We start from the raw sequence: 72,089 nt of genomic DNA, 5'->3' as shown, positions 1-72,089 counted from the left end.
AGATTCATGTCAATGTATGGCAAAACCAATACAATACTGTAAAGTAATTAGCCTCCAATTAAAATAAATAAATTTAAAAAAAAGAAAGGTCAGAGAGCTGCTCTGCTTTGTCTCTGAAGCCTAAACAAGACTATCTGTTTAATTTCCTTAACAACATATCCATTCATCTTTCAATGTCCATAGTGTTTGTTTCCATAAGTTGGCTATGTTAAAGAACACTTAATATGAGATATATTCATCTAACAAATGTTTAAATATACGATACAATATTTATGACTATACTTAAACCTTAAATGTTCTTAAAATTTCTTTTTTAAAAGGAAATCTTGTTTTTAGAGAAATAATTTTTTCAATAGTTGTATTTTATATACATGTGTTTTAGTACCAAAATAGATGATAAATGCAAATTATGATAAAAAATTGAATACAAATAATAAAAATGTTATTATACATGTAAAGCCTATTTTATAATGTTTAAAGAAGTTCTGGTGGTAAAAATACAGATAATATAGATGACAATGAAAACAGCAGCTGAATGTAACATGACAGCAATATAGTTCATATCTAGAGATGTCTGCATTAAACCTTTGTGAACGTTTTGAATCATAAATCTTTATATAGAAATGTGTATAGGGTTTATGTCACAGTATTTATGGTGGCATACTGTTGATAAAGCACACTTTTTCAAGATAAAAAAAAAAAAGCTTTTAGTTAGACCTTGTTAAATGGCTAAGTTAGGCTAGTATTGTCAAGGGATAATTTACGAGTCTTACTAACCCAAACTTTGTTTTTAGTATCCCAAAAAGTTTAATCGTTTTTGCCATTTTCATCTGATTAGCAAAGATAAAATTGTACTTTTTGCAGGTATAACACTATTCAAAAAGATTTTGAAAAATATGAGTAACAATTGACCAATAATTTATAATTTGAGGAAACCATTTAGAGGAAAGAACTGGGACAGACTTTTAAAAATATATTTGCTGAGTTTGATTCTCTGATTCCAGAAGAAAAATATTAACATATATATTACTCTTGTCCAGACCAAGTGGCCAAAGTATATCTTATTGCCATTATCTATATAGTCAATGGCATGGTACTTAGTCATGCTAAAATATATCAATCACTATTTCTCTGAGCATTAATATCACTATTCTTCTAGTATTAACAAGAAAAGAAAAACCACTGGAAAAGAATATAAATAGAGTTTTGACAAGAGAATCAGATCAATGCCATACTCCAAAGCAAATACCTTTTCTTTTTCTGAAAGATATCACAGCTTTTTAGTCTGCCTTTAGAAAAACAGGGTTATACACTCTCTAGCTATGTATAATCTTAGTCAAAAATTGATATAGAGAAATATAATTTTAATTTATTTAGCATTTTTATAAAAATTAAATATTTAAATATAGGAGAAATATATTATTTAAAGTTTTCATTTATAAGATACATGCTAAATGACTTTCTGAGGTTGATTATTGCCTCAGATTACAGAAATAATGAAACTGCAAAAGCACTGCTGTGTTACTCTCTAGACAAGTGAGAAATAACACAGATTATATCTTGCCAGGTATACTCACATCCAATATTTTATTTATTTTTCAGAAATGGAATATTATTAATTATATATTCTTCAAATGTTCCTTTTCAACATAGCTATGAATTAGAGCACACTATATTCAATCATTTTGTAAGGGAAATAAGCAAAGGGATCTCATCCCTGCTGTCATTCGACATGGCAAATCCCTATGCTTTAGATAAATGCAAAATTCCCTTTGTGTTTTTCTCCCCTCAGTTTATTTTTCCTTGTGGCAGGATGTAGGGAAAAGCATGGTCAGAGATTCCCCTGTGAGAAGTATTGCGACTTAATCAGTCAAGCTTTGGAGATATGTCCTCTATCTTGGGAAATTCATAACTATCTTCTGAGGACTTTCCCAGGGTTAGGGTCAGAGTACTCTTCCCTAGGGGCCAACGGAAGAACAAAGCAATTGTGGTAGCATTAGAAATATCTCCACAGGAACTGAAGAAATAATCTCCTACGTGGCTTCATTAACTGCCACTATCCTTCAACATATAATTTCAGAATTGTGTCTCTTGATATTTAGCCACTGCAGAAGATCAATTCAGTTCAGTCGCTCAGTTGTATCGGACTCTTTGTGACCCCATGGACTGCTGCACGCCCACACCATAGAAGATACTATTCTCTAATATGAACAGTATAAACTAGGTTAGCATTGAGAGCTCTTTATTTCCAATAGAAAATTACACAACCAGTGAAACAAACAAAAAGAACAACACTGACTTTAACTCTTCCTATAGCAGATAACTAAAAAGCCTTTACTGACTGTATATGAATAACAAAAGCTGATCAGTATAATAGGTATAAATATTGTGTCATTTTTCAGAGGTTTATATTACAGAAGTTTTCTGTGTGTATTTTTCTTCATTGTTTTTTTTTCTAATTGTTGAATTCAAGTAGATTTTTATCAAAATATTAGCTAAATACAAACTACAATGATTTAAAGCAAGCACCTGTATTGACCATACAAAATTGTTTAAAGTAAAAAAATAAATTAGCATATTATTTAAGCAAATGTTCTACTGCTGCTGCTGCTAAGTCGCTTCAGTCATGTCTGACTCTGTGCGACCCCATGGACAGCAGCCCACCACGCTCCTCTGTTCACAAGATTCTCTAGGCAAGAATACTGGGTGGGTTGCCATTTCCTTCTCACAATGTTCTACTAGAGCTTTCAAAAATTAAAAGAAAATCAGAAAGCCCCACAAACTGGGAGAAGATAATCTCTGAGTTACCATGTTATAATAGGATAATATCTAATGTTTTAAAAAAATAATAAAGCATACAAAGCAGAAATAAAAAAAACCCTAAAGGAAAAAAGACTCTGATGCTGGGAAAGATTGGGGGCGGGAGGAGAAGGGGACGACAGAAAATGAGATGGCTGGATGGCATCACCGACTCAATGAACATGAGTTTGAGTGAACTCCGGGGGTTGGTAATGGACAGGGAGACCTGGCAAGCTGTGATTCATGGGGTTGCAAAGAGTTGGTCACGGCTGAGCGACTGAACTGAACTGAACTGAAAGGAAAAAAAAATATTCAGATAGCATTTGTGGCAAAGCCCAGTATTAGAAATACCTACTGAGACACGGTTGCAAAGAGTTGGACACGACTGAAGTGACTTGGCACACACACAATGAGATTTTAAAAGAACTGCCTCAGTTCAGTTCAGTTCAGTCGCTCAGTCTTGTCCGACTCTTTGCAAGCCCATGAATCACAGCACGCCAGGCCTCCCTGTCCATCACCAACTCCTGGAGTTCACTCAAACTCACCTCCATCAAGTCGGTGATGCCATCCAGCCATCTCATTCTCTGTCGTCCCCTTCTCCTCCTGCCCCCAATCCCTCTCAGCATCAGAGTCTTTTCCAGTGAGTCAACCCTTCACATGAGGTGACCAAAGTATTGGAGATTCAGCTTCAGCATCAGTTCTTCCGATGAACACCCAGGACTGATCTCCTTTAGATGGACTGATTGGATCTCCTTGCAGTCCAAAGGACTCTCAAGAGTCTTCTCCAACACCAAGTTCAAAACCATTAATTCTTTGGTGATCAGCTATCTTCACTGTCCAACTCTCACATCCATACATGACCACTGGAAAAAACATAACCTTGACTAGACGGACCTTGGTTGGCAAAGTAATGTTTCTGCTTCTTAATATGCTGTCTAGGTTGGTCATAACTTTCCTTCCAAAGAGTAAGCGTCTTTTAATTTCCTGGCTGCAATCAGCATCCGCAGTGATTTTGGAGCCCAAAGAAATAAAGTCTGACACTGTTTCCACTGTTTCCCCATCTATTTCCCATGAAGTAATGGGATCAGATGCCATGATCTTTGTTTTCTGAATGTTGAGCTTCAAGCCAACTTTTTTACTCTCCTCTTTCATTTGCATCAAGAGGCTTTTTAGTTCCTCTTCACTTTCTGCCATAAGGATGGTGTCATCTGCACCTAAAGCTATGTTAAAATTGCTAAATCAAACTCTGGGAAAAATAAAGGAAATATGTAAAATAAAGATAAATGTGAAAAAGGAAGAAAAATTAGGAAAGTGAATAAAAAAATTGTAGATTTGAACAGAGTGACTAAATGAAAAATTTAGCAGAAGTCAAGAGCAGGTTTGAGTAGGTACAGTAGCAGAACATGAAGATAGACAAATGTTAATTGATTCTGAAAAACATAATTAAATAAAAATTTAGAAGGATAATTGGAGCTTTAGAAAACTGTGGAATACTATCTAGTGGACCAGATATACTTTATATATCCTTATTGCCAAATTCAGACTCAAATTGAAGAAAGTAGGGAAAACCACTAGACCATTCAGATATGACCTAAATCAAATCCCTTATGATTATACAGTGGAAGTGAAAAATAGATTTAAGGGACTAGATCTGATAGAAAGAGTGCCTGATGAACTATGGACAGAGGTTCATGACATTGTATAGGAGACAGGAACCAAGACCATCCCCATGGAAAAGAAATGTAAAAAAGCAAAATGGCTGTCTGAGGAGGCCTTACAAATAGCTGTGAAAAGAAGAGAAGCGAAAAGCAAAGGAGAAAAGGAAAGATATTAGCATCTGAATGTAGAGTTCCAAAGAATAGCAAGGAGAGATAAGAAAGCCTTCCTCAGCGATCAATGCAAAGAAAAAGAGGAAAACAACAGAATAGGAAAGACAAGAGATCTCTTCAAGAAAATGAGAGATACCAAGGGAATATTTCATGCAAAGATGGGCTCGGTAAAGGACAGAAATGGTATGGACCTAACAGAAGCAGAAGATATTAAGAAGAGGTGGCAATAATACACAGAAGAACTATACAAAAAAGATCTTCATGACCGAGGTAATCACGATGGTGTGATCACTGAACTATAGCCAGACATCTTGGAATGTAAAGTCAAGTGGGCCTTAGAAAGGATCACGATGAACAAAGCTAGTGGAGGTGATGGAATTCCAGTTGAGCTGTTTCAAATGCTGAAAGATGATGCTGTGGAAGTGCTTCACTCAATATGCCAGCTAATTTAGAAAATTCAGCAGTGAAAAGGTGAGTCTTCATTACAATCCCAAAGAAAGGCAATGCCAAAGAATACTCAAACTACTGCACAATTGCACTCATCTCACACGCTAGTAAAGTCATGCTCAAAATTCTCCAAGCCAGGCTTCAGCAATATGTGAACCGTGAACTTCCAGATGTTCAATCTGGTTTTAGAAAACTCAGAGGAACTTAAGAGATCAAATTGCCAACACCTGTTGGATCATGGAGAAAGGAAGAGAGTTCCAGAAAAACATCTATTTCTGCTTTATTGATATGCCAAAGCCTTGGACTGTGTGGATCACAATAAACCGTGGAAATTCTGAAAGAGATGGGAATCCCAGACCACCTGACCTGCCTCTTGAGAAACCTGTATGCAGGTCAGGAAGCAACAGTTAGAACTGGACATGGACCAACAGACTAGTTCCAAATAGGAAAAGGAGTTCTTCAAGGTTGTCTATTGTCACCCTGCTTATTTAACTTATATGCAGAGTACATCATGAGGAACGCTGGGCTGGAAGAAGCACAAGCTAGAATCAAGACTGCCGGGAGAAATATCAATAACCTCAGATATGCAGATGACACCACCCTTATGGCAGAAAGTGAAGAGGAACTCAAAAGCCTCTTGATGAAAGTGAAAGAGGAGAGTGAAAAAGTTGGCTTTAAGCTGAACATTCGGAAAACAAAGATCATGGCATCTGGTCCCATCACTTCATGGGAAATAGATGGGGAAACAGTGGAAACAGTGTCAGACTTTATTTTTTGGGGCTCCAAAATCACTTTGGATGCTGATTGCAGCCATGAAATTAAAAGACGCTTACTCCTTGGAAGGAAAGTTATGACCAACCTAGATAGCATATTAAAAAGCAGAGACATTACTTTGCCAACCAAGGTCCGTCTAGTCAAGGTTATGTTTTTTTCAGTGGTCATGTATGGTTGTGAGAGTTGAACTGTGAAGAAAGCTGATCGCCGAAGAATTGATGCTTTAGAACTGTGGTGTTGGAGAAGTCTCTTGAGAATCCCTTGGACTGCAAGGAGATCCAACCAGTCCATTCTAAAGGAGACCAGTCCTGGGTTTTCTTTGGGAGGACTGATGCTGAAGCTCCAAGACTTTGGCCACCTCATGCGAAGAGCTGACTCACTGGAAAAGACTCTGATGCTGGGAGAGATTGGGGGTGGGAGGAGAAGGGGATGACAGAGAAGAGATGGCTGGATGGCATCACCGACTTGATGGAGATGAGTTTGGGTGAACTCTGGGAGTTGGTGATGGACAGGGAGGCCTGGCGTGCTGTAATTCATGGGGTCTCAAAGAGTCGCACACAACTGAGCGACTGAACTGGAACTGAACTGAATAAGGATAAAAGACAGAGAAAATGGCAAAATAAATAAATAAATACTTGGGGAAAAAAGGACATAATTTTTTATATTTGAGGAAATACATGAATCTAAAAACACAAGAAATTTAGGTATTTGAGCAAGACACAACCAAAGAGATTCACAAGACACATTTTAATCAAGTGCAGAAAGACAAAGACTGATTCCAGAAAGCAACAGGTGAGAAGTGAATTCTCATGTACAAGAGATTCTCTGTAAGATTAACAATCATATTTCATGAAAAATCATGGAGTCTGGAAGGTAATTGAATAACATTTTTTTTAAATGCTGAAAGGGAAAGTCTGTCAAACTAGAATTTCATATCGTGTAATACTGGCTTTAAAAGTTGAGAAATTTTATTACCACTAGACTTGTTACATGAATAGCCAAAGTGAATTTTCTGATTGAACTGAAAGGAAACTTGGCAATAAATAAGCGCAGTGCAGAGAAATTTTAAAAATATAATAAATGTCAGACACCTGTGCACATGAATAAAAGAAACATGATCACTACTGTGCTTTTAGTGAGTAATGCAATTTTTCTACAAAAATATATTCTACGTATTTTCAAAGAAAAATGCTAAAAAGTGAATTAACAGTTTTATCCACACAATATGCAAAAATGTAATTTGAAACAATAATATTAAATGAGGTGGAAATGTGTAGAAGTAGAATATTTAATATTGAAATTAATTTTGCATAAATTCAAATTTGATTGCTATAAATGTTTAATAAGAGACTTATCCCCCAGATTAGCAACAAAGGAAATATCAATAAATATATACAAAAGAAATAACAAAGGTATTAATTCAGTTTCCTAAAAGAATTAAACATAAGTGAGAGCAGTTTTGAGGAGATGAATTATAAGAGAGTGGACTAAACATACTAAAAAAGAGCAAATGGCAGACATAAGTCTTTTTATCAATTCCGTTCTGTTCCGTCGCTCAGTCGTGTCGGACTCTGTGCGACCCCGTGGACTGTAGTCTACCAGGCTTCTCCGTCCATGGGATTCTCCAGGCAAGAATACTGGAGTGGGTTACCGTTTCCTTCTCCAGGGGATCTTCCCGACCCAGGGATCGAACCCGGGTCTCCCGCATTGGAGGCAGACGCTTTAACCTTTGAGCCACCAGGGAAGCCCTTTTATCAATTACTACATTGTATATTGGAGAAGACTCTTGAGAGTCCCTTATACTGCAAGGAGATCCAACCAGTCCATTCTAGAGGAGATCAATCCTGGATGTTCATTGGAGGGACTGATGCTAAAGCTGAAACTCCAATACTTTGGCCACCTCATGCGACGAGTTGACTCACTGGAAAAGACTCTGATGCTGGGAAAGGTTGGGGGCGGGAGGAGAAGGGGACGATGGAGAATGAGATGGCTGGATGGCATCACCGACTCTGTGGACAGGAGTTTGAGTGTACTCCGGGGGTTGGTGATGGACAGGGAGGCCTGGCGTGCTGTGATTCATGGGGTCGCGGAGAGTCGGACACGACTGAGCGACTGAACTGAACTGAACTGAACATTGTATATTGATGGCAAACTATATGTCAAGACAGACACGATGAAACAGTAATTTTAAAAATTATCCTTTTATATGTTGTATACACAGCACTTATTTTAGATGTAAAGATACAAATAGGATGAAAGTAGAATGATAGAAAATGTATTTCATACAAAAAGGAATCAAAACAGAATTGAACACTTTAAATTAATTTTGTTGATTTAAAACAAATATGTTAAAAGAATAAAAGTCTTATATATTAATAAACTGTTAATTCAAAAGGAAACTGCAACAATTATATACATATTTCCATACACAAGAAAACCTCAAGCTATATGACACAAACTTTGACAGAAAGAAGAAATAGACAATTCTACACTGTAAGTGAGGACTTCATTACCTCACTTGTAATAATATAATAGATAGAGAATTTCAACAACAACAACAAAGAACAATAAAAATTAGAGGGCTCATACAACTCAATACATCATCTATATATAACTAAAATATATAGAATAATCAATCTAACAATAGAAATCACATTCTTCTCAAGTGCACATAGAAAAATCTCTGAAATGGACCAGATGGTAGGACAATGGTCCAAAATAAGTCTCAATAAATTGAAAACATATTACTATTGCACATATACCTTCTTCAGTTCAGTTCAGTTCAGTTCAGTCGCTCAGTCGTGTCCGACTCTCCACGACCCCATGAATCACAGCACGCCAGGCCTCCCTGTCCATCACCAACTCCCGGAGTTCACTCAAACTCATGTCCACAGAGTCGGTGATGCCATCCAGCCATCTCATTCTCCATCGTCCCCTTCTCCTCCCGCCCCCAACCTTTCCCAGCATCAGAGTCTTTTCCAGTGAGTCAACTCGTCGCATGAGGTGGCCAAAGTATTGGAGTTTCAGCTTTAGCATCAGTCCCTCCAATGAACATCCAGGATTGATCTCCTCCAGAATGGACTGGTTGGATCTCCTTGAAGTATAAGGGACTCTCAAGAGTCTTCTCCAACACCACAGTTCAAAAGCATCGATTCTTCGGCGGTCAGCCTTCTTCACAGTCCAACTCTCACATCCATACATGACCACGGGAAAAACCATTGCCTTGACTAGACGGACCTTGGTTGGCAAAGCAATGTCTCTGCTTTTTAATATACTATCAAGGTTGGTCATAACTTTCCTTCCAAGGAGCAAGCGTCTTTTAATTTCATGGCTGCAATCAGCATCTGCAGTGATTTTGGAGCCCCAAAAAACAAAGTCTGACACTGTTTCCACTGTTTTTCCATCTATTTCCCATGAAGTGATGGGACCAGATGCCATGATCTTTGTTTTCTGAAGGTTGAGCTTCAAGCCAACCTTGTCACTCTCCTCTTTCACTTTCATCAAGAGGCTTTTGAGTTCCTCTTCACTTTCTGCCATAAGGGTAGTGTCATCTGCATATCTGAGGTTATTGATATTTCTCCCAGCAATCTTGATTCCAGCTTGTGCTTCTTCCAGCCCAGCGTTCCTCATGATGTACTCTGCATATAAGTTAAATAAGCAAGGTGACAATATACAACCTTGACGTACACCTTTTCCTATTTGGAACCAGTCTGTTGTTCCATGTCCAGTTCTAACAGTTGCTTCCTGACCTGCATACAGGTTTCTCAAGAGGCAGGTCAGGTGGTCTGGGATTCCCATCTCTTTCAAAATGTTCCACAGTTTATTGTGATCCACACAGTCAAAGGCTTTGGCATAGTCAATAAAGCAGAAATAGATGTTTTTCTGAAACTCTCTTGCTTTCTCCATGATCCTCTTCAATCACAATTAAATAAATCTGGAAATTAAAAACAGGTAAATTAGAAAATTCACATTATAAATAACCAATGGGTCAAGTAAGATTTCATAAGAAAGATAAAATATTTAGAGATGAGTGAATAAAAACAGAGCATATCTAAACATTTGAGATGAAGTAGAGGCAGTTCTCAGAAGAAAATTTATATCTATTAATGCCTACAGTAAAATGAAGAATGTTCTCATATCAACACTGTAATTTCATTTTTTGCAAAAATAGAAATAAGAGGGAAATAAGCCCAAGACTATTAATAACACAAGGAAGAACATATTAAATGGTAGAAAATAGAAAAAAAATGAAAAATAGCCTAGAGAATTAATAAAACCAAAAGTTGTCTCTTTGAAAAAACAAACAAAATGAATAAATTTTCAGTTAACGTAAGAGAGAAGCCACATATATATGAAATTCAGAAATCAAAACGATAGCATCAATACTGTCCTTAGAAACCAGCACAATTCTATAAAGCAGTTAGTTATCTTTCAATTAAAAAACAAATAAATTAAAAAAAAACTCTGAAATGTTTATGAGAATACTATAAACAATTTTATGAAAGGATCAATAGTCTTCATGAAATGGAGAAATTTCTAAAGCACCAAAATTAACTAAATTTTTAAGGAAAAAAAGTTAGAATTATGGCAAATAAAGAGATCGATTCAATATTCAAAATTTCAATCAAATTAAAATACAGTGCTGCTGCTACTGCTAAGTCACTTCAATCGTGTCCGACTCTGTGTGACCCCATAGACAGAAGCCCACCAGGCTCTCCCGTCCCTGGGATTCTCCAGGCAAGATCACTGGAGTGGGTTGCCATTTCCTTCTCCAACGTGTGAAAGTGAAGTCGCTCAGTTGTGTCCGGTCCTTAGCGACCCCACGGACTGCAGCCTTCCAGGCTCCTCCATCCATGGGATTTTCTAGGCAATAGTAATGGAATGGCTTGCCATTGCCTTCTCCAACTACAGTGCTAGATAGCTTTAATCATGAATTCTAGAAAGTATTTGTAAAAAAAAGAAAAATTAACATCTCTTATTGTCAAGCACACTCAAGGATGTCTGACTCTAGGTGAATAATCACACCATCGCAGTTATCTGGGTCATTAAGATCTTTTTTTGTATAGATCTTTCGTGTATTCTTGCAATCTATTCTTAATATATTCTGCTTCTGTTAGGTCCTTACTGTTTTTTTCTTTTATTGGGCCCATTTTTGCATGAAATACAAACCACAGACTGAAACCACAATCACAAAAAAGTAACCAATCTAATCACATGGACCACAGTATTGTCTAACTCAATGAAATTAAGACATGACGTGTAGGGCCACCCAAGATGGACGGGTCATGGTGGAGAGCTCTGGAAAATGTGGTCCACTGGAGAAGGGAATGGCAAACCAATTCGCTCTTCTTGCCTTGAGAACCCCATGAACAGTATGAAAAGGCAAAAAGAGAGGACACTGAAAGATAAACTCCCCAGGTCGGTAGTTGCCCAGTATGCTACTGGAGATCAGTGGAGGAATAACTCCAGAAAGAATGAAGACATGGAGCCAAAGCAAAAACAACACCCAGTTGTGGATATGACTGGTGATGGAAGCAAGATGTGATGCTGTAAAGACTAATATTACATAGGAACCTGGAATGTTAGGCCCACAAATCAAGGCAAATTGGAAGTCATCAAACAGGAAATGGCAAGAGTGAATTTTGACATTTTAGGAATGGACTAGAATGGGTGAATTTAATTCAGATGACCATTATATCTACAACTGTGGGCAAGAATACCTTAGAAGAAATGGAGTAGCCATAATAGTCAACAAGACTCTGAAATGCAGTACTTGGATGCAATCTCAAAAATGACAGAATGATTGTTGTTCATTTCCAAGGCGAACCATTCAATATCACCGTAATCCAAGTCTATGCCCCAACCAGTAATGCTGAAGAAGCTGAAGCTGAACGGTTCTATGAAGACTTATAAGACTTTTTAGAACTAACATGCAAAACAGATGTCATTTTCATTATAGGGGAAAGGAATGCAAACGTAGGAAGTCAAGAAACACCTGGAATAAAAGGCAAATTTGGCCTTGGAGTACAGAACAAAGCAGGGAAAAGGATAATAGTTTTGCCAAGAGAATGCACTGGTCATAGCAAACATTCTCTTCCAACAACACAAGAGAAGACTCTACACATGGACATCACCAGATGGTCAACACCAAAATCAGATTGATTATATTCTTTGTAGCAAAAGATGGAGAAACTATGCAGTCAGCAAAAATAAGACTGGGAGATGACTATGGCTCAGACCATGAACTCCTTATTGCCAAATTCAGACTTAAACTGAGGAAAACAGGAACATCCACTAAACCATTCAGGTATGACCTAAATCAAATCCCTTACGATTATACAGTGGAAGTGAGAAATAGATTTAAGGGACTAGATCTGATAGACAGAATGCCTGATGAACTATGGATGGAGGTTCGTGACATTGTACAGGAGATAGGGATCAAGACCATCCCCAAGAAAAAGAAATGCAAAAAAGCCAAATGGCTGTCTGAGGAGGCCTTACAAATAGTTGCAAAAAGAAGAGGAGTGAAAAGCAAAGGAGAAAAGGAAAGATATACCCACCTGAATGCAGAGTTCCAAAGAATAGCAAGGAGAGATAAGAAAGCCTTCCTCAGGAATCAATGCAAAGTAGAGGAAAACAATAGAATGGGAAAGACTAGAAATCTCTTCAAGAAAATTAGAGAACATTTGAAAAAAAAAAAGAAAGAAAATTATAGAACATTTCATGCAAAGATGGGCTCAATAGAGGACAGAAATCGTATGGACCTAACAGAAGCAGAAGATATTAAGAAGAGGTGGCAAGAATACACAGAAGAGCTATACAAAGAGATCTTCATGACACACATAGTCATGATGATGTGATCACTCACCTAGAGCCAGATATCCTGGAATGCCAGGTCAAATGGGCCTTAGGAAGCATCACTATGAACAAAGCTAGTGGAGGTGATGGAATTCCAGCTGAGCTATTTCAAATACTAAAAGATGACACTGCGAAAGTGCTGCCTGCACTCCAAATGCCAGTAAATTTGGAAAACTAAGCAGTGGCCCCAGAACTGGAAAAAGTCAGTCTTCATTCCAATCTCTAAGAAAGGCAATGCCAAAGAATGCTCAAACTACCGCACAATAGCAGTCATGTCCCATACTATTAAAGTAATGCTCAAAATTCTTCAAGCCAGGCTTCAACAATACACGAACCGAAAACTTCCAGATGTTCAAGCTGGTTTTAACCAGAGATCAAATTGCCAACATCAGCTGGGTTATTGACAAAGCAAGAGAGTTCCAGAAAAACATCTATTTCTGCTTTATTGACTATGCCAAAGCCTTTGACTGTGTGGATCACAATAAACTGTGAAAAATTCTGAAGGAGATGGGAATACCAGACCACCTGACCTGCCTCTTGAGAAATCTGTATGCAGGTCAGGAAGCAACAGTTAGAAGTGGACATGGAACAACGAACTGGTTCCAAATGGGAAAAAGGAGTACGTCAATGTTGTCTATTGTCACCCTGCTTATTTAACTTATATGCAGAGTAGATCATGAGAAACGCTGGAATGGATGAAGTGCAAACTAGAATCAAGATTGCCGGGAGAAATATCAATAACCTCAGATATGCAGATGACACCACCCTTATGGCAGAAAGCAAAATAGAACTAAAGAGCCTCTTGATGAAAGTGAAAGGGGAGAGTGAAAAAATTGGCTTAAAGCTCAATATTTGAAAAGCTGAGATCATGGCATCTGGTCCCATCACTTCATGGGAAATAGATGGGGAAACAGTGGCAGGCTTTACTTTTGGGGACCTCCAAAATCAGTGCAGATGGTGATTACAACCATGAAATTAAAAGACACTCCTTGGAAGAAAAGATATGACCAACCTAGACAGCGTATTGAAAAGCAGAGACATTGTTTTGCCAACAAAGGTCCATCTAATCAAGGCTATGGTTTTTCCAGTAGTCATGTATGGATGTGAGAGTTGGACTATAAAGAAAACTGAGTGCTGACAAACTGATTCTCTTGAACTGTGGTGTTGGATAAGACTCTTGAGAGTCCCTTGGACTACAAGGAAATCCAATCAGTCCATCCTAAAATAAATCAGCCCTGAATATTCATTGGAAGGACTGATGTTGAAGCTGAAACTCCAATACTTTGGCCACCTGATGTGAAGAGATGACTCATTTGAAAAGACCCTGATGCTGGGAAAGATTAAAGGTGGGAGGAAAAGGGGGCTGACAGAGCATAAGATGTTTGGATGGCATCACTGACTCAATGGACATGAATTTGGGTGAATTCTGGAAGTTGGTGATGGACAGGGAGGTCTGGCGTGCTGTAGTCCATGGGGTTGCAAGAGTCAGACATGACTGATCAATTGAACTGAACTTGCATGAAATATTACCTTGGTGTCTCTAATTTTCTTGAAGAGATCTCTTGTCTTTCCCACTCTATTGTTTTCCTCTACTTCTTTGCACTGGTCACTTAGGAAAGTTATTATTTTTCCTTGCTACTTACTGAGTGAATGTGAAAGTTGTTCAGTTGTGTATGACTCTTTGAGAACCCATAGACTATACAGTCTCTGGAATTCTCCAGGCCAGAATACTGGAGTTGGTAGCCTTTCCCATCTCCAGGGGATCTTCCCAACCCAGGGATTGAGCCAGGTCTCCTTCATTGTAGATGGATTCTTTACTAGCTGAGCCACAATTGGAACTCTGCATTCAGATGGCTATATCTTTCCTTTCCTCCTTTGCCTTTTGCTTCTCTTCTTTTCTCAGCTATTTGTAAGGCCTCCTCAAACAACCATTTGCCTTTTTTCATTTCTTTCTCTTGGGGTTGGTTTTGACCATCGCCTCATGTACAATGTTATGAATCTCTGTCTGTAGTTCTTCAGGACCTCTATCGGATCTAAACCCTTGAATCTTTCACTTCCACTGTATAATCATAAGGGATTTTATTTAGGTCATACATGAATGGTCTAGTGGATTTCTCTCTTTTCTTCATTTTAAGTCTGAATTTTGCAATAAGGAGCTCATGGTCTGAGCCACAGTCAGCTCCTGGTCTTGTTTTTGCTGACTGTATAAAGCTTCTCTGTCTTTGACTGCAAAGCTTATAATCAGTCTGATTTTGGTATTGACCATCTGGTGGTCATCTTCTTGGAAGAAAAGCTATGGCCAACCTAGACAGCATATTAAAAAGCAGAGACATTACTTTGCCAACAAAGGTCAGTATAGTCAAAGCTATGGTTTTTCCAGTAGTCATGTATGGATGTGAGAGTTAGACCATAAAGAAAGCTGAGTGCTGATGAATTGCTGCTTTTGAATTGTGGTGCTGAAGAAGACTCTTGAGAGTCCCTAGGGCTGCAAGGAGATCAAACAAGTCAATCTTAAAGGAAATCAATCCTGAATATTCATTGGAAGGGATGATGCTGAAGATGAAACTCTGATACTTTGGCCACCCGATGTGAAGAACTGACTTATTGGAAAAGATCCCAGTGATGGGAAAGATTGAAGGCAAGGGGAGAAGGGGATGACAGAAGATGAGATTGTTCGATGGCATCACCAACTCAATGGAGTTGAGTTTGAACAAACTCCAGGAGTTGGTGATGCATAGGGAAGCCTGGTTTGCAGCAGTCCATGGGTCGCAAAGAGTCAGCCATGACTAAACGACCGAAGTGAATTCTCAAGCACTTTCAAAACTTACAAATAAACCAACACTCTCCAAATCATTCTATGAAACTAGCATCACCTTATTTTAAAAGCCAGTTAAAGACATTATAAGAAAAAAATTCAAAGCAACATCTGTCATGAGTATGGAAGCAGAGACACAAGTTTGATCCCTGGGTCTGGAAGATCTGCTGGTGTAGGAAATGGCACCCCACTCTAGTATTATTGCCTGGAAAATTATATAGGCAGAGGAGCCTTGCAGGCTGCAGTCCATGGAATCACAAAGAGTAGGACATGACTAAGCATGTATGAAAGCAAAACTCCTCAACCTAATATTCCTATATTGAAACAAAATGTTCCACACAATATTAGCAAACTGAATCTGAAAGCAATTTAAATTGCTTTAAATTTAGGTAATGCAATATGACTAGGAAGAATTTTTACAAAAAATTGAGTGTAGTTTAATATAAGCAAGTGAATTAACACAACAATTCTCATCACATAAAAAAGGGCAAAGAAAAATCACATGATACAAAAAAAATGCAGAAAATATTTGACACAATCCATTTTTTAAAATGTTAGAACTCTACAAAACTAGGAGTAGATGGCAATATTTTGATTATGATAAAGGGCATTTATGAAAACTCATAGCTAACATCATAATTAGTGATGAAAGAAAAAATCTTTCAGCCTTTTTCTTTATTGACTCACATTTGCTCCTGGTATGACTTATTCTTATCTCATAGACTTAGGTAGGAAAAAATAGCTGAAAGTTGTTTGATGCTCCTCTGAATCTCTCAACTCTGCCACAGGTTTGAGTATCTGACACTTTATTCTATTCAGATGTTTAAGGGTAACCTCAAGCATAACATGGGTTTCCCAGGTGGTGCTAGTGGTAAAGAACCTGCCTGCCTTGCAGGAAACATAAGAGAATGGGGTCAATCCCAGGGCTGGGAAGATCCCTTGGAGGAGGGCACACAACTGAGTCCAGTATTCTTGCCTGCAGAATCCCATGGACAGAAGAGCCTGGCAGGCTACACTCCATAGGGTTGCAAAGAGTCAGACATGACTCAGGCAATTTAGCAGGCACACACGCAAGCATAAAATGACTCAAATCAAATCCTTTTATTTCACATGATACAAATTTCACCTTGCCTACCATTCTCAGAAAGCATAACTGAATCCTTGCTTAATGCATACCCTTAGGACTCTTTCTTGTTTCTCACATCATTTTCATTTCTCAAAATACATGGTAGGAAGAGTATATGCAGAAATTTTCTACCCAGTTGAAACTATCTGCCTCGGATTGGGACTTGAACCCATGTGCTGGGACTTGAACCTGGCCAAAATTCTGCTTGGAACTTGAGCCCACCCGGACAGACTCGAACCCATTCAGAACCCACAATCTTCCAACTGAGATCACAGACCGAATTAATTTAGGACCTAATGAAGCTCAGGCTTTTGATGTCTCATCACAGAAAAAATTCAGTGAGAGACAAAGTAATAGGTAAAAAGTGATATTATTCAGAAAGAAACACACTCCACAGGGTATGGACATCCTAAACGGTGAGTGTGGTTGACATGAAATAAAACATGGTTAGTTTTTGTGGACTGGGTAATTTCATAGGCTAATGAGTGAGAGGATTATTCCAACTATTTGGGGGAAGGGGTAGAGATTTTCAGGAATTGGGTAGTGAAGGTGATGGAATTCCAGGTAAGCTATTTCAAATCCTAAAGGATGATGCTGTTAAAATGCCACAGTCACTATACCAGCAAATCTGGAAAACTCAGAGTAGCCACAGGACTGGAAAAGGTCAGTTTTGATTCCAGTCCCAAAGAAGGGGAATGCCAAAGAATGTTCAAATTCAGCACAGTTGCACTCATTTCAGATGTTAGCAAGTTATTGCTCAAAATCCTTTAAGCAAGGCTTCAACAGTATGTGAACTGAGAACTTCCAGATGTGCAAGATGAATTTAGAAAAGGCAGAGGAACCAGAGATCAAATTGACAGCATCCGTTGGACCATTCGTAAAGCAAGAGAGTTCCAGGAAAACACCTACTTCTGCTTCATTGACTATGCTAAAGCCTTTGACTGTGTGGATCACAACAAACTGTGGAAAATTCTTAAAGGTTAAGAATATCAGACAACCTGACCTGTCTCCTGAGAAATCTGTATGTAGGACAAGTAGCAACATTTCGGACTGGACATGGAACTATGGACTGGTTCCAAATTGGGAAAAGAGTACATCAAGGTTGTATATTGTCACCCTGCTTATTAAACTTACATGAAGAGTACATTATGCAAAATTCCAGGCTGGATGAAGCTCAGTCTGGAATAAAATTTCCTGGGAGAAATATCAATAACCTCAAATAGGATGAGATTGATGACATCACCCTAATGGTGGCATAAAGTGAAGAGGAACTAAAGAGCCTCTTGATGAAGCTGAAAGAAGAGTGTGAAAAAGCTGGCTTAAAACTCAACATTCAAAAAGCTTAGATCACGGCATCAAGTCCCATCACTTCATGGCAAATAGATGGGAAGACAATGACAGACTTTATTTTCTTAGCCTTCAAAATCAATACAGACAGTGATTGCATCCATGAAATTAAAAGACACTTGCACCTTGGAAGAAAAACTGTGACCAACATAGACAGCATATTAAAAAGCAGAGACATCACTTTGATGACCAAGGTCCATGTAGTCAAAGCTATGATTTTTCCAGTCGACATGTACGAATGTGAGAGTTGGACCATAAAGAAGGCTAAGCACCTAAGAATTGATGTTTTAGAACTGTGCTACTGGAGAAGACTCTTGAGAGTCCCTTGAACCACAAGGAGATCAAACCAGCCAATCCTAAAGCCAATCCACCCTGAATGTTCATTGAAAGGACCACTGCTGAAGTTGAATCTCCAATATTTTGGCCACCTAATGCAAAGAGCCAACTCATTGGAAAAGACCCTGAGCAAACCCCAGGAGATAATGAAGAGCAGGGAAGATTGGCATGCTGCAGTCCATGGGGTCACAAAGAGTTGGACATGACTGAGTGACAGAACAACAACTAACACTCTTTGGTCTTTTAATAGTGCCTTGGAACTGTCATGGAGACTCTGGGTGTGTCATTTAGCTTGCTGATTGAGGATCAAGATCTAGCTGAAATTGACTTGTCTGCCATCTTGGACCCATTTGATTCTAATCATTTTATGCTGTGTCCTCAGGCTATGTCTTTTCTTCAAAAGTATGCCCCACCCCTTTCCCTCCTGTTGCACAATCACTATAGTCCAAGCATCTATCTAGCCCTTATGTTCAAGCAATGGCTTATTACTATTTTCCTGATTCCCTTATTTCTATCTAGTCTGTTTCAACAAAGCAGCTATATCCTTCATAAATATTACTTTTTGCCAAATCACTTTTTTCTTCAAAATATATCACAAATGTCTCAGTTTAATAAAGTTGATATTGAATGATGTCAGTATCATGATGCTATATGTTGCTCCATTCTTCTCTCCTTTTTGATTAACAGCTATTTAAATATCTCTAACCACATAAACGGAGAAGGCAGTGGCACCCCACTCTAGTATTCTTGCCTGGAAAATCCCATGGACAGAGGAGCCTGGTGCACTGCAGTCCATGGGGTCGCTAAGAGTTGGACACAACTGAGCGACTTCACTTTCACTTTTCACATTCATGCATTGGAGAAGGAAATGGCAATCCACTCCAGTGTTCTTGCCTGGAGAATCACAGGGACAGGGGAGCCTGGTGGGCTGCCATCTATGGGGTCACACAGAGTTGGACATGACTGAAGTGACTTAGCAGCAGCAGCAGCAACCACATAAAATTTCTCTGCACATTACATCGGGACACACAGAAGGTTTTTACCCATCTGTTCATCTGCAAGTAGGCAAATAGTGTCTGTTGGAGCTGTAGAACCAAGAGAATGAGAAGGCCATGTCCACTCCTACTCACTGCCATTAGAAATACGGAAACCTGGAAATCACAAAACTGAGTTCATTCTCACCAGTGATAGAGAATTTGTGAAAATTTAGTCTGCTGAACAGGAAAAACTGGCACACCACCAGAAAAGAAAAGAATGGGTATAGATGAACATACCAAAAAGAACATCGTCAATGTCGTCCCTTTCCTGAGGGTGATAATGCAAGGGGCTGAATGGTTGGGCTTTTGGTGGTACCTGGCAACAACAAGGTTGTACCTGACAGGGGAGGTAGAACATGGTGACTTCTCCCATTGAGGACGTAAAAGGTAAAACTGTTAAATGGCTGCTCACCTTGCCATTTGTGCAAGATGTGAAAAGAGTGACATATTTCTCTCCAGCAATATATGGATTTCTGAAGAGGAAGTTGTATGAATGGGGGGAGAGGAAAGGAAGGAGGTAGATAAGAATTTTATACGGCATTGAAGGAATATGTTTCCTCCTGCCTGTTCAGGGACATAAGCAATATATATTCCTTATAAACATATTTTAAATAAAGTCATCATATTTCTACTTTAAAAATATGAGAAAGGAGAGAAATAATGTAAGAGATGAGAATAGAAAATAAAATATAGAAAGCTGAAGTTATTTTTATTTTAAAAATCTCAAATATTTACGAATATGTATTGAAAATAGTGATTACCAAAAGAATAACTAGAAAAGGGAGACTATGCAGGAGAGAGACTAATTTAGAAGCAGCTCATGGCTGCAATCAGCATCTGCAGTAATTTTGGAGCCCAAAAAAATAAAGTCTGACACTGTTTCCACTATTTTTCCATCTATTTCCCATGAAGTGATGGGACCAGATGCCATGATCTTTGTTTTCTGAATGCTGAGCTTCAAGCCAACCTTTTCACTCTCCTCTTTCACTTTCATCAAGAGGCTCCTGAGTTCCTCTTCACTTTCTCCATAAGGGTAGTGTCATCTGCATATCTGAGGTTATTGATATTTCTCCCAGCAATCTTGATGCCAGCTTGTGCTTCTTCCAGCCCAGCGTTCCTCATGATGTACTCTGCATAGAAGTTAAATAAGCAAGGTGATAATATACAACCTTGACGTACACCTTTTCCTGTTTGGAACCAGTCTGTTGTTCCATGTCCAGTTCTAACTGTTGCTTCCTGACCTGCATACAGGTTTCTCAAGAGGCAGGTCAGGTGGTCTGGGATTCCCATCTCTTTCAGAATGTTCCACAGTTTATTGTGATCGACACTATACTGCAAGGAGATCTAACCAGTCCATTCTAAAGGAGATCAATCCTGGATGTTCACTGGAGGGACTGATGCTAAAGCTAAAACTCCAAAACTTTGGCCACCTCATGCGACGAGTTGACTCACTGGAAAAGACTCTGATGCTGGGAACGGTTGGGGGCGGGAGGCGAAGGGGACGACCGAGAATGAGATGGCTGGATGGCATCACCGACTCTGTGGACATGAGTTTGAGTGAGCTCCGTGAGTTGGTGATGGACAGGGAGGCCTGGCGTGCTGTGATTCATGGGGTCGCGGAGAGTCGGACACGACTGAGCGACTGAACTGAACTGAACTGAAACCAAGAAAATTTATAGTAAACAGGTGAGGTGACAGAGATTATGTTTGTTGCCATTTTTATTTTAATATTGAGGAGTCAGTAATATTTTACAGATGTTAACCAAGAACAAATATTAAAAAGATGATAAAATACAGATTTGCCTATCAAGTGGATTAGAATCAGATTTAAAAACAGCTCTAAGTTATTACAGTGAAAGCACACTTGAGAAAAACAAAACAAAAAATTTATGAAAAGCTTAAAGAATAAGGCTATGGAGTTAATTATATATAGTCATAACAATGAATGTAAATAAAGTCAATGTATCAATGCACATAAATGTGTACTGTTGTTGCTTAACTCACTGATGCACGTTGAAATAGTTTACATTATTGATAATCTTTGGATTGATTGAAATATTACATGTAAAATAATCCTGCTTATAACATTGTTTATTAAAAAAAAAACCAAAATAGTAATTTTCAGAGATTTAACTATAAGGGTATAGCTAAAGAACTGTACATGGAACAACAGACTGGTTCCAAATAGGAAAAGGAGTACGTCAAGGCTGTATGTTGTCACCATGCTGATTTAACTTATATGCAGAGTACATCATGAGGAACGCTGGGCTGGAAGAAGTACAAGCTGGAATCAAGATTGCTGGGAGAAATATCAATAACTTCAGATATGCACATGACACTACCCTTATGGCAGAAAGTGAAGAGGAACTAAAATGCCTCTTGGTGAAAGTGAAAGAGGAGAGTGAAAAGTTTGGCTTGAAGCTCAACATTCAGAAAACAAAGATCATGGCATCTGGTCCCATTACTTCATGGGAAATAGATGGAATAACAGTGGAAACGGTGTCAGACTTTATTTTTTTGGGCTCCAAAATCACTGCGGATGCTGATTGCAGCCAGGAAATTAAAAGACGCTTACTCCTTGGAAGGAAAGTTATGACCAACCTAGATAGTATATTAAAAAGCAGAGACATTACTTTGCCAACCAAGGTCCGTCTAGTCAAAGCTATAGTTTTTCCAGTGGTCATGTATGGATGTGAGAGTTGGACTGTGAAGAAAGCTGATCGCCGAAAAATTGATGCTTTTGAACTGTGGTGTTGGAGAAGACTCTTGAGAGTCCCTTGTACTCCAAGGAGATCCAACCAGTCCATTCTGAGGGAGATCAATCCTGGGTGTTCATTGGAAGGACTGATGCTAAAGCTGAAACTGCAATACTTTGGCCACCTCATGTGACGAGTTGACTCACTGGAAAAGACTCTGATGCTGGGAAAGGTTCAGAGTGGGAATAGAAGGGGATGACAGAGAATGAGATGGCTGGATGGCATCACCGACTCTGTGGACATGAGTTTGAGTGAACTCCGGCAGTTGGTGATGGACAGGGAGGCCTGGCGTGCTGTGATTCATAGGGTCGCAGAGAGTCGGACACGACTGAGTGACTGAACTGAACTGAAAGTAAATTATAACATTTACTCAAAAAAGAGTAGCATTTGCTGTTAAAACTAAAGAAAATTTTATATATCAGCATTATATATATATTCTGGTTATTATATTATGCCACACAAAAGAAAACTACAGGCCAATATCACTGATGAACATAGATGCAAAAACCATTAACAAAATTCCAGCAAACTGAAACCAATAGAACATTAAAAGGAACATGCGTCATGATCAAGTGGGGTTTATCCCAGGGATGCAAGGATTCTTCAGTATCCACAAATCAGTCATTGTGATACACTGATTTAACAAATTGCAAGATAAAAACCATATGATTATCTCAATAGATGCAGAGAAAGCCTTTGACAAAATTCAGCAGCCATTTATGATAAAATCTCTCCAGAAAGCAGGCATGGAAGAAACATACCTCAACATAGTAAAAGCCATATATGATAAACCCACAGCAAACATTATCCTCAATGGTGAAAAATTGAAAGCATTTCCCCTAAAGTCAGGAACAGGATAAGGGTGCCCACTCTTACCACTACTATTTAAAATAGTTTTGGAAGTTTTAGCAATCAGAGAAGCTATCAGAGAAGAAATCAGCAATCAGAGAAGAAAAAATAAATAGAAGGAATCCAGATTGGAAAAGAAGAAGCAAAACTCTCACTGTATGCAGGTGACTTGATCCTCTACATTGAAAACCCTAAAGACACCACCAGAAAATTACTAGAGTTAATCAATGAATATAGTAAAGTTGAAGGATATAAGATTAATACACAGAAATCCCTTGCATTCCTATACACTAACAATGAGAAAACAGAAAGAGAAATTAAGGAAACAATCTCATTCACCATTGTGATGAAAGAATAAAATACTTAGGAATAAATTAACCTAAAGAAACAAAATACCTATATATAGAAAAACACTGATGAAAGAAATCAAAGATGATACAAATAGATGGAGAAATATACCATGTTCATGGATCAGAAAAATCAATAGAGTGAAAATGAGTATACTACCCAAAGCAATCTATAGATTCAATGCAATTCCTATCAAGCTACCAATGGTATTTTTTACAGAACTAGAAGAAATAATTTCACAATATGTATGGAAACACAAAAACCAAAAAGTCAAAGCAATCTTGAGAAAGAAGAATGAAGGAATCAACCTGCCTGACTTCAGGCTATACTACAAAGCTACAGTCATCAAGACAGTATGGTACTGACACGAAGACAGAAATATAGATCAATGGAACAAAATAGAAAGCCCAGAGATAAATCCACACACCTATGGACACCTAATTTTTGACAAAGGAGACAAAAATATACAAGAGAGAAAAGACAATCTCTTTAGCAAGTGGTGCTGGGAAAACTGGTCAACCATCTGCAAAAGACTGAAGCTAGAACACTTTCTAACACCATACACAAAAATAAATTTAAAATGGATTAAAGATCTGAATGTAAGACCAGAAACTATAAAACTCCTAGAGGAAAGCATAGGCAGTACACTCTCTGAAATAAATCACAGCAAGATTCTCTATTACCTACCTCCCAGGGTAATAGAAATAAAAGCAAAAATAAACAAATAGGACCATATTAAGATAGAAAGCTTTTGCACAATGAAGGAAACTATAAGCAAGGTGAAAAGACAGCCTTCAGAATGGGAGAAAATAATAGTAAATGAAGCAACTGACAAAGAATTAATCTCAAAAATATACAAGCAGCTCATGGAGCTCAATACCAGAAAAATAAATGACCTAATAAAAAAATGGGCCAAAGAACTAAACAGACATTTCTCCAAAGAAAAGATACAGATGGCTAACAAACAAATGAAAAGATGCTCAATATCACTCATTATCAGGGAAATGCAAGTCAAAACTACAATGAAGTGCCATCTCACGTAGAATGGTTGCTATAAAAAAATATACAAACAATAAATGCTGGAGAGGATGTGGAAAAAAGGGAACTCTCTTACACTGTTGGTGGGAATGCAAACTAGTACAATCACTGTGGAGAACAGTGTGGAGGTTCTTTAAAAAACTGGAAATAAAGTTGCCATACAACCCAGCAATCCCACTGCTGGGCATATACACCAAGGAAACCAGAATTGAAAGAGACTTGTGTACCCCAATATTCACTGCAGCACTGTTTACAATAGCTAGGACATGGAAACAACCTAGATGTCCATCGACGGACGAGAGGATAAGAAAGTTGTGGTACATATACACAATGAAATATTACTCGGCTATTAAAAAGAATACATTTGAATCAGTTCTAATGAAATGGATGAAACTGAAGCCTATTATATAGAGTAAAGTAAGTTAGAAAGAAAAACATCAGTATATTAATGCATATATATATACATATATATATGTAATTTAGAAAAATGTTAAAGATGACCCTATATATGAGACAGCAAAAGAGACACAGATGTAAAGAACTATTTTGGATTCTGTGGGAGAAGATGAGAGTGGGGTGACTTGAGAGAATAGCATTGAAACATGTATATTACCATATGTGAAATAGATGACCAGCCAAGATTGATGCGTGAAACAGGGCACTCAAAGCTGGTGCGCTGGGACAACCCAGAGGGAGGAAAGGGGAGTTGGAGGGGGGTTCAGGACAAGGGGACACATGTACACCTGTGTTGATTTATGGCAAAAACCCTCATACCTTCCCTCATAGCTCAGTTGGTAAAGGATCTGCCTGCAGTGGAGGAGACCCTGGTTCGATCCCTGGGTCGGGAAGATCCGCTGGTGAAGGGATAGGCTATCCACTCCAGTATTCTTTAGCTTACCTTGTGGCTCAGTTGGTAAAGAATCCGCCTGTAATGCAGGGGATGGGTTTGACCTGGATTGGTAAGATGCCCTGGAAAAGGGAAAGACTACCCACTCCAATATCCTGGCCTGGAGAATTCCATGGATTGTATGGTCCATGGGGTCGCAAAGTCAGACATGACTGAAGACTTTCACTTCACTTCACTTCATGGCAAAAACCACCACAATATTTTAAAGTAATTAGCCTCCAATTAAAATAAATAAGTTAATTTAAAAAAATGCAATTATGTTGATCTTTACATGAAAACATTCTGAAATTATGTGCAATACATAATAGAAGATAATTACTTTGCTTTTGTTTTCAATATAAAAGTTTTATTAAGATATAGTTCACATATTATACAATATACTATTTTAAACTCTACAGTTCCGTGAATTTTATATTCAGAGAGCTGTGCAACTGTCACCACTATCTTATTTTGGAATACTTTCATCATTTAAAAAAGAAATTGTCTACCACCAAAACATCACGATTTTCTCCTTACCTCCATATTTGGCAACCACTAACTCAATTTCTTTATCTGTAAATTTATCTATTTTGGACATTTCATATAAATAGAATCATGTAATATGTGGCATTTTGAATCAGAATTTTTTCACTGAGCATAATATTTTCATACCCAGAGGGATGGAGTGGAGAAGAAGGTGGGAGGGGGGAAACATATGCACCTGTGGCTGGTTTGTGTTGATATACAGCAAAAACCATCACAATATTGTAAAATAATTATCCTCTAATTAAAATTAATTAATTAAAAAGTATGTTCTTGGTTTATTTAAAATGACTGTATGAGTCTGATCATAATTTTTTTGTTTTGTATTAAAAAAAGACCTTAAAAAATGCATACTCAGAAAAGATATACAAGTATATACCATTTCTAAATACCAGAGGAATATACACAACTAAAGAAAAATTAACTGTTATCAAAAGCAGATAGAAGCTACAACACAGAAATTGTTTCATTCCATGGCTCAAATTGGTTTCAATTGTCAGAAACCCATTAATATATTTCACAATTAATTTAATTGAAAACCATCACGTCCTCATAAACTTCAGCACTTTTAGTAAAACCTAGTGATAATTGTTTATCCCTGAAGAAAGCTGATCGCCGAAGAATTGATGCTTTTGAACTGTGGTGTTGGAGAAGACTCTTGAGAGTCCCTTGTACCGCAAGGAGATCCAACCAGTCCATTCTAAGGGAGATCGATCCTGGGTGTTCATTGGAAGGACTGATGCTAAAGCTGAAACTGCAATACTTTGGAGTTTCAACTCACCTCATGCGACGAGTTGACTCACTGGAAAAGACTCTGATGCTGGGAAAGGTTGGGGGCGGGAGGAGAAGGGGATGACAGAGAATGAGATGGCTGGATGGCATCACCGACTCTGTGGACATGAGTTTGAGTGAACTCCGGGAGTTGGTGATGGACAGGGAGGCCTGGCGTGCTGTGATTCATGGGGTCGCAGAGAGTCGGACACGACTGAGCAACTGAACTGAACAGTATGTTTAAGTGTGCACCACGACACATAGTCCAAAAGTGTTAGAAATAGAAAAATCTATTTTATATTTAATATATTTTGTTTTCCTAATATATGTAAATAAATATGAGCTTTCAAATGGGAATAAATGATTAAGTTATGTTTACTCTTAGAAGTTTATGATAGCCTTCCTAGAAAACTATAAATATACTAAAGCAATAATTTAGTAGTCAGCTGTTAGAATACCTACATTAATAAAGTAATTGCAACCTACATATAATTAGATTAGGTAGTTAATATCTATAGACTACAATGGAGGAATTGATACATTGATAGATTAATAAATTATTAGTTAACTTGCTTAGAAAATGAACTAAAATTATTGTAAAATGCTGCTATAAAAATTGAATACTTCTGAATGAGGTGGACAAAAGAATCACGGCTTAAAAAAAACTAGAAAGGTATATTTTGGACTTTTTAAAAATAATGTGGCCTAAAAACTTGGGAGAGAGAGAAAATCCTTTCTAAGCAAGACCCCAAAGAAACCAGAATCTGACTGGCTTAAAAAAAACCTTGGGCAAATACCATTACAGGAAAAAATGAAAAAAAAAAGCGAAGGAAAATTGTTCTTATGTCTGAGGAGCATGAGGCTGACAAATTCTCAATTTCCTAATATACAGAAAGCTTAAAGAAAGTAACAAAGACCAATAAAACAGGAAAAAGTTATAAAAAGCACTGACGCAAAATTAAGACAAATGGCTCATACACATTTTAAAACTTGTGCAGCCTGACAAAAATATTCACCTTAAAATAATTAAGGATTTTATTCGTCATGTCATATGTTAAAGAAAGATGACTTAGGACAAAAAATTGAAATAATCTGTGTCTCTTGGGATTTTGTCACAGCTCTAGTGATGAATGATGCAGCTCTTCTAAAGTTTCTTTCCTTCCAAGGACATTTTTTAAAAAAATTTGAGTGTATTCTCAGGGTGCTTACTTACGCAATTGAAGGGCAATCACCTTAAAAAGTGAAGAACCATGGACAGGAATCCTGTTACACTGTGTCTGGAAAATTTTTGTATAAGATTATATTCTGCAGCTGAAAAAAATCCAGTGAAGTTCTAGCTCCGAACCTGTGCCCACAAGTGCTCTGAACCGCTTACTTCACTTTGCAACCCTAGTTAGATATCTATACTTCCGTAAGTATTCATTTTTCTTGTTTTTAGAGTGTGTATAGTAATCTGTTTTGAAGTTCAGAAGAGGTAACGTGAGTGAAGTTGACAGACTGAGAGTATTATGAACTTTAGCTGTTACTGTTATGCTCTGGAAGTCCATAAAAAGAGATAGAAAGGAGAAGACCCCAATAAACCAATCCTCTGTTAGTCACTGTATCCCATTTTATGGAGGAATAGGGAAGCATTGGGATATGAGGTTGGATTTCATAAATAGAGGCACCATGCAGAGGAAGAGGGTTAAAGTAATCACCTCTGCAAAAGTGTTTAATGATGATAACCTGGGATAAAAGCAAGTCTGAGTGTTGCCACAACATATAGTATTCAAGTATGTGAAGTTTAGGAGTGAGGCCCTTGTGTCCAAATCCTGCTTCTACATTGTGTCATGTGGGATTGGTTTCATAAGCTCACGACAGGTCTGTCTCTGTATAATGGATATATAAGATGGGTTGCTTGAACATGGTATGTGCTCAGCTGTGCTTAGTCACTCAGTTGCCCAGTCGCCCGACTTTCTGCGACCCCATGGACTGTAGCCTGCCAGTTTCCTCTGTCCATGTGATTTTTACAAGCAAGAATACTGGAGTGGTTTGCCATGCCCTCCTCCAGGATATCTTCCCGATCCTGGGATTGAACCAGGGTCTCCTGCATTGCGGGATTCTTTACCAGCTGAGCTACTGGGGAAGCCTGAACATTGATATAAGTCATATTAAATAACATAGAACCATCTTAGAATGTAACTGGTGCAGCCAAGTGCTCAAGAACGCACATTCTCAACAGTACTTTTCACAAACTGTTAATCATTCTTTTAAAAAAAATTTTATTATTTTTGTCTGTGCTGAGTCTTCATTACTGCATGCAGGCTTTCTCTAGTTGTGGTGTGCAGGAGCTATGCTTTGTTGCAGACTATGGGCTCTAGGGGCTTCCCAGGTGGTGCTAGTTGTAAAGAACCCATCTACCAGGGCAAGAGATGTAAGAGACATGGGTTCTATCCCTGGGTTGGGAAGACACCCTGGAGGAGGGCATGGCAACCCACTCCAGTATTAATACCTAGAGAATCCTCTGGACAGAGGAACCTGGTAGGCTACATTCCATACAGTTGCAACGAGTTGGACATGACTGAAGTGACTTGGCATATACGAGTGGGCTCTAGCCACACAGACTTCAATAGTTGCAGTGCATGGACTCAATAGCTGTGGCACATGGACTTGGTTGCTCCTCAGCATGGGATCTTCCTGGACAAGAGATAGAACTTGTGTTTCCTGGATTCTTAACCACTGGACCACCAGGGAAGTCCTGTTAATCATTCTTCCCTTAAACTAGCCTGCCAAAATGCATCCCTTCTCAGGCCCACTTATTCTGAAGAAAATAAAACATCAACCTGTTATATAGGGTGGGGGAGGGTAACGCTGAATAAATTCTCCTTCACGGGTATGTGGATTTGACTTCTGAGCTATAAAACAAAAAGGCAAGCAATTCAGATTAAAATTATTTATGGGCCTAGAGATATTTTAAGAACCTTATCAAAATATAAGAAATTTTTATTTCATTCCAACAAAAATTTGTTTTAACTGACTGCCTGAATCATTAAAATAAAAAAAAAAATTCCTAGTATTCTGCCTTGGTCAGTGACGATTAAGTGTTTGAGGATTATTTCCACATGTTCTGTTTGAGTCTTCCTGTTGGGGCAGATCTAAGGAAAGGAAGAGAGGCCAGTGCCAGTTTCACTCTGACCCCAGACATTGAAGTCAGGGTGAATCAGTCCATTGGAAGTCTGATGGTCTTTTAAGGGACAAAAGATGGCTTTTATCACCCCTATAAAATCTTCCAACAATACAATAAAAATGCAAGGACTTTCTTTATACCAGTGAAAAAATTTTTATTTTCTTTTGTCATTAATAAAAATACATACAACCATTTTATACTGAAACATTAAGCAAGTTATTCATCTTCTCAGATATAAGGATGCTTTCTTGCAGACTTTTTCTTCCTTGTCTTTAAGAAGCAGGAATGTTTGCTATAGCACTGCAGTTCAGAACATAGACAAGGTGAGCCACAGTGGGAAAGAGGCACAAAGTGATGCAGGCACAGGCATGCACATTCTACCTCTTGCCTTGTTTAGAAGCAGGGGTGGAATAATTCATAGCCTCATCTGTGTCTAGAATTTTATTCTCACCTCTCATTCATTCAGTAACACAGTCAAAACTTCCACACATCTTTCTCACATTTATTTTGTGCTTTTTCTTTCCATTTCAGACCTATTTCATTCCAGAACTTCTTTCAATAACCATATGTGTACTATTAAAATAATGCTCTCACTTTTTTTGCTTCCTAAAAAAAAATATTTTATTAAAAAATTGCTAAACATAAAGAACTGTTGAATTCTTGGAAATACCATATTTACTATACCACCTTTAAGCCCGCAAATGCCCTTTGTAGTCAGAGTAGACATAAAGCTGAACCACTCATTTCTACATCACATCTCATGCACACACCTTTGCTACATGTGTTTCTACCTACACATTCCTTGAGCTGCCTAGTCTTGTTCCTGCCTTGCTCACACTTTTTCTTGTTTTTGAAAAATGAATATTCTCTTTTTCCTTCCTAAAGACTGTCAATATTCCAAGGGCTAATCATTTCATTTCCCACATTTCTTCATCCAGTCCGCAGTGACTCCCTTAGAATTCCTGGAATATTTAGTGTCTACTCTCTTTTGCTTCAATAAATACCATCATAAGTTTATTATAGTTGTAGAGTAGGAAAATATTATGTCCTCAGTTGTCACTTAATTAAAATGTAAATGCAGAGTAAGTCACAGATAAATATTTTTCTGGATCTTTAGAGGAAAGTTGACATTACTGCTTAGAGCTTATTTTGATTGCTAAAACCACCAAATTAAGCTTGAAGATGGATGAGAAAAAAAAGCAAAAGTAATTTGGGGGGACAGCTGCTTTTTCTTGTGTTATTGAGAAAAAATTGACATATAACATTGTATAAATTTAAGATAGATTATGTAATGATTTATATATATACATATATAAATGATTACCACAATAAGATTAGTTAACGTATGATCATCTTATATAATTTTGTTTGCTTTGTCTTATTTTTGCTTTTTTTATGGTGAGAACTTCTAAAGTTTACTCTCCCAGTAACTTTAAAATATATTAATATGTAAAATAGTATTCTTAACTATAGTCCACCATGCTATTCCCATGATCTTATTCATCTTATAACTGGAAGTTTATATGCTTTGACCAGGTTTACCCTTTTCCTCACATCCCACCTCCTCCATCTTGCAAAACACCAATCTGTTTTCTGTTTCTATGACTGTTTTTTTTTTTTTCTTCAGTTTTCACATTTAAGTGAGATCATAAACTACATTTATGAAGGGGAAAAAAATCCTGCCAGTAAGGCACAGAAAGAAATGTTATGAACCAGGATATTCTAAACCAGTGGCTCTCAAAAACTAGTGTAGATCAGACACATCTTGTTTGATCTCACCCCAGAGTTTCTGATTCAGCAGCTCTGTGTTGTTTCCCAACAATCTGAATTTCTGACAGTTTCCCAAGTCATGGTGTTGCTGGGCAAGGAACACATTTGCAAACCACAAGTTCAGCTGAGTAGAGAAGATTTGGCAAAAAATAAAATAGAATAAAGGATTGTTATAAATCCCTAGGTGAGTTCACAGAAACAAAGTAAGGCTCACCTTAATCTTGGATAATAGTGATAATAGAATGGCATTTGTTAAAATAGCTTAGTTAGTTTTTGCTTGTTTGTTGATTGGCTGATTTCATGACAGAATATATTAGGGGGGGTTAGGGAGGATGTAGGTATATAGAATTAGAAGGTAGCATGCATCAACCATGCTTTTAGGAGGTAAGAATTTGGTGTAGGAGAAATTACAATGATACTCAAATAAATAGTAGATCATGAGCGAATGTTTTCCAGGAGAGAACTATGCAGGGTACTGTATTGCTGGAATTGATTTTGAAAAGTTAAATTCAACTTATTATTCAAAGTTTTAATATTCCCATGTCACACAGTGAGTTACTTTGTATTTTCATTGCTTTATGATTATATCTAATGATTTGAAGTAGAATGCAAGTTTTCAGAATTTTTCCCATAGAGCGTATATACTTACAAATAATCAACATTAGCATTTTGGATGAATTTGTGTGTGGTTGTCCAAATAATGGAATTCAAAACACATGAGAGAGAGAAAAAAAAATAGAGAGTGAACCCTTGGGGCAGAAGAATAAGAGAAAAATTAAAAAAATTGACTTTAAGATCAATAATGTAGTGAATGAAAAATAAGTTGTTGCATTCACTGAGTTGAGTAAACAGTTATTAGATTAGGAATTCAACATGCTAGGCAAAAATCCTAGATCTACTTAAGATGGCCTCACAATGGAATTTTGCATAAATTATCTCTTCTGAATGACAGTAATAAATATGGAAATTAAAAGTTTTACTAAAGGGCATGGAGTATCCAGGGCTTCCCCAGTGGTGACTCAGCTGTAAAGAATCCTCTGGCAATGCAGAAGCTGTAGGAGCCATGGATTCTATCCCTGGCTGGAAACAATCCCCTGGAGGAGGGCATGGCAACCCATTCCAGTATTCTTGAGAGGATCCTGGCAGGAGGCTACAGTCCATAGGTTCACAAACAGTATGTCACGACTGAAGCAACTTAGCATGCACACATGGTGTTTCCATTGTACACCACTACACTACGACTTTCAGAAGATCAGAGCCATTCTTTTGAAGCAAGAGAGAAAGAATGTTTCTCATTTAAACACCAAGGAGGGCATTTAATACTCTCCATCATGTAGATGATGGGGTAACCTGTGGGAAAAAAGAATGAAAGATAAATAAAAGGGAAGAGGAAAGCTAGCCAAGCAGGTGTGAATTAAGAGGAGGGTTTACTGCCTCAGATAGTTAAGTAGGAGATGTAGCTACAAATGCATGATTCACTGAAATGATTTTGGAAAGACAACAGCAACAATGTTGGAGATCTGATGAAAAGATAAAAACTTCTAACACATTTGAAATTAACATTATGCTGAAAACGTAAAATTGTTCTATTCTACCTGTGAATAGTATTTAGTTAAATAAAATAAAACACAAGAAAAAACTGGAGACTGTCTAACAGTTATCTGTTGGCTGTGTTCCTAATAAGTCACCTAAATATTTCTATATAATACCTCTTAAGCCTTTTCATAAGGTTTGACTCTGAGTATCAGAGTTATCATTCATGCCAAGTGGTAAAGGATAATTTTGGAAAAGAGGATAAAATACTCTTATACACATTTGAAACAAGCACAGGTCAGAATTGTTTATCCAACTTATTAAATATGAGGGAATCTGCAAGATATTATAAATGGTTCAAAAGAGAAATCAAAGTACTACACACATGAAGGCAGAAAAAGAATGCTGAAGTGAATTTGCAAGTAGATGTAAAAAGGGTCTAACTACAAAGCAACAATCAATAGCATTAATTTGTATTTCTATGAACAAGAATAATTTGCTGTATTGACCATTCCTGCAACTTCATTAATTGAAATTACTTCAAAGACAATAAAATGCGATGATGATTCAATGCGCATGTGCGTGCATGGGCGCGCGTGCGTGCGTGCACACACACACACACATACACACATAGAGTTTTCTCATTTCAAAGGTTTTCACAGTTTTTCTGACTGGCATAAGGTAGAAAGATTTAATGAGTAGAGAAAATGTTTGTTGAAGGTTTTCTTGTTGAGGAGCTATGCTAGTTGTTTTTATATGCATTATCTAATTGTATTAGAGTAATAATCAGACAAGAAAGCTTACTCTGGAATTTGAGTCAACTGATGCTTAGATAATTAATTCATTAAAAATCAAGTGAGTGGCTAAGCTTAAATTTGTGCTTAAGACTGATTGATCAAAATCCACTGCCTTTCTCACTACATATTGTAAAATAAAGTATGTAAAATTTCACTTGAGTGAGATACAGAGAATAGGCCTTAATCCACATAAAATTATGAAGTAGATGATTTGAACTGGACTGGCACCCTGTTCAGTCATACTGTTATGTGATCACTGTGGTAAAATAAGCTCATTGGAACCTGCTATTAGTCTCATGAAGTCTCAAATATTCTCACAGACATGGATGTGAGTACGAGAAAAGGAAATTAAAATAGAACAACAAACCCTCTCAAGCCGAGTCTCAAGTTGTTTACTTTTGTTCTTTTTCTTTTAGAGTAAGTCAGTGATTAAATGTCAAAGAAATGGACAACATTACCTCTAGGAGCACATTTTTTCTTATGGGATTCAGTGATATTCGGGAGATCCAGATCTTTCATGCTGTGCTCTTTTTGCTAATTTACCTGGCAGCCCTGCTTGGGAATCTTCTTATCATCACGCTCACCACCAAGGATCATTGCCTCCACAAGCCAATGTACTTCTTCCTGAAGAACTTATCTTTTCTGGATGTTGGCCTCATTTCCATCTCTGTCCCCAAATCCATCATGAACTCTCTGACCAATGACAACACCATTTCATTCCTTGGATGTGTTTCACAGGTGTTCTTCTTTTTCCTCTTAGCCACTACAGAAGTAGCACTACTCACAGTCATGTCCCATGACCGCTATATTGCCATCTGCCACCCACTCAGGTATGACATTATCATGAACCATGGAGCCTGTGTGCAGATGGCTGCCTCTTCATGGCTCAGTGGAAGTCTCAATGCAATTCTGCACACAGCTTTTACCTTTTCCACACCCATGTGTGGATCTCCAGAAGTTCATCAGTTCTTCTGTGATGTCCCACAATTGCTCTCTCTGGCTTGTTCATATAACATTGGGGAATTAGTAGTCATTGGGCTCAGCCTAGTGCTAGATTTTGGCTGTTTTGTGTCAATTGATGTATCTTATATTCACATCTTCTCCACTGTGCTGAGGATACCCTCCAGAGAAGGCAGATCCAAAGCTTTCTCCACATGCTTGCCACACCTCATTGTTGTGACTTTGTTTCTCTCTTCTGGGTATTTTGCCTACTTACACCCATTACCTAAATCTCCATCACTTTTGGATTTGTTAATTTCAGTATTCTATACTGTGGTGCCACCCACCATGAACCCCCTTATCTACAGCCTGAGAAATAAGGATATGAAGATGGCACTAAGGAAACTGAAAATAACTGGATACTTTCAATCAAACTAGAAGAATTAATTTCATATCCATCATGATCTTTTAATTCACTGATATAATTATCTGATACATTGATGGCACATTTTGACAGTAATATTAAATGTGTAGAGTTAGATTATCATGAAAAATTTGGTTTTACTTATTGAAGTGGTATTAATAGCCATGATGCCTGTCCAAATGGATGACAAAACCAATAGGGTTCTAATTGAAATTTTAAAGATATATGTTGCCCTTATGTTTGTCATCCTAATGGAAACACCATTTTATGTGACAAGTGTCAAACTAGGCAGGGTGCTAGGATTTCAGATATAAACTCGGGCTCTCCCAGGCAAACCAATTTTATGGTCACTCTTAGCAAATGCGATACCTGAAATTCCTTGTTGGATGGTGTGTATAATTCATTCTCAAAGAAAACAGGTAGAGGTGAAGTGAACACTGCAAAACATTGCAAATATAACCAAATGTGACTCAATTGTGCAAGTTAAAATGGCCAATTTTATGCTGTGTGGATTTCATCTTATCAACAAGACAAAAACAAAAATAAACCAACAGTCTGTTTTCTGTCTTCCTCTTTTCTTTCTCAAACCTACAATATGGCAGTTTCTGGTATAGCTTGTGCCCATGCAGTCTGGTGAGAGAAGACACATGTACTAAAACCTAGCTCTGTTATGTACACATATATTTGCTTATACTAATATTAAACTCCTGGGTGCATGGAGTAAAGGGGCCAAACACAAAAATACTTAGCATGAAGGCAGGTGTAGGGAGGCAATTTACACTTATGTGAAGGAAATATCTAAGCTCTATTTTAAAGGCTAACAAGGAGTTGAATCTGGAAAATGGGGAGGAAAACTGAAGTAAAACATATTGGAAAATGAAAACAAACAAAAACAAAAACCAAACAGCAACAGTGGGTTATAAAAGATGTGTGACTGATGTAGGACTGAACTACAATGGCCCTTGTCCTGAAAGACAATGAGAAAGACATAAGGGAAGAACTAGAATAAGCAGAGGGCAAAGAGGCTGAACAAGATTCTAAGAGACTCAAAATATGCAGTGAGAGATGAAGCTTTGATCAAATGTTGAGAGGAAGAGAAGACAGATACAGGAAATTTCAATCACATGACTTAGATATGTTTAAGGAAGTAAAAACAAAAGTCAAGAAAGTTGAGTTTGCAAGTAATGAGCTTTAGATCTTCAGCTTCTGGAAATACAATCCACTATGACCTTTTCTTTGTTTCTAATCTAGTGATAAATTTTCCTTCTTCTGTACATTTCTTCATGAGACCCCTTTTGCCTAGGGTTGCTCCAGACTAGCTCAGTTTCTCTATATGTGTTTCCTGAGCATTACATCTCTCCAGCACAGTACTTACATTTTAAATAATTTTTGCTCTTGGAATACAGTTGCTTCACAATGTTGTGCTTATTTCTGCTGTACATCAAAGCAAATCAGTTATATGTATACCTATATCCCTTCTTTTAATGCTAATTTTAATTTGACATATATTTCTGTAAGTCTTTGATAAACGTCTCTTTCCTTGACTAAATTGTATTGTCCTTGAGGTAGGCTTAAACCTTCAGTGAATATCTTGTTGTGTAATCTAGAGCAGACATTCAGTAAATGTTTATCTAATATCTGGATTAATGCGCAATACATATATCTGTTCCTATTCCCATAAAATGTTGTTATTATTTATTTTTTAAATTAACATCTTGTTCATACTGTCCATGTTGGATATATTCTTGATTATAGTGATTATTAAAGGTATTTGTCAGTCTGAAAGTATTTAAGTTCCTAGACAAAAAAAACTTTCTCATTATTAAAATTAAAATTAATTTAAAATGAATCAGTGGACTCAGTTTATCAGTAATGCAAGCTTAAAAATGTTTCTATATTTTAAGAGTCACTTTATAATACCCGGGGCAGATTCATGTCAATGTATGGTAAAACCAATACAATAATTAGCCTCCAATTAAAATAAATAAATTAAAAAATAAGGCAATTAAATAATGATAAATCTATTAGTTGCAACTGTAATTTTTTAAAAAATCATAATTATTTTTTTAATAGGGACAAAAGCTACTAAATTTGAGCAATATACAGAGAAAAAGCATTGCTATAATAATAATTATGCAAATATTTCTTGGAAAAATGATTTGCATGACTGGCTCATTTTTAAACAGCTTGAACTGCAAGGAGATCCAACCAGTCTATTCTAAAGAAGATCAATCCTGGGTGTTCATTGGAAGGACTGATGCTAAAGCTGAAACTCCAATACTTTGGCCACCTCACGCAACGAGTTGACTCACTGGAAAAGACTCTGATGCTGGGAAGGATTGGGGGCAGAAGGAGAAGGGGACGACAGAGAATGAGATGGCTGGATGGCATCACCAACTCGATGGACATGAGTTTGAGTGAACTCCAGGAGTTGGTGATGGACAGGGAAGCCTGGCGTGCTGTGATTCATGGGGTCGCAAAGAGTAGGGCACGACTGAGCGATTGAACTGAACTGATGCATCATATAAATGCTGATTGTGCAGCATATAAAATGACACCATACACTGCAAGATATTTAATTGTTTCTCCTCACATGCATTTCTCCTTTTATGTTTGAGTGTCTCTTCCCTTTAACACTTGAAATTTAATGATGTACCTGTTAAAATTATTAGTGATTTGCATGTGAAAGTTGGATTTCCTAGAAAGAATAGCATTTAGAATGCTTCATGTGGTAGGCCTAATATTGGCCACCCAAAATATCCACATACTAATCCCCAGAATCTAGGAATATTTTACTTTATATTGTAAAGGGGACATTGTAAATATGATTAAAATTGTGGACCTTGAGATGGAGGGATTATCCAGGTGGACCGAATATAATCACATAGATCTTCAAAGGCAGAGAGTGTTCCCATCTGTAGTCAGAGAACTAGAGAGATGGCAGCATGATATGAACTAGATTGACCAGTGTTGACTTAAAAGAACAAGATGGGCTATCATCCAAGGAATATGGGAAACCTCTAGAAGCTGAAATAGGCAAGAAAATACATTGTTCTCTAGCACTTCAAGAAAAGAACATAGCCCTATTGCCACCGTCATCTTAGCTCAGTGAATTTGACCTTTAAAACTGAGAGTTGTGCTTTTTGAGATACTCAGTTTGTATTTATCTGTTTCCGTAGCAGTAGAAAACTAAGACTCTGAGTAAAATTTATTATTTCATTATCAATGTATCATTTGAGTTGTATAATGGATAACTTTTTGCATATTTAAAGAATAGCAGTGGAAATGGAAATTCTTTATCTAACAACTTTATCTAGTATATATATATATTCCGTCTATGGGGTCGCACAGAGTCAGACACGACTGAAGTGACTTAGCAGCAGCAGCAGCATATATATATAGCTGAATCTCACAGATTGCATTGGAACCAAGGAATTAGACACAAAGAATGCACCCTGTATGATGTTATTTATCTTCTAGTCAGTTCAGTTTAGTTCAGTTGCTCAGTCTTGTCTGACTCTTTGTGACCCCATGAATCACAGCACGCCAGGCCTCCCTGTCTGTCACCAACTCCCGGAGTTCACTCAAAATCGTGTAAAACAGACTCCGTGCTGCCAGAAGTCAGGATAATATTCATGTTAAGAGTTGCTTCTGAAAGGAGATTGGTTCTAGGTGTGTTTTGTTCTATTCCTTCCCTAGTTCCCTAGTAACACGGATGCTTGAAGTTTGTGAAAATGTATCTAGCTATTTCCATACCTGCATTCTCTTTTTGTAAAATAATCATAAACTAACAAAGGAACAAAGCTCCTTGAGTGTAAGGGAGTAAGGGGATTCTTTCTTCTCCAAAGGTAAAGGGTAGCAGTCTGTTCTTTGGGACAATCTGGAAGTAGAATAGGATGTTTTTATATATGTCTGAGTAAGGAAATTTTCCTGCCCTTGGTGCAGATCACCATGATTGGGAAACCACAAAATGCAGCAAATATTAAAAAAACAATTGCTCTCAATCAGCAAAGATTTTATCGGTGCTTATGGAGGATTGAATAATAGAGATGAAAGAAGACCCCCAAATGATAACTGCTAATTGATTTCTCACTACACTGACAGAATCATTGTGTGATATATGCCATCAGATTCATTTTGATTTAAATAAGCAATGTAATGTAACACTCCTTGTATATGGAAATTTCTAACTTCCACAATGCTACACTCAAGTGGATGCTACTTGGATTAATATAATACTAACATACTTTTACACAGACTTCTTATTTTTTTGATAATATTAAATTTTTGCCTAAATATTAAATTTTTGCCTATAACACTGCCTAAATGTGGAGGGACTGATGCTAAAGCTGAAACTGCAATACTTTGGCCACCTCATGCGACGAGTTGACTCACTGGAAAAGACTCTGATGCTGGGAAAGGTTGGGGGCGGGAGGAGAAGGGGACGACGGAGAATGAGATGGCTGGATGGCATCACCGACTCTGTGGACATGAGTTTGAGTGTACTCCGGGAGTTGGTGATGGACAGGGAGGCCTGGTGTGCTGTGATTCATGGGGTCGCGGAGAGTCGGACACGACTGAGCGACTGAACTGAACTGAACTGAATGTGACAACTGATACTGCCAGTTACACTATTGATTTTCCTGTTAATAATAACTGACTTTATCAACACCTTCTAAGAACTGAGGAATAATATTGCAATGTCATAAATTATCTTATGATAGTATAGATGAAGATCACAGGGGCACCTTCCTAAATACAATACTAGCTGAAATGCATCCCTTGATATGCATAATGGCCTTGCTAAAACTTGCATTTGCTTAGCTGAGAGAGAGTAAAGCTTTATTTAAGGAACAGGGGGCAAAAATATTTACTTTTAGGGGCCAACTAAGAAGAATAGAAGCAAATCTATAATGTTTAGAAAAGAGGAAATTTGTAAAATTCAAAATACTGACAAAAATACATTAGTTTCTAGGGCATAAGCACTGAAAAGAAGAAAACATTCCAGATTAGTGTGAAAATATAATAATTGTATATGGAAGAGGCAATTGATGTAGGAAACCATGGCAATTGAGGGTATTTTCCTGGTAGATGGAAAACTTTATATAACTTTTGACTGAAAATAGGAAGATAAGATGATTTTTAACGTTCAGTTCAGTTCAGTCACTCAGTCGTGTCCGACTCTTTGCGACCCCATGAATCACAGCACGCCAGGCCTCCCTGTCCATCACCAACTCCCAGAGTTCACTCAAACTCATGTCCATCTAGTCGGTGATGCCATCCAGCCATCTCATTCTCTGTCATCCCCATCTCCTCCCGCCCCCAACCTTTCCCAGCATCAGAGTCTTTTCCAGTGAGTCAACTCGTCACATGAGGTGGCCAAAGTATTGCAGTTTCAGCTTTAGCATCAGTCCTTCCAATGAACACCCAGGATCGATCTCCCTTAGAATGGACTGGTTGGATCTCCTTGTGGTACAAGGGCCTCTCAAGAGTCTTCTCCAGCACCACAGTTCAAAAGCACCAATTCTTCTGCGATCAGCTTTCTTCACCGTCCAACTCTCACACCCATACATGACCACGGGAAAAACCATAGTCTTGACTAGACGGACCTTTGTTGGCAAAGTAATGTCTCTGCTTTTTAATATGCTATCTAGGTTGGTCATAACTTTCCTTCCAAGGAGTAAACGTCTTTTAATTTCATGGCTGCAATTAGCATCCGCAGTGATTTTGGAGCCCCAAAAAATAAAGTCTGACACTGTTTCCACTGTTTTTCCATCTGTTTCCCATGAAGTGATGGGATCAGATGCCATGATGACAGGAAAAAGTATATGATAAACAGAAAACCCAAATAATGAATAATGACAGTTTCCAAGATCTGGATGTATTCTGTGTAATTAGAGCAATTGTTATTTCTGAAAACCTTGATGCAAAAGAAAATTAGGGAATAAAGGTGTGTATGATATGTGTATATATATATGAAATTATATAGTATTATATATGATTTTAACTGTGTATTTTAACAGTGATTTTGGAGCCCCCCAAAAATAAAGTCTGTCACAGTTTCCATTGTCTCCCCATCTTTTTGCTATGAAGTGATGGGACCGAATGCCATGATCTCAGTTTTCTGAATGTTGAGTTTTAAGCCAACTTTTTTACTCTTCTCTTTCTCTTTCATCAAGAGGCTCTTTAGTTCTTCATTTTCTGCATAAGGTTGGTGTCATCTGCATATCTGAGTTTATTGATATTTCTCCCAGAAATCTTGATTCCAGCTTGTGCTTCATTCAGCCTAACATTTTGCATGATGTATTTTTCATATAAGTTAAATAAGCATGGTGACAATATACAGCCTTGACATACTCCTTTCTGATTTGGAGCCAGTCTGTTGTTCCATGTTCATTTCTAACTGCTGCTTCTTGACCTGTATACAGATTTCTCAAGAGACAGGTCAGGTGGTCTGGTATTCCCATCTCGATTCCAGAGTCAAAGACTTTGACATAGTCACCAAAGCAGAAGTAGATGTTTTTCTGGAACTCTCTTGCCCTCATAATCAACAAAAGAGTACAAATGCGGCATTTGGGTGCAACCTCAAAAATGACAAAAAGGTCTGTCTGTTTCCGATGCAAGCCATTCAACACAGTAATCCAAAACTATGCCCATACCACTGATGCTGATGAAGATGAAGTTGATCAGTTCTATGAAGACCTAGAAGACCTCCTAGATCTAACACCAAAAAAGGATGTTCTATTCATCATTTGGGGACTGGAATGCAAAAGTAGGAAGTTAAGAGATACCTGAAATAATAGGCAAGTTTGGCCTTGGAGAACAAAATGAAGCAAGGTGAAGGCTAACTGAATTCTGCCAAGAGAATGCACTGGTTATAGCAAATACCCATTTTCAACAACACAAGAGATGACTTTACACATGGACATCACCAAAATAAAATTGATTACATTCTCTGTAGCCAAAGATAGAGAAAGTGTACACAGTCAACAAAAACAAGACCTGGAGCTGACTGTGGCTCAGATCATTACCTTCTCATAAAAAATTCAGGCTTAAACTAAAGTAAGCAGGGAAAACCACTAGGCAAGCCAGGTACATCTTAAATCAAATCTCCTATGAATATGCAGTGGAGGTAATAAATAAATTCAAGGGAGTAGATCTAGTTAACAATATACCTGAAGAATTATGGATGGAGGTCTGTAATATAGTACAGGAAGCAGCAAATAAAATCATGTCAAAGAAAAAGAAAAGCAGAAAGGCAAAGTGGTTATCTGAGGAGGCTTTGTGAACAGCTGAGGAAAGAAGAGAAGTGAAAGCAAGGGAGAAAAGGAAATGTACAATGGACTAAATAGAGTTCCAAAGAATAGCACGGAGAGACAAGAAGGCCTTCTTCAATGTACAGTATGAAAAAGTAGAAGACAACAACACAAGGGGAAAGACTAGGGATCTCTTCAAGAAAATTGGAAATATCAAGAGAATATTTCACACAAAGATGGGCACAATAAAGGACAGAAGCAGTAGAGACCTAGATGACACTGAAGAGATCAAAAAGAGATGGAAAGGATACACAGAAGAACTGTACAAAAAAGATCTTAATGAACAGGCTTACTACAATGGTGTGACCATTCACTCAGAGCCAGACTTTCTGGAGTGTGAAGTCAAGTGAGCCTTTGGAAGTACTGCTGTTAATAAAGCTAGTGGATGCGATGGAATTCCAGAACGACTCAAAATCGTAAAGGATGATACCATCAAGGTGTTGCATTCAACTTGTCAGCAAATCTGGAATACCCAGCAGTGGCCACAGGACTGGAAAAGGTTAATCCTCATCCTAGCTCCCAAGGAAGATAGTACTAAAGAATGTGCTAACCACCAGGCAATTGCACTCGTTTCTCATGCTAGTAAGGTCATGCTTAAAATCTTATACCCTAGGCTTCAGCATTATGTGAACCAAGAACTTCCAGATGTCCAAGGTGGGTTTAGAAAAGGCAGAGGGACCAGAGATCAAATTGCCAACATTCACTGGATCATAGAGAAAGATGAATTCCAGAAAAACATCTACCTCTGTTTTATAAACTATGCTAAAGCCTTTGACTGTGTGGATCATAACAAACTGTGGAAAGCTGTTAAAGAGATGAGAATACCAGAGCATCTTAAATGTCTCCTGAGAAACCTGTATGCAGGTCAAGAAGTAACAGTTAGAATCCTGTGTGGAACAACTGATTGGTTCAAGATTGAGAAAGGAGTATGACAGGGCTGTCTGCTGTCATCTGCTTGTTTAACCTATATGCTGAGCACATCATGAGAAATGCCAGGCTAGGTGAGTTAAAAGCTAGAATCAAGATAGGCAGGAGAAACACCAACAACTTCAGACATGCTGATGATACCACTCTAATGGCAGAAAGCAAGAGGAACTAAAGGGCCTCTTGATGAGGGTAAAGGTGGAGAGTGAAAAAGCCAGCTTAAAAGTAAATATTAAAAAAACTAAGATCATGGTATCTGGTCTCATTACTTCATGAAAATAAAGAGGGAAAATGTGGAAGGAGTGACAGATTTCCTTTTCTTAAGCTGTAAGATCACTGCAGATGGTGACTTCAGCCATGAAATCAGAAGACGATTGCTTCTTGGCAGGAAAGCTATAACAAACATAGACAGTGTGTTGAAAAGCAGAGGCATTACTCTGCCAACAAAGGTCTATGTAGTCAAGGCTATGTTCGTCCCAGTGGTCATTATGGTCATGAGAACTGAATTGTAAAGAAAGTAGAACGCCAAAGAATTGATGCCTTTGAACTGTGGTGCTGGAGAAGACTCCTAGAAGTCCCTTGGACAGCAAGGAGATCAAATCAGTCAATCTTAAGGGAAATAAACTCTGAATGCTTGTTGGAAGAACTGATGCTGAAGCTCCAGTATTTTGTTTATCTGATGCGAACAGTCAACTCATAGGAAAAGACCCTGATGCTGGGAAAAATTGAGGGCAGAGGAATAAGGGGAAGCAGTCCTAAGGTGGCAGAGGACTAGGAGAGGGAGACCACTTTCTCCCCTACAAATTCATCAAAAGAACATTTGAACGCTGAGCAAATTACACAAAACAACCTCTGAATGCTGGCAGAGGACATCAGATACACAGAAAGGTAGCCCATTGTCTTTGAAAGGAGATGGAGAAGTCTTGAGCCTACTGTAAGAATAAGAGTGAAAACCAGAGGCAGGAAGCTTAAGTCCAAAACCTGAGAACACCGGTGAACAGAGCTCATCAAACACCTCCATACCTACACTGAAACCAAGCAACACCCAAGAGCCAACAAGTTCCAGAGCAAGACATACAACGCAAATTCTCCAGCAAAACAGGAACATAGCCCTGAGCTTCAATATACAGGCTGCCCAAAGTCACACCAAATTCATTGACATTTCAAAACGCACTACTGGACACTTCATTGTACTCCAGAGAGAAGAAATCCAACTCTACCCACCAGAAAACTGACACAGGCTTCCCTAACCAGGAAACCTTGACAAGCCACCCTTTCAACCCAACCCACAGTTAGGAACTTCCACAATAAAGAGGAACCACACACTGCCAGAATACGGAAAGGCCACCCCAAACACAGCACTATAAACAAGAAGAAAAGGCAGAGAAATATTCAGCAGGTAAAAGAACAGGATAAATGCCCACCAAACCAAATAAAAGAGGAAGAGATAGGGAATCTACCTGATAAAGAATTCCGAATAATGATAGTAAAAATGATATCCAAAATCTTGAAAACAAAACGGAGTTACAGATAAATAGCCTGGGGACAAAGATTGAGAAGATGCAAGAAATGTTTAACAAGAACCTAGAAGAAATAAAAAAGAGTTGATCAATAATGAACAATGCAATAAATGAGATCAAAAACACTCTGGAGGGAACCGAGAGTAGAAAAACAGAGGCAGAAGATAAGTGAGGTAGAAGGTAGAAATAAATGAAACAAAGAGGAAAAAAGAAAAATGAATTAAAAGAAATGAGGACAACCTCAGAGACCTCTGGGACAATGTGAAACACCCCAACATTCAAATCATAGGAGTTCCAGAAGAAGAAGACCAAAAGAAAGACCATGAGAAAATACTTGAGGAGATAATAGTTGAAAACTTCCATAAAATGGGGAAGGAAATAGTCACCCACATCCAAGAAAACCAGAGAGTTCAAAACAGGATAAACCCAAGGTGAAACACCCCAAGACACGTATTAATCAAATTAAAAAAGAACAAATATTAAAAGCAACAAGGGAAAAACAACAAATAACACACAAGGGGATTCCCATAAGGATACCAGCTGATCTTTCAATAGAAACACTTCAGGCTAAAAAAGAATGGCAGGACATACTTAAAGTGATGGAAGAGAAAAACCTACAACGCAGATTAGTATACCCAGCAAGGATCTCATTCAAATATGAAGGAGAAATCAAAAGCTTTATAGACAAACAAAAGCTGAGAGAATTCAGCACCACCAAACCAGCTCTCCAACAAGTTCTAAAGGATCTTCTCTAGACAGGAAACACAGAAAGGGTGTATAAACTGGAATCCAAAACAACAAAGTAAATGGCAACAGGATCATACTTATCAATAATTACCTTAAATGTAAATGGATTGAATGCCTCAACCAAAAGACAAAGACTGGGTGAATGGATACAGAAACAAGACCCTATACATGTTGTCTACAAGAGACCCACCTGAAAACAAGGGACACATACAGACTGAAAGTGAAGGACTGAAAAAAGATACTCCATGCAAATAGAGACCAAAAGAAAGCAGAAGTAGTAATACTCATATTAGATAAAATAGACTTTAAAATAAAGGCTGTGAAAAGAGACAAAGAAGGACATATATAATGATCAAAGTATCATTCCAAGAAGAAGATATAATATTTATAAATATATATGCACCCAACATAGGAGCACCACAAAATGTAAGGCAAATGCTAACCTGTATGAAAGGATAAATTAACATTAACTCAATAATAGGGAGAGACTTTGCTTTTGAACTGTGGTGTTGGAGAAGACTCTTGAGAGTCCCTTATACTGCAAGGAGATCCAACCAGTCCATTCTAAAGGAGATCAATCCTGGATGTTCATTGGAAGGACTGATGCTAAAGCTGAAACTGCAATACTTTGGCCACCTCATGCGACGAGTTGACTCACTGGAAAAGACTCTGATGCTGGGAAAGGTTGGGGGCGGGAGGAGAAGGGGACGACCGAGAATGAGATGGCTGGATGGCATCACCGACTCTGTGGACATGAGTTTGAGTGTACTCCGGGAGTTGGTGATGGACAGGGAGGCCTGGCGTGCTGTAATTCATGGGGTCGCGGAGAGTCGGACACGACTGAGCAACTGAACTGAACTGAACTGATGGATAAATCAACCTAACAGAAAATCAACAGGGAAATACAAACTTTAAATGATACAATAGACCAGTTAGACCTAACTGATATCTATAGGACATTTCACAAAGGTCACAAAGGTCATAGGGTCAAAAAGAGTAAGACACGACTGAAGTGACTTAATATGCACACATTTGCATTTACTCATTAAATGTTCCTTTAAGATTCAGTTCAGTTCAGTTCATTTCAGTTCAGTTGCTCAGTCGTGTCGACTCTCCGCGACCCCATGAATCACAGCACGCCAGGCCTCCCTGTCTATCACCAACTCCCGGAGTTCACTCAAACTCAAGTCCACAGAGTCAGTGATGCCATCCAGCCATCTCATTCTCGGTCGTCCCCTTCTCCTCCTGCCCCCAACCTTTCCCAGCATCAGAGTCTTTTCCAGTGAGTCAACTTGTCGCATGAGGTGGCCAAAGTATTGCAGTTTCAGCTTTAGCATCAGTCCTTCCAATGAACACCTAGGATCGATCTCCCTTAGAATTTTCCCGTGGTCATGTATGGATGTGAGAGTTGGACTGTGAAGAAAGCTGATCGCCGAAGAATTGATGCTTTTGAACTGTGGTATTGGAGAAGACTCTTGAGAGTCCCTTGTACCGCAAGGAGATCCAACCAGTCCTTTAAGATTAGGTTATGATAAATGTATTTTATATTAATTTTAAGAAAAGGGAAACTGAAAGTGGTCTCCCTACCTCCCTCTCCTTCTTTACCTCCTCTTTTCTCAGAGCCTCTCATATATATTTTTTGTTTGCTTATACAGTTGTCTTTTTTCTTAATATATATATATATATATATTATTGAAGTATACTTGACTTATGGTGTTTCAGGTGAACAACAAGGTGATTCAGTCATACGTGTACCTATATATTATCTTTGAAATGATTTTCCATTATAGGTTATTACAAGATATTGACTATAGTTCCTTGTGCTATACAGTTGCTTGTTGCACATCTATTTTTTTACATTAGAAATCTAGCATTCTATTTATACTAAGCCAAACAATTAGAATTAAAGTGTCATAAATTTTTTAGACAAAAATTCACGTTTTCTAAAATATATATATTGTCATCAATACAAGAAAGAATTAAACACAGATATGTCTAGGAGATAGACATATAAAATATATAAAAATTTTAAATATTAAATATTGTTGAAATTTTGAAATCTCCAAAATACTGTATAAGAGATGAGAACTACTAAACTTTCCATCCTTAAAAAAAGATAAAGAAATATATAAGAGTGACAATACAGGGGTGTTTGCTATGATAGAGGTGCTAGTCTTTCTATGAAGATCACCTTAATTTTACACCTAGACTAAGTACTGTAACCCTATTTGTGATGGCATCACTGACTCGATGGACATGAGTTTGAGTGAACTCCAGGAGTTGGTGATGGACAGGGAGGCCTGGTGTGCTGTGATTCATGGGGTGCAAAGAGTTGAATACGACTGAGCGACTGAACTGAACTGAACTGATGCATACATATGATCATACTTAACTACTAATAATATTACATTTCTAATAATCATTCCCTATACTTGATCTTCCTGAGAAAATAGCTTATTTAACTCTACATCCCATAAGTTTAACTTAGGCCTTGAAATTTTATATGTATTAATTTTTATGTATTAAGATTCTTAAATCAATATGTGGATCAAGCTTTACACACTCAAATTTTTTTTTTTACTGTTTTCATGTTTGTTTGTTTGATTTTGATTACTCAATTGAAAGTAAAGTTTTTATTATTAAAATATCTTCCCTGCATCCAGGCAATGCAAAGTTTAATGTATTTGTGCTTAAATAACTTTGATTTACTTTGATTTTTTCCATTATTATTACCATGTATAAAACTTAATGTACCATGTTCATGGATTTACATTCTCTGACCATGCTATATAATCTTCTTAAAGTGAATTCTTGGTTCCATTCATTAGTGTTTCTTACCAAAGAGATCGCCCAGCAGATGGCTAACAAGTTAGCGTTGAATAAAAATATATAGAGAGATCATGAAGATATATTTTCTTATTTGCCTCTTCATGTTACCCTGTATCTCTCTCTAGTTAGATTAAAATTACCCGTGTGGATCTGAGGAAGATGTGTAGCTGAATGGCACTATGTTCTATTCCCTGGAGAAGATAACTTATTGTACCACTGAAGCTATTGACAAAGATGAGAAAGTTTTCCTGGAGGCCTACAAGAAATGGATTGCCAGACTGACATAGATTTCAAGATACAAAATGAAAGTATGTAGCTATGAGAATCTGTAAACTACAATAATCCAAGTTGTTTTTTTAAAATTATGTCTTATAAACATGAAATAAAAGGTGAATAAATTCAGTAAAATATGTCTTGCAACTTTGCTCATAATAGACCCCTTCAGAGCATGACACTTTGTCAAGCCAATTGGCATTATGACTCTGAACTTTTATCACTTATTTCTTAGGATAAAGAGCATATCATAAAATTAATTAGCTTTTTTTTTGTCCTATGTTACTCAAACATGTAAACTGATATCATTTGATTCAAGCCAGATTATTTCTCCTGATGATGGCTCTGTATCTCCATTTGAACACATAGTTGTAAACTAATTGTCAATTTTTTATCTCAGAAGGGGGATTAACAGATAAACTTGATAGAGATCATATTAAATCTGTTGATTGCTCTGTATAGTATGACCATTTTAGCAACACATTCCAACCCAGGAGCCTGGGATATCTTTTGGTTTCTTTGAATCATTTTTATTTTATTTAACAACGTTTTATAGTTTCAGTGTATGTCTTTCACCTTCCTTACTAGGTTTATTCCTAGTTTGTTTTTGCTTTTTTTTGACCCAATTTTAAATGGGATTTAAAAAAAAATCTCTTTCTGATACTTCATTGTTAAAAAAATGCAACATATTTCTGTGTATGACTCTTGTATACAACACACACATATGCACATATACTCACAAACACTTTTGATTATTTTAACCAAACATTTTACAGCTAGTTATGAGAAAAGCTTATGATTTATATTATTGTTAATGTTTTTGCCAATGTCATTATATGTAAAGGCAACCCCTTACTGGATTGATACATAGAGCGTTATGACACCATCATATGAAACATCAGTCTAGATTGTAAATTTAGAGTAGCTCTGGAGAGGAAAATCTAGAGAAATCTGTCATACATCAGAAAATTATTACTGACAATATTGAAAGACTTTCAGTTTATGTTTCAATGTAACTCAGAATAATATGCATTTTAAGACATGAGTCAACATTTACACATGTATAACTCAATTCATATACACGACATTATGAGTTACATTCTAATGAAAATAATTGGCATTATTTCTACATAATCAAATAAGTTATAACAAAATAAGTATTTATTGAATTGTAATATCCTGCGGTCTAGAACTGTGCTCCCTAATACAGAAGACACAACACAAATGAGGTTATAAAGCACTTAATATTGAATTGATCCAAATTGACATTTACTAGTAAATACACACAGAATTTCAAGGCTAAATATGAAAATACAATATTTAATAAATAATTTTACATGCATTTTACACTGGAATGATAATATTTTACATATAGTTGCTTAAAAATTAATTTAAAATGCTAAATTTACTTGTTTCTTTTTTCTAAGAGGCTGGAAGAAAATTTGAAATTACATATGCATTCTGTATTATGGCCTATTGGACAGTGGTGACAGAAGCAGAAAGAAAGCTCTTATCTTTGAAAAGGCCACCATCTATTATTATATTTCATGCATAAATTTTTATAATATGATATTGAAAATATAATGTTGATTTTCTTCAACTTGTAATTTTAATAAAAATTATATTTTATTTAACAGCAAATACTCAATATACTTAATTTGTTAAAAGAGAAAACTATTTTTAAAAAGGATAAATCTATTTGACATAGACAAAAAAGAGAGATTTAAAAGAATGTAAACGGTTAAATGGGTGCTGGCTTTGGAGGAAGATGTATATACAACATGAAATACAAGCCCTTTTTCATATCTCAGTTAGTTGACTAAGGTAAGCAAAATTCAGCTCTTTCTAATAAGTTTGAAGTAGAGAGAAAAGCATTAAAAATATAAAGAGAGACTGTAAAAATGGGAGGAAAAGTCTAAAACAGAGTTAATATAAAAAGAAGAGAATGAGATAAGAGTGGATGGAGAGAAAAGGGGAGCACAAATATAAATACTGAGTATTAAGTATAGTATTTATATTTGTGCTCCCCTTTTCTTTTACACTGTTGGGAAAGCAAACTGGTACAGCCACTATGGAGATTACTTGAAAAACTAGGGAATAGAACTGCCATATGACCCAACAATCCTACTGCTATGCATAAACCCTGAGGAAACCAGAATTGAAAGAGACATATGTACCCCAATGTTCATTGCAGTGCTATTTGCAATAGCTAGGACATGGAAGCAATCTAGATGTCCATTGGGAGATGAACAGTTAAGGAAGTGTGATACATAGACACAATGGAATATTACTCAGCCACAAAAAAGAATGCATTTGAGTCAGTTCTAATGAGGTGGATGAACCTGGAGTCTATTTGTCAGAAAGAGAAAGACAAATACTGTATATTAATGCAAATATATGAAATTTAGAAAGACAGTACCAATGATCCTACATGCACAGCAGCAAAGGAGGCACAGACATAAAGAACTGACTTTTGGACTCAGTGGGAGAAGGTGAAGGTGGAATCATTTCAGAGAATAGCATTGAAACATGTGTATTACCATATGTAAACCAGATGACCACTGTGAGTTTGATGCATGAAGCAGGGCACACAAAGGCAATGCTATGGGAAAACCTAGAGGGATAAGGTGGGGAGAGAGATGGGAGAAGGGTTCAGGATGAGAGGGACACATGTACCTGTGGCCAATTCGTGTTATATATGGCAAAAGTCATCACAATATTGTAATTATCCTCCAATTAAAATCAATCAATAAATTATATATATAAATACCTTAAGAAAAGGCATCAACAAAAATAGTAAATGATATTTAGAGAATTCAGTTCAGTTCAGTTCAGTTCAGTCGCTCAGTCGTGTCCGACTCTCCGCGACCCCATGAATCACAGCACGCCAGGCCTCCCTGTCCATCACCAACTCCCGGAGTACACTCAAACTCATGTCCACAGAGTCAGTGATGCCATCCAGCCATCTCATTCTCCGTCGTCCCCTTCTCCTCCCGCCCCCAACCTTTCCCAGCATCAGAGTCTTTTCCAGTGAGTCAACTCGTCTCATGAGGTGGCCAAAGTATTGGAGTTTCAGCTTTAGCATCAGTCCCTCCAATGAACATCCAGGATTGATCTCCTTTAGAATGGACTGGTTGGATCTCCTTGCAGTATAAGGGACTCTCAAGAGTCTTCTCCAACACCACAGTTCAAAAGCATCGATTCTTCGGCGATCAGCTTTCTTCACAGTCCAACTCTCACATCCATACATGACCACGGGAAAAACCATTGCCTTGACTAGACGGACCTTGGTCGGCAAAGTAATGTCTCTGCTTTTTAATATACTATCAAGGTTGGTCATAACTTTCCTTCCAAGGAGCAAGCGTCTTTTAATTTCTATAAATTAAAAAAAAGTAGGATGATAAAAGAAAACATAAACTTTCTCATGGCTGGCTGGCTGGAAAAAAGATTAAACTGTTTTTGCCAAAGTTTCATTTTAACCAGAAATGTGTAGTAAGTGATGCATAATTTGCTATTACAGTCCATAAGATTCTTCTTTGTGACTAATTCTTGATTATTGCAACTTAATAATTTTCTATTTTTAATGGATATATTTTAAACGGAAGTTTTTTAAAATTCTTTTTTACTCTAAGTTTCTAACAAAAGGACAAGCATTTTGATTAGAAAAATAAAATTACATTTCTTCATAATTTCTAGAATAAAATTGTTAAATACAATGCTAGGAAACAAAACATGGCCTGTAAATTTTGGAGAAAGAGTATAATCATGTAAAGGAATTTTGATGATATTAACAAAAGAAATGAAACCATCAGAATAACCCAAGCAGAATATTTTGATATGAAATTAATGATGGAATACATTCAATACACATTGTGCTTCCTAGACAGTCCTCAGCTTCACAAAAAAATATAAAAATCATCAGATATAAATTGATTGCAGAATATGTAAATTTGGTATAGCTATGGCAGGAGAGATGGCAAAATAGTAATGTTAATAGATCTAGCTCTCAATAAATGATTTCACTTACCATACAATTTAAAGTCAGCAGGGAACTTATATATTTAGTAGCAATTTACCACCCAGGATTTTGCCTAAGGCAGCCTTCATATCCTTGTTCCTCAGACTATAGATGAGAGGGTTCAGGCTGGGAGGTAATACAGAGTATAATACAGACATGAAGAGATTCAGTGATGATGCAGACTTAGAATTAGTTCCTAAATAATTGGCAATACCAGAAAAGAGAAACAATATCACTACAGTGAGGTGTGGTATACAAGTAGAGAAAGTTTTGAACCTGCCTTGTGCAGATGGAATCCTCAGGACAGCTGAAAAAATGTAAACATAAGAGGCAATCAGGAAAAGAAAGCATACAAAAGCAAAAGTACAGCTAGCAATGACAAATGCATATTCTAGAATTGGTTCTCCTGAACAAGCAAGTGTGAGCACTGAAGGAATATCACAGAAGAACTGATGTACTATGTAAGGCCCACAGAAAGGTACAGAGAATGTACCTGCAACATGAATGGATCCATAGGCACACCCACTAGCCCACGATGCTATCACCATCTGCAGACAGGTGCCTCTATTCATGGTTGCCTCATAGTACAGAGGATGGCAGATGGCAACATAACGGTCATAGGACATCACTATAAGGAGGGCATACTCTGTGCCAGCCAAAAAGATGAAAAGAAAAATTTGTGAGGCACATCCCAGGAAAGAGATGGAGTAGCTTTGGGTCAGAGAGTTTATGATGGATTTGGGCACGGTGACAGAGATGTAGCAGATATCAATCAAGGACAAATTCTTTAGGAAGAAATACATGGGTGACTGGAGACGCTGGTCAGTGGTGGTGAGAATAATAATGAGGAGGTTCCCCATCAGTGCTGTCAGGTAAATCAAGAAGAAGAATGGAACATAGAGTCCTTGTAGCACCTGGTTATCAGTGAATCCCATGAGCAAAAATTCTGTTATGATGGTAGCGTTGGTTAATTTCTCAGTCAGGCTGATTCTTATTTGTAAAAATAAAGATTATATTAGTAACTAGTTCATTCAGATATGGTAACATTTATCTTTACTTAACTTTTGATATGGCTTGATCCTGAGTGAGGCATAGCTCATCAGATTTCCCTTCTTATAATATTAACAAGTAGAAATAAGATTTGGAGAAGGTCCATTCTAAAGGAGATCAGTCCTGGATGTTTATTGGAAGGACTGATGCTAAAGCTGAAACTGCAATACTTTGGCCACCTCATGCGAAGAGTTGCCTCACTGGAAAAGACTCTGATCTTGGGAGGGATTGGGGGAAGGAGGAGAAGGGGACGACAGAGAATGAGATGGCTGGATGGCATCACCGACTCGATGGACATGAGTTTGAGTGAACTCCGGGAGCTGGTGATGGACAGGGAGGCCTGGTGTGTTGTGCTTCATGGGGTCGCAAAAAGCCGGACACGATTGAGACTGAGCTGAACTGAACTGACTGAATAGCACCCACTCCAGTACTCGTGCCTTTAAAATCCCATGGACTAGGAGCCTGGTAGGCTGCAGTCCATGGGTTTGCTGAGAGTCGGACACGACTGAGCGACTTCACTTTCACTTTTCACTTTCATGCAGTGGAGAAGGAAATGGCAACCCACTCCAGTATTCTTACCTGGAAAATCCCATAGATGGAGAAGCCTGGTGGAATGCCGTTTATGGGGTCGCACAGAGTCAGACAAGACTGAAGCGACTTAGCTGCAACAGAAATAAGATTGATATTAAGGAGAACTTAGAAGAGGCGGAAAGTGAAATTAAATTGCTGTTGGTTAGTTGTCTATAGAACAGAAGAATTTTGTATTTCATGTTTCAGGTATATAGCAGACAGGTGTAAAGCCTTTAGGACATATCAGTGTGTCAAGAAGCTAACACACTTTGCAAGTACAGGCAACAAAGAAAACAATGTTTCTCTTTCCTACTCAGAGATTATTTTCCAAACACTGTTCTAGATCTTGAGAAAGATCAAAATAAAAAAATACAACAAAATGTAACAAAATTAAAGAAAAAATAATGTCAAATGAAATCAAAGATGATACAGAATATATCTGAGGCAGAATATGGGAGAAGCATACATTAGTGTGACAGTGGGATACTAGCTCTTCATTGATAGTAGATAGAAATATTCATAACAGAAATATGACACCAACATTGACATTTCCTACCATATATATCTATTTCTTGTGCCTGCCTGCACAATTCCTTCAAACTACCAGAAGAGAACTGGCCTGTCCAGGGCCATAAAATGAATCTCTCAAAGACACCAGCTTTCATTTAAACAAAATGTGCATGGTGTTTCCTAGCCATTCAGAGACAAGCATTATCATCATACTCTTGGTCCTTGAAATAAGTTGTTTGGAAAATTTTCTCAACAACTGATGCAAGTTCTTTTCACAGATGCAGATGACAATATTGCAACATCTTCCTGAGGTCAGAAGAAGAAAAGCACTTGAGTAATATATCCTTCAAATGTATCAAAATTAAGAGACTTTTCTTCCCATTCATTAGACTTGGCAATCAGACATGGAATAAAAAGTGAATATCCCAATAACCATGGTGTGATGTGGTACATTTTTCTCTTCCATTTTGCATGTGTTCCTTTAAATGTGTAAGGAGAGGATAGTCATTGGTATCTGTTATCAAAAAATACTTTTATTCAAGAATAGCTGCCTATATCATGACCAAGGTGCTTAATTAGCTGTACAATTTGTGTATGACTGCTGTTTTAAGTTTTACCTTCAGCCTCAGCCATTGGTTTAACGATCTTACTTTTCACATGAGGGTACATTTATATAATCATGGTAGGAATTAACCAAGAGAAATGACCAAGGATTTTAATGAGAGAGAGCATTTATTCCCCGAGGGATCAGAAGGCAACCTTAAACCTAGAACTTAAGACTTAGGACCACTTAGGACTCAGGACCACTTAGAAGGGTGATTTACTTACAACTGGTTTTCTGTAGTGAGCATATAACAACTTTATGAATACATTCAAGTTGTGTTTTCTGTTTATTAATGTATTACAATATGAAGATTTCAGTGGCAAATAGAATATTTGAATTCAAGTATTGAAAATAAGCCATGAATGTTGTTTTATTTTCATTTGGTCATGATATTTTTCATTTTTTTGACACTATTATATATTCAAATGTTATTCATGTAATATACCAAGCAATGTAATAGACAACTTAAAGTAAGACTTGCCTCACTACCACATTTCTTCCCAGGGACTGTGGAAGGTACAAGAATGAAAGTCTTTCCTCAAATTTTAAGTAGCTCTTCTTCTGGTTTTATTCATATAACAATGTTCTACTAAGCTGAAAATTCTGATTGGTTTACATTCACTCTTAGAGTTTACCATGATCTCACAATATTCTCAGGACAGTCACACAAAATAGCATATTTTACTATTATTCCAAGAAGTGTAAAGTATCTGTACTTAAAAGGAGGTTGCACAAACCTTATAATTTGATTCTATTATTTTTTATCTTGTTTATTAGATTTTTATTAGTGAGTTTCAGAGTTGAGCCATCAGATGAGTGTCAGATCGTTCTGGTCAGTGGTCATTTAGGAATTAAGAATATCTAAAGATGATAATGAGAATATTTCCATAAAAGTCCTGGTACAGAAAAGAACCTCAGAAGGAATGCTTTCTTTAGTCAGATATAAATTACAATCAGACAATACTGTAAAGATTCTGGACATGCCAATTTTTTTTTCTTTTCTCTCTTAAATTCCTCCTTCTTTCTTGTCTTCCTTTTAATTTTTCTTTATTTCTTTCAACTTTTGTCCTATTTTAGTCTTTTCTTCTCCACTTTGAATATAGATTTATTTTTTTCTTCAATTAGTGCTACTTGACATTCTATTGTTTCTCAAACTGATGAAATAAAATTTGTACTTAAAGCAGGAGAAGAAAAATTAAACATACAATTTTCTCCCTAATGTGCAACCTGTATCTTCATTAAACATTAACCAGAGCTCCTCAAAAAGGGGAGTATCTTGGTCATCCTTAGAGATCAGTTTTCTCCCTTTTTTCTGACACTAAAAGAATAGTGCTCTTCCCCAGATTTGCCAGGGTTTTTTCTGACTTGTTGCTCACTTAGTATGTGCTTGTGTGTGTGTGTGCTAAGTCACTTTAGTTGTGTCCAACTCTTTGCAGCCCTATGGACTGTAGCCCACCTGGTTCCTCTGTCCATGGGATTCTCCAGGCAAGAATACTAGAGTGAGCTGCCATGTCTTCCTCCAGGGGATCTTCCCAACCTAGGGATTGAACCTGCATTTCCTGCGACTCTTGCATTTCAGGCAGATTCTTTACTGCTGAGCCACTGGGGAAGTCCTTGTATGTGCTTACCTGCATAGTTGTTCCTGGTGAACTTTATGTGAAATATCCATATGTCCTTCTTTTATATGATCCTTTGAAAATCTATGTGACTGTGTCTTCAACTTCTGATAGATGAGACACTTCTCAGAACTTTCTGAGAGTTTCTCTGCTGGGTTATAATCCTTAGTTGACTTGAATAAATTTCCTTTATCCTTCTTAACTTGATTATTAATTGAATATTTTTACTTTTTTTTTTTTGTACAGTCAGCAGAATATCAGAATACTCACCAGAGGACACTTGGAGTCCACCCTGAACCAGTGCTTGGTGCTGGAATGGTCTTTTGAGCCCCACCCACTTACTGGTATTCCTCAAGTGTTTTGGTGATTTCACTTGCTATCTGGACATCACTGCTTTAGATGACACCGGGATTTTACCTGAATTGCTTTACTTGTTAGTAGGATGCCAAAGATATATTGTACTACTACATTTCAAAGCGGAGATCTAGGGAGAGATTTGACATTAACTGGCTTGGCTTACCTTTTTAAATTTTGGTTTAAATTCAAAAGATTATGTATATATGATCTGAACAAACACTTTGCTAGTAAAATGAGAGGCCAAGTTTACCCATCTCTGACAAAAAAGGGCACTTTCTTATTTTGGCCATAAGGTGTTGTCAGATAACTAAGACCCTAGTAGAAATGTTGGTGCATCAGTCCTGCAAGAGATCCCACTACAATCATTAAGTAAATTCTGCTCACTGGGGTGGGGTACAATAATATTGATAAACTAATGGTCCAAGTACCCATAGCAGTTTATGCTGGAGCCAGAAACTGAGACTTATTTGCGATTCAAACAGATCCAAGGGTAACTCCTTGGGGAGCTAAACTTAGAAGCAGCACATATTCTATTTATCACACTGCACTGAGAAAATTCATATCTGATCTGATCATGTCTGAATCAGGCTACCAAATTGATAAAAAGAAACAGGCTGAACAGTTCCCTGATGGACAGTCACTCACTTAAACCCAACTGGCTTTATGTACATTTAAAATGAAGCCAATGCATGGAATCACTTATCTTAACTCTTAAATGGACAGGATGAAACTCTTTTGACAATCCAAAACTGTAGAGAAAGCTGGCTTAATAAAACATCTTTTCAAAATTCTGACTTTGAGAGACCAAAAAACCTCCTAGGAAAAATCTGATATTTTAACTTCCATCATATCTTTGAAATGCAAACACAGTCTACATCACCTGAAAATGTAACCTTGGTTCAATTAGTCAGACCTAAAACTGAAAGAAAGAAGGGAAAAGAGGCCTTTTTAAACTCAGGCAGAAAAAGATATGAGATGTCTGTGTCCATTAGGATGAATACACATGTATATGTACATTATAAATATAATATATATTCCTACTTTCAGATGGTGTTATCAAAATTAATTGTAAATGACTTAAAAGTAAGCACATACAAATGAAATATTTCTAAAATAACTTCAAATAGCCAAATTTTTAAAGAAGGATCTAGGACTAAACTTTAATGAATACAAATAAATTTAAATTGATGGTTTAATTAATGTTGATATGTCTTTTGAGTCATCAACTTTATAATACACTTTTATTGTATCTAGGTTTACTGAAATTTAATAAGCACATGTTATCTGTGTTAAAATTTCCCAACAAGAATATTAACTTGGTATCATGATATTTTCATAAATTAATGAAGTAGAGATAAGTGGGATAAAATCTTCTGGGTAAGCTTTTTAAAGAAAGTTATGTTTTATGGTATGTCTACCTACAAATACTATCTCCAGATTTTTAGAAATTTAAAACTTTGGAGTTCAGCGATATTAAGTAATGGAAATTCATTGAATGTCTAGATTATATTAAATAAAATACTAAAGCATCAACTTATATGCAGAGTACTTCATGAGAAATGCAGGACTGGATGAAGCACAAGCTGGAAAAAAGATTGCCGGGAGAAGTATCAATAACTTCAGATATGCAGATGACACCACCCTTATGGCAGAGAGCGAAGAAGAGCTAAAGAGGAGAAGAGTGAAAGAGGAGAGTAAAAAAGTTGGCTTGAAACTCAACATTCATAAAACTGAGATCATGGCATCCAGTCCCATCACTTCATGACAAATAGATGGGGAAACAATGGAAACAGTGACAGATTTTATTTGGGGAAGCTGCAAAATCACTGCAGTGATGACTGCAGCCATGAAATTAAAAGACACTTGCTCCTTGGAAGGAAAGTTATGACCAACATAGACAGCATATTAAAAAGCAGAGACATTACTTTGCCAACAAAGGTCTGTCTGCTCAAAGCTATGGTTTTTCCAGTAGTCATGTATGGATGTGAGAGCTGGACTATGAAGAAAGCTGAGCGCTGAAGAATTGATGCTTTTGAACTGTGGTGTTGCAGAAGACTCTTGAGAGTCCCTTGGACTTTGAGGAGATCCAACCAGTCCGTCCTAAAGGGAATCAGTCCTGAATATTCATTGGAAGGATAGATGCTAAAGCTGAAGTTCTGATACTTGGGTCACCTGCTATGAAGAACTGATTCATTGGAAAAGACCCTGATGCTGGGAAAGATTGAAAGCAAAAAAGAGAACAACAGAGTATGAGATGATTACTAACTCAATGAATATGAATTTGAAAAAAGTCTTGGAGATAGTTAATAGAGGAGCCTGGCATGCATCAGAGGGTCACAGGGTCCATAAGGTCACAGGGCCAGACATGACTTAGTGACTGAATAACAATAACAAATAATTTCAGTATTCTTAGATTTTTAATACTCATTCTTCTGACGTATGGTAAAGAATCTGCCTGCAATGCAGGTGAACTGGGTCCAATCCTTGGGTTGGGTTGGGAAATTCCCCTGGAGAAGGGAATGGCTACCCACTCCAATATTCGTGTCTGGAGAATTCCATGGACAGAGGGGACAGAGGAGCTTGACAAGCTACAGTCCATGGAATCACAAAGAGTCAAACACGACTGAGTGACTACACTTTTGGTTTTTTTTTTTCTGACCTATTTATTATAAATATTTCTACCCTGGCAGGTGTTATGTGTGCACTAAAGAAGAATGTGTATTTTGGTTTTGTTGGATGCAGTGTTCTGGATAAGTCTGTTAGAACTTTTTAGTCTAAAATTATAGGGTAGGTCTGACATATTCTTACTGATTTTTCATCTGAATGTTCTATCCTTTGCTGAAAGTGGCAAAGACTGTTTTCTGATACAAGGACTGAAACTTCAACTATGTTAGGAGAAATCTGGATTTATGTTTCCTCTTCCTTTTCATTTCACTTTGTACTTCACACAATTCCTCAAAAATAGAATGAATCATAAATGCTGTGACTGAGAAAATAGACATATATTTAGATAATGTCATGAAGACTCACAATTTCTTGACAGAAAGGTTCATGAAATTGGGTAGGTTGTTCCAAAGAGAATTGCTTTGGATATGAGTGACCCTTGCAGAAGGCAATGGCACCCCACTCCAGTACTCTTGCCTGGAAAATCCCATGGGTGGAGGAGCCTGGTAGGCTGCAGTCCATGGGGTCGCCAAGAGTTGGACGTGACTGAGCAACTTCACTTTCACTTTTCGCTTTCATGCGTTGGAGAAGGAAATGGCAACCCACTCCAGTGTTCTTGCCTGGAGAATCCCAGGGACGGGAGCTTGGTGGGCTGCCGTCTATGGGGTCGCATAGAGTTGGACACGACTGAAGCAACTTATCAGCAGCAGAGGGAAAACAGTTGCAACTTAAGTTAAAAATGTCCCTTAAATATTAAACCCCTCTCCAGTTTTCTGAGAAAAAAAAAAGTAAGAAAATAGTCAAATAAGGCATAAAACTGGGTATTTTGGCTAATGATAATATGTTGGTGATTTACAGGGAGGCCTGGCGTGCTGTGTTTCATGGGGTCACAAAGAGTCGGACACGACTGAGTGACTGAACTGAACTGAACTGAACTGCATGGTCTCTTCACATTGGGAATGGTATCTGATCTACTGGCTCTATTTGGAATCTGGTGATTCTTGGCAATGGACGCAGTTTTGTCTTTTCAGCAGGTCTATCAATGACTGGGGAGCCAGCTTTTAAAAGCACACTGCACTTTAGTTTTCTAACATTTCTATTTATTTTTATGCGTATTGTGTTTCTGTGCAATAATGTAAGTTTAAGAGGTGATACAGAAAATAAAGTGTTCAATAAGTAAATGATACAGTGATTATTTACCCTGATGGTTTTGATATTTATATTAGAGATATTCCTTTATTAATGTTTTAAATATTTTTTGAAATTTTATTTAATATATAATAACTCTTAAAAAGTGCCATTTTTTCAGGTGATTTATATCCTTTATGGGAAATTTATTTTAGTTTAATTTTATTTTATTTAGCCACATTATAAATATCTCCTCTTTAATATGGATGGTAGGGCTTCCCAGGTGGCTCAGTGGTAAAAAAATCTGCCTGCCAATTCAGGAGACACAGAAGACACAGTGTATGCTGGTTTGATCCCTTAGTCAGGAAGATCCCCTGAAGGAGGAAATGGCAACCCACTCCAGAATCCCATGGACAGAGGAGCCTGGCAGGCTACAGTCCACGGGGTTGCAAGAGTTGGACACAACTGAGTGACTAGGCACACATATTATATTTATTGTTATTAATTCTTCCTAAATGAGAAAACTGATTACAACATACAATATTGTTTAGAGCTTGTCTACTTGCAAGCATCTCTTTCTAAAGTGCGTGATGAAGAACAGTAGAGTAGGTTGGGTAACTTTTAATTCTACAAAACATGGGCCAAATTTGGGGAAACCAGAAGCAACCTTAAGATCCTGAATTTCCTAAATAGATTAATCAATCTTTAAAAAGGAATAGAGTTGGACTGTGAAGAAAGCTGGTCGCCGAAGAATTAATGCTTTTGAACTGTGGTGCTGGAGAAGACTCTTGAGAGTCCCTTGGACTGCAAGGAGATCCAACCAGTCCATTCTAAAGGAGATCAATCCTGGGTGTTCATTGGAAAGACTGATGCTAAAGCTGAAACTCCAATACTTTGGCCACCTCATGCGACGAGTTGCCTCACTGGAAAAGAGTCTGATGCTAGGAGGGATTGGGGGCAGGAGGAGACGGGGACGACAGAGAATGAGATGGCTGGATGGCATCACCGACTGGATGGACATGAGTTTGAGTGAGCTCCGGGAGTTGGTGACGGACAGGGAGGCCTGGTGTGCTGTGATTCATGGGGTCGCAAAGAGTCGTACACAACTGAGTGACTGAACTGAACTGAACTGAACTGAAAAAGGAATATTCACTTAATTGTAGATTAGGGAAACATACAATGTGCTAGAAAGAGTGTCCAATACTAAGGGAATTTTAAAATATAAAATATCCTCATTAGAACTGATTCAAATGCATTCTTTTTGATGGCTGAAAAATATTCCATTGTGTATATGTACAAAGCTTTCTTATCCATTCATCTGCAGATGGACATCTAGGTTGCTTCCATGTCCTCGCTATTATAAACAGTGCTGCAATGAACATTGGAGTACATGTGTTTCTTTCAATTCTGGTTTCCTCGTTGTGTACGCCCAGGAATGCGATTGCTGGATCACATGGCAGTTCTATTTCCAGTTTTTTGAGGAATCTCCACACTGTTCTCCATAGTGGCTGTAAGGTGGAAGGGGGGTTCAAGAAGGGGAACACATGTACACCCAGGGCGGATTCGTGTCAATGTATGGCAAAAACAACCAATATATTAATGTAAAGTAATTAGCTTTCAATAAAAAAAAAAAAGTGAAGAAAAAAAAAATCCTATGAACATATAAAAACAAAAAGTCCTCTAAATCCTGGCATCAAACATCCTTCAAGATACTTAATTGCAAAGTTAAAACAATCCACAGTACTGTGTATATATTATATGCTATTTTTTGTACAGAAAATATTCTAAATTTCTATTTATTTTGTATGCCTTGTGCCCACATCCTGCCACAAAGAATATCCAGATTATTCTAAGTAATCACTTAATTTATTTACAGGAAATCACTATATTATTTACCTATACAAGCAAAGGAAAATATGAGTAGATGATAAAATTGAAGTATTGCAATTTCTAAATATGCACTTTCTTTTATAACTTTGAATTTTTAAACACATGACATAATTCATTCTTAGATGTAAAATAAGATAGCATGAATTGAATGCCATGACCTTATAATCATATGGATTATGTAAAATTGTCACTCAGCAAAGTTTGAGTGAAAGGTGCCTGATGATTGGAAGAACTTAATTTACAGAACCTTGAGTTTTTTTAGTGAGTTCAGGGAGGGCCTCTGCCATAGGAAAGCGATGCCTTAGGGGAGATCTTAAAAGAAAAGCAGCATACCCTGATTGCTGAAGGAAGAAGAGCCCAGTGGAGTGAGTAATATGCTTCATGACATGTAGGGGAAAATTCATGTTGAGTATATGGTGATAAGACAATCTAGTAATGCTTCAAGTCTGACAAAAGAAAGAACAAGAAAATAAGACAAAACTAGACCATGCAATATTTCTAGATCAGCATGAGTAGTCTAGTTTATATTCTTAAAGCAGAAAAATACTCTTACCTGTTTTAGAAATGAAAGAGACATATTCTTATTAGCACTGTAAAATGTCCATTCTGATTGTATCAAGTGGGTATCACTGGATGTTGTCCTCAGGGGAAGGGTCAGATCTTTGTGGGGAATAACAGTGGTATCTAAATATATACAATATGTAGCTTAGATTCTGATATTGTCTAAGGAAATGAAAATATATTGATATATTTGAAAAGAATTCGGTAGAAAAAATGAGAATAGTGATGGATTAGGGGATGGCAGTGAAAATTCGAATGCACCAGACTTCTACCTTAAATAACAAGGAACCATTACTTGACAGAGTTGTGGGTTTTTTTCCCATGAAAATAATGGAATGAAGCAGACTTCAGTTTTCTATATTTAATTTCAGAATTCAAGTCTCTTTCATAAGGAAACGGTCAGTGAGCAGATAGATATTTTACACAGAATTCAGTACACTAGTATTTGGAAGGAATACACAAATACAGATTTAATATACAAAATATAAATTGCAACATTTATTTCAGCATATTCATACCATAGAGAAAGGTACAACCAGAAAAACTATTTACAAACCATTTCCTAAGTCAGGAAGTTGCTCAAATACTTATAAAAATTACCTTTATATACATTGTCATTTTAATTCACAGAACTACATGTATTGATAAGTGTTAGAGAACAAATTATAAGTAAGCACTATTCTCTCTATAAAATATTTAATTTCTTTGCATCCTGTGAAATTTTATCAAATACCCTTCTAGTTTTATAATCTAAATAAATACTATTTTGCTTTCATTTTAACTTTTTCTTGTGGGTTTGCATTTTGTTTTATGTTTACACTACTTTATAAAGATCACCAGCAAGAAAAATTCTAAAATTTATGATAATCAGTTTTAATGTATCCTGCCAAAAAGAAATGTGGTACTTATTACATACAAAGTTTGCCCTTTTCCAGTTTTTGAAAGTAAGATCAAAGTGTTGACAAAAATATAAAAACAAGATGAAGATGAATAAATGAGACAGGTAAACTTATCTGTGTATCTTTAAATTGTAGTTGGAGTAGATAACAGAATTTTTCCTTTTGGAATGACTCAAAATCACCCACGGTTCCTGGCTTGTCCTTGCCAAAAGCAAAGAAAAATAAATAAGTCAGTTTTGGGATAAGTGGTGTGATAAAAGGATGAAGACTTAGATATATATTCTACCAAAGAACTGGATTTCAGAAGATCACTACCATTAACAGAATAAGAAAAAGTCTTTGTCCATTCGTGAGGATTTAAGAGAATGCCACACCAAAATATGCTGCTTTGGCATAATGACTATTTTGAGCTGAAAGCACTTGAGAAACAGCAGATTCAGGAAGGGCTTTATGATTTTTCCTTTCTACCTATAATAAAAACATAACATTTCCTTTTGGAAGCTACACACTCTGACACAGGAAAAGAAGAGCATTCTTATCACTGAAAGTTGGACTTTGATAACAAAATGAACCTGTAAAACAAATATAGTAAAATACATTTTATTGTTCTTTAGTTTCTCTATGAATTTCTTAGTCACACTCCCACAACTTCATGCTCCTAGCCCAGGAATCTTTGTCTTGTCACATCCACAAAACTTACCACTTTGATTAAAAAAAAAAGTTACATAAACTTTTGGGTTTAATGACTTCTGGTTTCTGTTTTCTTGAAGAAAAATGAATAATATAATAGTTGCAAATTCAATTTTTAGGACTTTAGCCTGGGGCATAGCCTCTCACTAGCTTTAGGAAGAGGTCTCTGATGCTGGGAGGGATTGGGGGCAGGAGGAGACCAGGATGACAGAGAATGAGATGGTTGGATGGCATCACCGATTAGATGTACATGAGTTTGAGTGAACTCCGGGAGTTGGTGATGGACAGGGAGGCCTGGCGTGCTGTGATTCATGGGGTCACAAAGAGTCGGACACGACTGAAAGACTGAACTAAACTGAACTGAACTGAGGAGAGAAGCCAGTATATATAACTTTTTGCTAGGAAATACATGCCTCCAAGTATACATCTTGGCAGGTCAGGAAGCAACAGTTAGAACTGGATATGGAACAACAGACTGGTTCCAAATAGGAAAAGGAGTACGTCAAGGCTGTATATTGTCACCCTGCTTATTTAACTTATATGCAGAGTACATCATGAGGAATGCTGGGCTGGAAGAAACACAAGCTGGAATCAAGACTGCTGGGAGAAATATCAATAACCTCAGATATGCAGATGACACCACCATTATGGCAGAAAGTGAAGAGGAACTCAAAAACCTCTTGATGAAAGTGAAAGAGGAGAGTGAAAAAGTTGGCTTGAAGCTCAACATTCAGAAAACTAAGATCATGGCATCTGGTCCCACCACTTCATGGGAAATAGATGGGAAAACAGTGGAAACAGTGTCAGACTTTATTTTTGGGGGGCTCCAAAATCACTGTGGATGCTGATTGCAGCCATGAAATTAAAAGACACTTACTCCTTGGAAGGAAAGTTATGACCAGCCTAGATAGCATATTAAAAAGCAGAGACATTACTTTGCCAACAAAGGTCCGTCTAGTCAAGGCTATGGTTTTTCCAGTGGTCATGTATGGATGTGAGAGTTGGACTGTGAAGAAAGCTGATCGCTGAAGAATTGATGCTTTTGAACTGTGGTGCTGGAGAAGACTCTTGAGAGTACTTTGGACTGCAAGGAGATCCAGCCAGTCCATCCAAAAGGAGATCAGTCCTGGGTGTTTATTAGAAGGACTGATGCTGAAGCTGAAACTCCAATACTTTGGCCACCTCATGCAAAGAATTGACTCATTGGAATAGACTCTGATGCTGGGAGGGATTGGGGGCAGGAGGAGAAGGGGAGGACAGAGAATGAGATGGCTCGATGGCATCATCAACTCGATGGACATGAGTTTGAGTGAACTCCAGGAGTTGGTGATGGACAGAGAGGCCTGGTGTGCTGTGATTCATGGGGTTGCAAAGAGTCAGACACGACTGAGTGACTGAACTGACTGGCTGACTGAAGAGATTAGCATCATCACCAACTCAATGGACATGAATCTGAGTAAATAACATTACTATGTTCAAGAAGACCTCAGTACAATGTCATTGTAATAAAGAAACAAACAACATAAATTTCCTGACCACGAGGACGTCAACTCTGACTCCATACTGGAGCAAACTCTGGGAGACAGTGAAGGACAGGGAAGCCTGGTGTACTGCAATCCATGGAATTGCAGAGTTGGACTTGACTAAGTGACTGAACAAAAAAATTTTTGTTGTTATTGTTTCCTTGTTATTGTTATAATTGTATACACTTTTGATATTCTATTGGAAAAGAAAGGGTTAACAGTGTTGCTGGATAGCACATATTTTTCATTTACATGTACAGGTAATTTTGATAATAGTTTCCATGAATGTGTGTTGAATTAAAAATAAAAACTTTTAATTAAAAATTAAAAATTGGGAATTCATGCAAACAGCTTGTTTTAATTATGTACCAGAAAATGACATGTCAAAATTTAAAAGAAAACAAGCATTGTCATGTGTAAGAAAATTTTGAATAGATTTTTTTTTTAAACAGATTTTTTAAAAAACTTTGACTGCTTAAAATAGTTCTTGTAGTGATTTCATTTGCAAATCAGTCAACTGGGGAATCTTGTTTCAGTGCATCATCTCATTCAAGGAATTGAAGCTAGATTTGCATTTCTACAATGTCCCAGGTTACTCTGAATCTTCTATGCCACTGACCACACTCTAAATAGCAAAACTTTCAGAGGCAATCTGGTAAAGAAAGTGAAGTGAAACTTAATCTCTCATTTGTGTCCAACTCTTTGTGATCCTATGGACTGTAGCCTGCCAGGCTCCTCTGTCCATGGAATTCTCCAGGCAAAAATATTGGAGTGTGTATCCATTCTCTTCTCCAGGGGATCTTCCCAACCCAGTAATTGAAGCAGGGTCTCCTGCATCGCAGGAAGATTCTTTACCATCTGAGCCACCAGGGAAGTCCCTAGGTAAAGAACACTCATCTATAAAGCTTTGGTAGAATTTATTTCTTCCAGCACTCATTGAAATAAAACTTGTAAAGCTTTTCATTAACATGGAAGGTGGACTTGATGATGGCATTCTTTTTTCTAAGACTTTTTTTTTTCCTTTTCATCCCCTCTCTTTCTCTGGCTTAATTAAATTAGTTTTCTTAAATTATTGTGTGCTTAAATATTTTATAAGAATATTAAAAAGCTGATACTTGTTTTACCACATTAGATGTTCAGTTCTTGTACTCTCTAGTTCTAGATATTTTCCTTTTTTTCCCTCTACTTATTAAAATTTTTACCTCTGTGCTCATTGGAAATTCTGTAATATTATCTGAAAATTTTTAACTATCTATTTTCCTAATGAAATTCTCCAGTTATACTTATATGCATACTTAAATCAACATCCATGCTTGTGAATAGTTGCTGCTGCTGCTGCTGCTAAGTCACTTCAGTCGTGTCCGACTCTGTGTGACCCCACAGACGGAAGCCCACCAGGCTCCCCTGTCCCTGGGATTCTCCAAGTAAGAACACTGGAGTGGGTTGCCATTTCCTTCTCCAATGTGTGAAAGTGGAAAGTGAAAAGTGAAAGTGAAGTCGCTCAGTCGTGTCCGACCCTTAGCGACCCCACGGATTGCAGCCTACCAGGCTCCTCCATCTATGGGATTTTCTAGGCAAGAATACTAGAGTGGCTTGCCATTGCCTTCTCCTGGCTCATTATATGTGTTTAATAAATATTTAAAGAATTTGAAGTAAAAGATGGTACATTTATAATGGTCCATCTACTAAATGAAGCAACACTGAGTAATTTAATAGAAACAAATTCTGGCCCATGGTTACTATTAAGATATAAATTATTTAAAAAATCAACTTAACCATTCAGTTCAGTTCAGTTCAGTCATGTCCAACTCTTTGTGACCCCATGAATCACAGCACGCCAGGCATCCCTGTGGACTAAATTAGACAATTTTCCTATTGTAAATGTCTCATGGTCAGGAAATTTATGTTATTTGTTTCTTTATTACAATGACATTGTACTTAGGTCTTCTTAAACATAGTAATTACAGAATATCTATTTCAGCAGAATTCAAACCAAAATGAAAAATACAGATTTCTCCATATTAGGTGGCATCACTTACATAATTTTAAATACTTACCATTTGCAAATGTGGTTGGGGAATCAATTCTAAATTGCTTTAATTGATCTCTCAAATATTCTGCATGTGTCCATCCTAGAGCAACCTCTTTCGTGCTAGAACTTTCCTGAAAGCTTTCTTCACATCTTTGTTTCTTAGGGTATATACGAGAGGATTTACCAATGGAGTGACTACACAGTAGAACACTGAAATCACTTTACCCATGGTAAAATTGTACTTGGCTGGAGGACGAACATAGGCAAAGATAATGGTTCCATAATAGATGGTGACCACAGTGAGGTGGGAGGCGCAGGTGGAGAAAGTTTTCTTCCGAGACTCTCGAGAAGATAGCTTGATTATTGTGACCACAATATTCCCATAGGATGACATAGTGAGAAGAAAAGAACTCAGAATCACAACAGAGCTACATGTGTAACCCAAAGCCTCCGCCAAGAATGTATCTGAGCAGGAGAGTTTAAAAATTGGATCTGAGTCACAGAAGAAATGATTGATCTTCTGGGGTCCACAAAAGTTTAGGTAAGAGATGAGTATGGTGGGTAGGAGAGGGGCAATGAAGCCCCCAATCCACGATCCAGCTGAAAACTGCAGGCATACCTGGAGACTCATGAGAAATGAGTATCTTAGAGGGCTGCATATAGCCAGGTATCGGTCATAGGCCATCACAGCCAACAGGATGCACTCTGTGGCCCCCATAGAGAAAAAAAAGTAGTACTGGGTTATACAACCAGAAATGGAAATGGTAACAACCTGTGAGAGACAAGTGGCCAGCAATTTAGGCACTGTGGCTGTCGTGTACCAGATCTCTAGAAAGGACAAATTTCCTAAAAAAAAGTACATGGGTGTTTGAAGTGTGGAATCCATGAGAACAATGAAGATGATGAGGGTGTTTCCCATGAGAGAGAGCAGATATACAGTAAGAAAAATCACAAATAATGCAAGCCTTAGATAGAGAACACCAGAAAATCCAAGAAAAATAAATTCTGTTACTCTTGTTTGATTTGCCACATTCATATCTCATCTTCTAAGTCTGGAATGAAGCAACAAAACCTAGAATATGGCAGATAAGCAAGGAAGGAATATTTCATATTTATCCACTCTAAGGGAGATCGATCCTGGGTGTTCATTGGAAGGACTGATGCTAAAGCTGAAACTGCAATACTTTGGCCACCTCATGCGACGAGTTGACTCACTGGAAAAGACTCTGATGCTGGGAAAGGTTGGGGGCGGGAGGAGAAGGGGACGACAGAGAATGAGATGGCTGGATGGCATCACCGACTCTGTGGACATGAGTTTGAGTGAACTCCGGGAGTTGGTGATGGACAGGGAGGCCTGGCGTGCTGTGATTCATGGGGTCGCGGAGAGTCGGACATGACTGAGCGACTGAACTGAACTGAACTGAACTGAACTGAATGTCTGGCAAAAATAACTGGTATCTTTATAAGTATTTTTACATCATTTAGTTTATCTAGTTTATGAAATAAATCACAAAGGTAAGCAGTCTAATAATCTACTTTACAAATGAAGAAACTAAACAAATAAATATTTTTCCTAATTGCATCACTTTAGTTTGAAGGTGATATAGCATATCCAAGTAGGTTGTTTTAAACAACTGCAGGTCAACTAATATATAAAATTGTGGCCATTGGAACAATTACGCCATTGTCACATCACTGAAGATTTCACATCCTAGACATTAGAGGAGGGTGAAGAAATGAACAGCAGGTGGATCAGAGGCCAGTGCACTGGGGGTGGGCACTCTGAGAATGGACCCTCTGGGCCATATTAGTAGCCTTATGCAGACAAAGAATTGCCTACACTTTTAACACTATAAACCCTGTTACATGGACTCCTTTAGGGTTTGGTGGGAAATTGGTAGATGAACAAACTGTATCTGCAGAAAAGTTTTTAAAAAAGCATGAATTTGACATTTATGGACAAGTTTTTGTGCATAAATATTATTTTAACTTTTTTAGTCTTTGTTTTTAAAATCGTTGCATCTATTAATTCTCCTACATTGTTTGTGTGTGTGTGTGTTAGTTGCTTGTCGTGTCCAACTCTTTGCAACCCCACAGACTGTAGCCCACCAGGTCCCTCTGTCCATGGGATTCTTCAGGCGAAAACACTTGAGTAAGATGCCATTTCCTTCTCCAAAAGGAACTATAGAAAGAAAGTGAAGTGGCTCAGTTGTTTAGGAGCAGTCAAAAAATTAACATTAAAGTCACAAATCCATTCAACCTTCAATGCATATATCATTTTTAAATGCATAATACAGTATTTATAACTATAGTTTTAACTATTTCTTATCAAAATTTGGAAAAACAAGAAATCTTGTTTTAGAGAAACAATGCTTTTCAACTGTAATGTCTATGTATATATGTGCTCTGGTGCCAAAATATCCAGATGATAAAGGAAAATTATAATAGAAAACAATCTTAATATGCATATTAAAACTTTGTAAAAAAAAACTTTGTATATGTAATATACATATATTTGTCATTTAAATAAAAGTTCTGACAATAAAAATATAAACTTTGTATCTTCTATATCACAATGAAAAACCAGCTAAATATAATATGAAAGCAATATGGTTCATGTTCAGATTTTTGTTGTAAATCTCTATGGAAGTTTTGAATCATAAACCTGTATAGAGAACTGTATATAAGCTTTATGCCACAGCCTTCATGCTCTCTGTGGCTTTCTTATGATAAAGTAGAACTTTTCAGGATATATATGATAAAAATTTAAAACAACGTTTTGATAGCAATCCCCTAAAATTTCTAAGATTTTTGTCACATTACTCTGAGTAATAAAAATAAAATTGTGCTTTTAAAGCCAGTTATTGCACTGTTCAAAAGTATTTTAAAAAATATTACTAGAAATTGACCTAGAATATATAATTTAAGAAAGCCATTTTGGGGAAAGACCTGGGACAAAACTTTTTAAATGTATTTGTCGAGTTTGACACTCTGGTATCACAAGGAAAATATTAATATTTATATTCTTTTTGTAAGGCCATGTGTCTGAAGTGTTGTTCAGTCACTCAGTCATGTCCAGCGCTTTGTGACCCTATGGAATGCAACATGTCAGGCTTCCCTGTCCTACACTATCTTCTGGAGTTTGCTCAAACTCACGGGCCAAAGTTATCTCATTGCTAT

The 72,089-nt window shown here is 37.3% G+C and overlaps 3 protein-coding genes across 3 annotated transcripts; 1 reads left to right on the top strand and 2 right to left on the bottom strand.

Annotated features, from left to right (window-relative positions):
- Positions 1 to 34,269: 34,269 nt before the first annotated feature.
- Positions 34,270 to 49,051, top strand: LOC129558897 (olfactory receptor 14A16-like). Its single transcript, XM_055430317.2, has 3 exons — positions 34,270 to 35,168; positions 43,211 to 43,360; positions 49,033 to 49,051. The coding sequence occupies exons 1-3, from the start codon at positions 34,270 to 34,272 to the stop codon at positions 49,049 to 49,051; spliced, it is 1,068 nt and encodes a 355-aa protein (XP_055286292.2).
- Positions 49,052 to 52,850: 3,799 nt separating this feature from the next.
- Positions 52,851 to 57,218, bottom strand: LOC129558898 (olfactory receptor 14A16-like). The gene is made up of 2 exons (XM_055430318.2): positions 57,178 to 57,218; positions 52,851 to 53,805 (listed from the first exon to the last, which is right to left on the bottom strand). Exons 1-2 carry the CDS (start codon positions 57,216 to 57,218, stop codon positions 52,851 to 52,853), a joined length of 996 nt encoding a protein of 331 aa, XP_055286293.1.
- Positions 57,219 to 69,009: 11,791 nt separating this feature from the next.
- LOC129559545 (olfactory receptor 5A2-like) lies at positions 69,010 to 69,945 on the bottom strand. Its single transcript, XM_055431401.2, has one exon. The coding sequence runs from the start codon at positions 69,943 to 69,945 to the stop codon at positions 69,010 to 69,012; it is 936 nt and encodes a 311-aa protein (XP_055287376.1).
- Between the last annotated feature and the right edge of the window lie 2,144 nt (positions 69,946 to 72,089).

Source organism: Moschus berezovskii, chromosome 8 (genome assembly GCF_049115385.1).
Source record: "Moschus berezovskii isolate FMDL1 chromosome 8, NW_MosBer_1.0, whole genome shotgun sequence".
NCBI classification, from domain to species: domain Eukaryota; kingdom Metazoa; phylum Chordata; class Mammalia; order Artiodactyla; family Moschidae; genus Moschus; species Moschus berezovskii.
The sequence above is the reverse complement of the archived record's forward strand: the minus strand, read 5'-3'. Positions and strand labels throughout refer to the sequence as shown.

Excerpts from the sequence above, each read along its gene's own strand:
- LOC129558897 (XM_055430317.2), top strand. The coding sequence starts at position 34,270 with ATGGACAACATTACCTCTAGGAGCACATTTTTTCTTATGGGATTCAGT. Across the intron at positions 35,169-43,210 it reads ATGAAGATGGCACTAAGGAA|GATCATAGAGAAAGATGAAT; the intron begins ACTGAAAATAAC and ends CAACATTCACTG.
- LOC129558898 (XM_055430318.2), bottom strand. The coding sequence starts at position 57,218 with ATGGATATTTCACATAAAGTTCACCAGGAACAACTATGCAG. Across the intron at positions 53,806-57,177 it reads CACCAGGAACAACTATGCAG|AATCAGCCTGACTGAGAAAT; the intron begins GTAAGCACATAC and ends TTTACAAATAAG.
- LOC129559545 (XM_055431401.2), bottom strand. The coding sequence starts at position 69,945 with ATGAATGTGGCAAATCAAACAAGAGTAACAGAATTTATTTTTCTTGGA.